The following is a 72,089-nucleotide window of genomic DNA, read 5'->3' as shown; positions in this document are numbered from 1 at the left end:
CGTCTGTCATCCTCCTATTGTTAACCACAATCCTGCAGCGCGGGATTAGCCGAGCGGTCTAGGGCGCTGCAGTCATGGACTGTGTGGCTAGTCCCGGCGGAGGTTCGAGTCCTCCCTCGGGCATGGGTGTGTGTGTTTGTCTTTAGGATAATTTAGGTTAAGTAGTGTGGAAGCTTAGGGACTGCTGACCTTAGCAGTTAAGTACCCTACGATTTCACACACATTTGAATATTTTTGAACTACAATCCTCTTCAATAAGAGTCCACCACAACCACCCCACAAAAACTTTGGTTTGCTTTGTGTCCTAGCAGATGATATTATTTCGCTTTCCTTGTAAATGGTATAAATTTCCGGTACGGTGCCTCTTGAGACACCAAAAATTCCGGCTACCTCGGTTATTGCAGCACCCACCATACCTAATGCACTCGCAACTACAGTATTTAGAACACTGCTCTGACCACGGCTAACACTTGCAATGTATTGAGGACATGGGACAGTTGCTGTTCGTGGTCAAATGCAAAAGCACAACCTGCAAACAGTCCTACCATCTGCATTTCTGTTGAAGAATGCATTTCTGGCGGTGTTGCCATATCTTTGTGCAACCCCTATATCTGTGTATCTGTGCTGCATTTAAAGTATCGGCACAACAGTGTAAATGTCAATGATATTCACTGTTTGTGTTTTGCTTGGAACCAGCTCGTTCCATTCATTCACTGTACTTGACGTTGATAACACTAATGTCCACTTTACACTTCACCCTGAAATTTACATTCAGCAGAGATCCTGTCTCGGGTGTGTTATCATGGCAACTGTTAGTTGTAAGTTATCAGTGACACACGATATATGGATAACTTTACTGATAAAGAGCTGGCCGAAATGCATCTTATGTATGCGTTCACACCATGCACTATGCTGAGCTAATCCCATAGCTACGGAAATCACATCACATTACTTTTGCTCTGAGAATTGTTGCTTTACCCTAAGTTTTGTATGATATTCTCAGCTGATTGCTTATTACATTTTTTACTGGTGCGAACGTATTTTCGTAGGCATAAAGACGACTGGGTTAACAAATTGAATAAATCATTGTAATCTGCCACTGGATACCCCGGGTCCCTTGTACCAAGGTACAAAATATCTTTAAAACGACCTCCAGAGTATTCTTCGGTGTGGTACGGGATCAACCTGTTTATGCACTAATGACTGTAACTGGAATGAGCCAAGTGATATCCTTTACCATCATTGTGGAAATCCCTAAAGAAGTCAGTTATGCAATACTTCCATCCAGCCATAAATTTGGCATTCAAGAAGGTCCGTTTGTCTGTATAACGTTGCACACGGAATAAGTTCGGCGTACGAATTATAAATTTTTAAACTTTAATTCTAACCACAGCCTGGCGGTGGAGCCAATGAACTAATCAAGTAAACTACTTGGCTGTTTTTTTGACATTATGTGGAAACATTCCTGTCAGACAGGTTTGCTACACGGTCACGGCCGAGGCTTGTAGAACCGCAAATGGCGCAACACAGTGTGCCCAACTGTGAAATAACATTTTGTAACACAGAGTACTTGCTTGCTGCAGAGAAACTCACACGTTGAAAATTTCCCGGCTTAGCAAACCGTTCTCGGTTGGAACGAGCTTTGAAAAGCTGGTAGAACAAGTATATGGCAAACCAACTCATCCCTTGTCATTAGCACTTCATCAGAATCGCAGCTATAAGGATATAGATAATTCAGGTTGGGATTTCAAGGCATTCAATCATGCAATCATGCCGACATTCTGTCTGTGTCTTGAACCAACGAAAATGATCTGCTTTTGAGTTTCAGAGAAACCACAGCTACGATTGCGTGATGAAGATTGGCTGGTAACCTGCCCGCTATTTAACTCATCGAGTTCCGATAAGAGGTGTGCTATACCTGTGCCGTGGCAGAAGTGACACTTGGAGAAATTTCACCGATGCAGGGAGCTGGAGATGAGACGTGGGTCTACGATTATGCTGTTTAAACGAAGGTTCAGTCTTTACAATGGGTCGGGAAAGGTTCTCCAAGACCAAAAAATAGCTCGTCAGGTAAGGTCAATTATCGAAGCCATGCTCACAGTTTTCTTTGACTCTGAAGCATTAGTTCATCATGAATTCGTCGCACAAGGAAAAATCGGTAATTGATGATACAATCGTGACGTGTTGCGCAAAATATGTCCTAACAAAATATCACAAAGCCAATATTTTCTAAGTGTTTGCTTGCACCTTGAAGTCCACTAGTACAAAAACGCAGGTGCACTATTTCATTAGTGCATATTTTCTCCACCTTCAATCCAAGATAGATACGAGTCGCCTACAAACGAGTGACTTTCAAAACTCAAATGTTCAAATGTGTGTGAAATCCTATGGGGCTAAGCATACATACTACTTAACCTAAATTATCCTAAGGACACACACACACTCCCATGCCCGAGGGAGGACTCGAATCACCGCCGGGACCAGCCACTCAGTCCATGACTGCAGCGCCCTAAACCGCTCGGCTAATCCCGCGCGAGTGACTTTCAAGCTACGCTTCGTTCACTAACAGTTTCAGCATAAAATCACCAACCACTGATCGCCAGAATCCGAAAGCAAAGACGAAGAAGTTCTTTGCCACATACCACGGACAATATCGAATAGTGACGATGACATCATCGGTTGACGTATGGACATAAATCCCTATGAGAACGTCTATCGTTCGCGTCAGTGAGATAAAATTTAAATGTTTGATGGATTCGACAGACTCGATACGCAAAGGGCAAGCAGGCAGAAAGAAGGAACCTCTAGCGGTTAGCGCAAGGCCCATGACATGTTTCATGCTTTAATGTACGTAATTAGTATGTTGCTTCACTCTTTGCAATGTTTTGGTGACGTTAGATTTATTTTTGTTATTTGAGTGTATGGGTATGTTTTACATTGTGTTGCGTTCAAATAGAGTTAAAGTTTTCGTATCTTTCTTCTGTTGCTGTAGGGTTATTGTCAGGTTTCTTTGGTGTTTTTTCTTGTTTTTTGCTTGTTAGTAGTTATTAACGTCGAAGGAGGGTGGGGACGATGGACAATTCCTTTCTTCAGGTGACGAGTTCGTGACGACGTACTGGGTGATTGGGTAACGGTCTGGAAGAGGTGTTGTTGATTTCAGATAATATGAGTTATGTCTTTAACAGATTTAGAGAAGCGCACTCAAGGGAGTATTGTTGTCTGTCCAGACAGACTGGTAGAGACTGATATGCGGGACATGTGAGGCGAATATGGTTTTGGGGGAAACGAGTGAGACCAGTTGCGAAAAGTAAAATTTGTTAACACACTCTACATCCGAAAGGTAGGTATTCATCGGTTGTACTCAGTCTTCTCGCCAGAAACAGTCTTCACATATTGCTAGAAAAAAGGAAAATCTGAGGGGCAGAGAAAATTGGAGTTTCAAGGAAGCAGTATTATCATTAACGATGCAGTTTGGGAGATCCACGGCAAGGATTTCCACTTCCCACCTAAACTCACTTGTATGACTGCCATGGCATTGGCATGAAACACATATTATTGGCCAGAAGGGTACTAAGGGTATAACCCATCCAAAATTAATGCCACCCTCAACCATGAACTTAAGCATTAATTATACAAGAAGGGTAAAATTATAAACTTCAAAGTTTTCAAGCAAATCTTAAGCACATGACTATATCAATAAAATTTCAGCTAAGAGTTGTGTTGCGTTTCTGCAAAATAAAAAAACTCCCTCCGAGCAGCCCTTTAAGGCCCAACGGTACGGACGGAACGCCGTGTCATCTTCATCCGACAGCCGTCACTGGATGTATATGGGCATGTGGTCAGCACACCGCTGTCCTACAGTTTTCAGTTTCTGTGACCAGAGCCGCTACTTCCCAGTCAAGTAGACCTTCAATTGGTCTCACAAGGGTTGAGTGCACACCGCTTGCCAACAGCGCTCGGCAGACCGGACGGTCACCCATTCAGGTGCTAGCGAAACCTGACAGCGCTTAACTTCGGTGATCTGATGGGAACCGATGTAACATCTGCAGCAAGGGCCTTGGATTCTAAGTATTTGCATATTTTATTTCTGTAGTAAACGCAGATGTGCACAGTTTATGTATCCACCAACGCATGTATTGTCAGTCGAATGGTTAGCCGGCATAGGCCGTGGGAACAATTGTTGGAAGTAAAACCACTGTATTTAGATAGTGTAAGCAATAGTTTAAGGACTGCGTTGAAATAAAATTCTAGAAAAGGCGCTTTAAGAGTAATGTCACGTATTGGATAAGGGAGAAACCCATATGGAATAGTTAATGGTTTAAACTGGGGGTTGCCATGAGTACGGCTCACAGTTCTGTTTCTTAAGAACAATTTTAAGGGAAGGGGGATGTTGGAAGACTCGGGACAAATCTTTCGAAAGAGGGGAGGCAAGCCGCGCTATAAAAGTTTCAGGGCGCAATTGTGAATTTGTAAATTTTAATTCCAGCTGCGGCCTGATTGTAGAGGCAAGTTCCTGTGATGTGCTAACCAAATACGGCACTGGGCAGTGTTGTTGACATTACGTCAAGACATTCCGGCCAGACTGGATTGATACACCGTTCATTGCCGAGGCGCGTCGAACTGCGAGTACCACAACACAGTGTGACCAATGGTGAAGTAACATTTTGTAGCTCAGAGCATTTGCATGCTACCGGAAAACGCGCGCTCTCGTTGGAGGGAGCCTGGAAAACTTGATACGGCAAGTAGGACTCGTCAGAAGCGTAGCTAAAAGCGTATGAATAATGGAACTTAGAGGCTTCACGCATTCAGCCGCGTCACCATTCTGTCTGCGCGTTGACCCGGAGAGAGTGATGGGCTTTCAGAGACGCCACGGCTACAGGTGCGCTATACCTATGGTGTGACAACTGCGGCCGCTATGGCCGAGCGGTTCTCGGCTCTTCAGTCTGGAACCGCGTGACTGCTACGGTCGTAGGTTCGAATCCTACCTCGGGCATGGATGTGTGTGATGTCCTTAGGTTAGTTAGCTTTAAGTAGTTCTAAGTTCTAGGGGACTGATGACCTCAGATGTTAAGTCCCATAGTGCTCAGAGCCATTTGAACCCTTTGTGGCAACTGCGAGGCTTCGGGATATCTCACCGACGCGGGGAGGTCGTGCCCAGCCAGGCTCCATCGTCTAAAGGACTGCTAGCGGTCCTATATGTGGCTGGGGGAAGCGCGCAACTGCGATCTCATAGCCAGCTACACATTATCGTTCACCGTCCTGGTCCACCGCTGTAGGTCGGGTGATCGTGACATTGCTGTTTGGCTGTCACTCCCAAGTGCACGTCATAAGGACAACGAGCTGACTAGCCGGAAAGGCCTGTGCTGTCCGCGCTCGTCTACGCCTGCCTACTAACACCGCTTTGCTGCAGCTGCCTTCTGTCACGCAGGAAACGGATGTCACCGGCGTGATCGAGGCAACACCGTAGCCCGCCATCGCGTGCTTTTGAAAGCACACATTGCGGCCCTGAGGATGGCTAGAGTGCTGTTCAAGGCTGCGTGAATAAACGTCCGTCAATACCATAACTGCTTAACTGCACACTCCGGAGAGAATCAGGTCTCTCCCTCACCATTTCTCTCGCCCATCCTGACGCCTAACGGTGCGGAATAGGTCGTATCGTTGCAATTACCCTACTGGCCATTAAAATTGCTACACCACGAAGATGAGGTGCTACAGACGCGAAATTTAACCGACAGTAAGAAGATGCTGTGATGTGCAAATGAGTAGCTTTCCAGAGCATTCACACAAGGTTGGCGCCGGTGGAGACACCTACAACGTGCTGACATGACGAAAGTTTCCAATCGATTTCTCATACACAAACAGCAGTTGACCGGCGTTGCCTATTGAAACATTGTTGTGATGCCTCGTGTAAGGAGGAGAAATGCATATCATCACGTTTCCGACTTTGATAAAGGTCGTATTGTAGCCTATCCCGATTCCGGTTTATCGTATCGCGACATTGCTGCTCGCGTAGGTCGAGATCCAATGACTGTTGGCAGAATATGGTATCGGTAGGTTCCGGAGGGTAATACGGAACGCCATGCTGGACCCCAACGGCTTCGTATCACTAGCAGTCAAGATGAAAGGCATATTATCCGCATGGCTGTAACGGATCGTGCAGCAACGTCTCGATCTCTGAGTCAACAGATGGGCACGATTGCATGCCAACAACCATCTGAACGAACAGTCCGGCGACGTTTGCAGCAGCATGGACTATCAGCTCGGAGACCATGGCTGCGGTTACCCTAGACGCTGCACCACAGACAGGAGCACCTGCGATGGTGTACTCAACGACGGACATGGATGCACGAATAGCATAACGTCACTTTTTCGGATGAATACAGGTTCTGTTTACAGTATCATGATGGTCGCATCCGTGTTTGGCGACATCGCGGTGAACGCACATTGGAAGCGTGTATTCGTCATCGCCATACTGGTGTATCACCCGGTGTGATGGTATGGGGTGCATTGCTTACACGTCTCGGTCACCTCTTGTTCGCACTGACTTCAATTTGAACAGTGAACGTTACATTTCAGATGAGCTACGACCCGTGACTCTACCATTAATTCCATCCCTGCGAAACCCTACATTTCAGAAGGATAATGCACGACCGCATGTTGCAGGTCCTGTACGGACCTTTCTGGATACAGAAAATGTTCGACTGCTGCCCTGGCCAGCAAATTCTCCAGATCTCTCACCAATTGAAAACGACTGGTCAATGGTGGCCGAGCAACTGGCTCGTCACAATACGCCAGTCACTACTCTTGATGAACTGTGGTATCGTGTTGAAGCTGCATGGGCATCCAAGTTCTGTTTGACTCAATGCCCATGCGTATCAAGGCCGTTATAACGGCCAGAGGTGGTTGTTCTGGGTACTGATTTCTCAAGATCTATGCACCCAAATTGCGTGAAAATGTAATCACATTTCAGTTCTAGTATAATATATCCCCCACCCCCCCATTAATCATGGACCTTGACGTTGGTGGGGAGGCTTGCGTGCATCAAAGTTACAGATAGCCGTACCATTGGTGCAACCACAACGGAGGGGTATCTGTTGATAGGTCAGTCAAACGTGTGGTTCCTGAAGAGGGGCAGCAGCCTTTTCAGTAGTTGCAGGGGCAATAGTCTGGATGATTGACTGATCTGGCCTTGTATCACTAACCAAAATGGCCTTGCTGTTCTGGTACTGCGAACGGCTGAAAGCAAGGGGAAACTACAGCCGTAATTTTTCCCGAGGGCATGCAGCTTTACTGTATGATTAAATGATGATGGCTTCCCCTTGGGTATAATATTCCAGAGGTAAAGTAGTCCCCCATTCGGATCTCCGGGCGGGGACTACTCAAGAGGACGTCGTTATCAGTAGAAAGAAAACTGGCGTTCTACGGATCGGGGCGTGGGATATCAGATGCCTTAATCGGGCAGGTAGGTTAAAAAATTTAAAAAGGGAAATGGATAGGTTAAAGTTAGATATAGTGGGAATTAGTGAAGTTCGGTGGCAGGAGGAACAAGACTTTTGGTCAGGCGAATACAGGGTTATAAATACAAAATCAAATAGGGGTAATGCAGGAGTAGGTTTAATAATGAATAAAAAATAGGAGTACGGGTAAGCTACTACAAACAGCATAGCGAACGCATTCTTGTGGCCAAGATAGACACGAATCCGACGCCTACTACAGTAGTACAAGTTTATATGCCAACTAGCTCTGCAGATGACAATGAAATTGATGAAATGTATGATGAGATAAAAGAAATTATTCAGGTTGTGAAGGGAGACGAAAATTTAATAGTCATGGGTGACTGCAATTCGAGAGCAGGAAAAGGGAGAGAAGGAAACATAGTAGGTGAATATGCATTGGGGCTAAGAAATGAAAGAGGAAGCCGCCTTGTAGAATTTTGTGAAGAACATCATACCTAACGCTTGGTTCGAGAATCATGAAAGAAGGTTGTACACATGGAAGAACCCTGGAGATACTAGAAGGTATCAGATGGATTATATAATGGTAAGACAGAGATTTAGGAACCAGGTTTTAAATTGTAAAACATTTCCAGGGGCAGATGTGGCCTCTGACCACAATCTATTGGTTATTAACTGTAGATTAAAACTGAAGAAACTGCAAAAAGGTGGGAATTTAAGGAGATGGGACCTGGATAAACTGAAAGAACCAGAGGTTGTACAGAGTTTCAGGGAGAGCATAAGGGAAAAATTGACAGGAATGGGGGAAGGAAGTACAGTAGAAGAAGAATGGGTAGCTTTGAGGGATGAAATAGTGAAGGCAGCAGAGGATGAAATAGGTAAAAAGATGAAGGCTAGTAGAAACCCTTGGGTAACAGAAGAAATATTGAATTTAATTGATGAAAGCAGAAAATAAAAAAATACAGTAAATGAAGCAGGCAAAAAGGAAACGTCTCAAAAATGAGATCGACAGTAAGTGCAAAATGGCTAAGCAGGGGTGGCTAGCGGACAAATGTAAGGATGTAGAGGCTTATCTCACTAGGGGTAAGATAGATACTGCCTACAGGAAAATTAAAGAGACCTTTGGAGAAACGAGAACCACTGGCATGAATATCAAGAGCTTTGATGGAAACCCAGTTCTAAGCAAAGAAGGTAAAGCAGAAAGGTGGAAGGAGTATATAGAAGGTCTAGACAAAGGCGATGTACTTGAGGACAATATTAGGGAAATGGAGAGGATGTAGATGAAGATGAAATGGGAGATATGATACTGCGTGAAGAGTTTGACAGAGCACTGAAAGACCTGAGTCGAAACAAGGCCCCCGGAGTAGACAACATTCCATTAGAACTCCTGACAACCTTGGGAGAGGCAGTCGTGACAAAACTCTACCATCTGGTGAGCAAGATGTATGAGACAGGCGAAATACCCTCAGACTTCAAGAAGAATATAATAATGCCAATCCCAAAGAAAGCAGGTGTTGACAGAAGTGAAAATTACCGAACTATCAGTTTAATAAGTCACAGCTGCAAAGTACTAACGTGAATTTTTTACACACGAATGGAAAAATTGGTAGAAGCCGACCTGGGGAAAGATCAGTTTCGATTCCGTAGAAATGTTGGAACACGTGAGGCAATACTGACCTTACGACTTATCTTAGAAGAAAGATTAAGAAAAGGCAAACCTACGTTTCTAGCATTTGTAGACTTAGAAAAAGCTTTTGACAATGCTGATTGAAATACTCTCTTTCAAATTCTGAAGGTGGCGGGGGTAAAGTACAGGGAGCGAGAGGCCACTTACAATTTGTACAGAAAGCAAATGGCAGTTATAAGAATTGAGGGGTATGAAAGGGAAGCAGTGGTTCGTAAGGGAGTGAGACAGGGTTGTAACCTCTCCCCGATGTTATTCAATCTGTATATTGAGCAAGCAGTAAAGGAAAGGAAAGAAAAACTTTAAGGTTCGCCGATGACATTGTAATTCTGTCAGGGACAGCAAAGGACCTGGTAGAGCAGTTGAACGGAAAGGACAGTGTCTTGAAAGGAGGGTATAGGATGAACATCAACAAAAGCAAAACGCGGATAATGGAATGTAGTCGAATTAAGTCGGGTGATGCTGAGAGCATTAGATTAGGAAATGAGACACTTAAAGTAGTAAAGGAGGTTTGCTATTTGGGGAGCAAAATAACTGATGATGGTCGAAGTAGAGAGGGTATATAATGCAGACTGGCAATGGCAAGGAACCCGTTTCTGAAGAAGAAAAATTTGTTAATATCGAGTATAGATTTAAATGTCAGGAAATCGTATTTGTATGGAGTGTAGCCATGTATGGAAGTGAAACGTGGACGATAAACAGTTTAGACAAGAAGAGAATAGAAGCTTTCAAAATGTGGTGCTACGGAAGAATGCTGAAGTTTAGATGGGTAGATCACATAACTAATGAGAGGGGATTGAATAGAACTGGAGAGAAGAGGAGCTTGTGGCATAACTTGACGAGAAGAAGGAATCAGTTGGTAGGACATGTTCTGAGACATCGAGGGATCACCAATTTAGTATTGGAGGGCAGCGTGGAGGGTAAAAATCGTAGAGGGAGACCAAGGAATGAATACACTAAGCAGATTCAGAAGGATGTTGGCTACAATACGTACTGGGAGATGAAGAAGCTTGCACAGGATAGAGTAGCATGGAGAGCTGCATCAAACCAGTCTCAGGACTGAAGACCACAACAGCAACATAATATATTTGTCCAATAAATACCCATTTATCATCTGCTTTTCTTCTTGGTGTAGCAATTTTAATGGCCAGTAGTTAGCGATTTTTACTGCAGCGTTTGTCACTGAGTAGATAGTGTTCTGTCTACCTTGGGTGGAAGTCTGGTAAACACACAAATTGTGAATAGATTTAGACAGCACAGAACAAGCTAAAACAGAGAGAATGGTAGGACGCGCTACTACGATTTCGCCTTACATGGCCTGTAGAAAATCAGATGAGTGGGCCTATGTGCAGTACCATACATGTAGAACTAAACACAGATTTGCTTTGGATTGGTGGGTACATATTAAACAAGACATCTAAGGCTTCGAGTTTCCATATTCAGTTGTCTCTACCATGCATCAATTCTATACCTCTACAATTGATCTGCATATGTTGAAGACTACAATTTGTGCCATGGTTCGAATTTCACGTTAAACATTATGACGTAATAGGTCGAGGTGACAGAAGCCATGGGATAGCGATATTGTTATATACATCGCGTACACAAGGTATAAAAGGGCAGGGCATAGGTGGTGCTATGTTCTGTACTCAGGTGATTCTTGTGAAAATGTTTCTGACGAGATTACGACCTTGCGACCGGAATTAGATGACTTTGAACTCGGAGTGGTAGATGGAGCTAGAAGCATGGGACATTTAATTTCGGAAATAGTTAGAGAATTCAGTATTGGGAAACCCACAGTGTTATGAGCGTGGCGGAAATACCAAATTTCAGGCATTACGTCTCACCACAGAAATCACAGTGCCCGATGGCCTTCACTTAAAACGACCGATAGCAGCGGCGTTTGAGTAAAGTTGTCAGTGCTAACAGAGAAGCAACACTGCGGAATACAACCGCAGAAATCAATGTAGGACGTACGACTAACGTATCCCTTTGGACAGTACGGCGAAACTTGGCGTTAATGGGTTGTGGCAGCAGACGACCGACGCGAGTCTCTTTGCTAACAGTACTTCTCCTGCAGCGCCTCTTCTGGGCTAGTGGCCATATCGGTGGAGCCACAGACGACTGGAAAACCATGACCTGGTCAGGTGAGTCTCAACTTTAGTTGGTAAGAGCTGATGATGGGGTCGAGTATGGCGCTGAAGGCACGATGCCATGGACCCATGTTGTCAACAAAGCACTGTGCAACCTAGTGGTGCCCCCATAATGGTGTGGGCTGTTTTTACAGAGAATGTACTGAGTTTTCAGGTCCAACTGAACCGATCATTGACTAGGAATGGATATGTTGCGCTACCTGGAGATCATTTGCAGCTAGTTTGGAGTTCATGTTTCCCAACAATGATGGAATTATTATGGACGACAATGCTCGATGTCACCCTGCCACAGCTGTTCCCAAATGGTTTGGAGATCATTCTGGATAATTCGAGCTAACGATCTGGTCGCCCAGATCACCCGAAAGGGTGAATCCCTTCGAACATTTATGAGACATAATCGAGACGTCAGTTCGTGCAAATAATCCAGCACTGGCAACACATTCCCAATTAAGGATGGCTATAGGCTCAATATTTCTTCATGAGACTTCCAACGGCTTTTTGAGTCTACCCCACGTCGAGGTACAGTGCTATACTGGACAAAAGAAAGTCCGACCTCATGACTGTTGTCATCTCAGTGAACAAGAGGCTGTTTTACATCCTGTCGTCAGAGATAGGCAAGGGCATAACACTTCCATGCCCAGTAAAGCACCTCTTAAAGGAACCTTTGAGTTGAAGGACGGTTTTCTTATTGTAAAGGTCGGCATAGAGAATCGACCAAAAATGAGTTCACGGAATCATGGGCCATTACCACTAGCATACTGACAGCATGTGATGGTGGGTCTGCCTTAAAGCCAACGGTATGCCACATACTTCTTCCATCGGATCTCATGCTCTATCAGAATTTATATCCTCGCATGTTCATACGGCAGCACAGCTAAGCCATGAATTAAAGAAATTTTTATTTTTGTTAGAGATAGGAAATTGCGAATATGCAAACTTGAAAAAACTTGATAAAAGGTTTTATTAGTTAGAAGCTTTCAAGAGGCTTGTCGCCAGAAGCCGTAAGAAGCAGTAAACTCATTTTGTTGTTCAATGTGCCCGATGAACGAACCATTCCCCCAGATCATGTTCTGACGTGATCTGGACCATTACTCACTCTTGGTGCCAGGGCTGAATGGCCACTATGATGAAGATGGTACGAGGACCGACAAAAGTCCGAGGTGGCGCGGACAGTTAATGCAGATACGACAGTAGCTATGTTCTCTGTATATTTGGCAGATGGGTATTAGACTGCGGGGCTCTGTACACCGATCGCCATGTGACTTCCGGTAAAAACATAGACCCCTAAAGTCACTGTTAATGTTATTATGCACACTAAGTTATCGATAACAGTATCGCTTGGAGCAGTCAGTTCCGCTCATTCAAAGTTGTGAAGAAACAATGGATCAATCGAGTAAAACAAAGTGACAAGAGAAAAGAAAAACAGCTTGTTAACGCTTAGTTGTCATAGATAGAGACAAAATTCATACGACAGATTAAACGCATTTGTTTTGATCACTAATACACTAGAAACTCAGTGACAGGTGATTATATCCTGGGGCCATTGACATTTCCGCTTTTGGAAGCTGTCACGACTTTTGCATTACAAGAGGACAACACGTGACAGTGTGACAAGTAAAAACTGAGTACCGCAGTGGAACTGTAACTTTCCGAACGTGATTTATGTAGTTTCTGCTAAATGTGTCCTAAAGTCTTCAGGACGCCTTTAAAAGATACTTCCTCCCTGATGAAAGCCGGACTGCCTCTGTACAGTGAGGAGCAGCCAAACTGTAGCTAACATTCGCCGGCTGCTGAGGACGAGCGGTTCTAGGCGCTTCAGTCCGGAACTGCGCTGCTGCTACGATCGCAGATTCGAATCCTGCCTCGGGCACGGATGTGTGTGATGTCCTTAGGTTAGTTAGGTTGATGTAGTTCTAAGTCTAGGGGACTGATGACCTCAGATCTTAAGCCCCTTACTGATGAGAGCCATTTTGTAGCTAAAATTCCAACCTTTGTGAGTACCAAATGCCATCATAATATTAAAAAGTAGTGCACGATGTGAATTTCTAAGCTGCGTAAATTGTTCCACAGAATCCACTTTATTGTGAGAGGTCTTTAGGGGGATCAGTCGGGAAGCGGGACGTACTTTGCTAAAGGCGTAACGCACAATTACAAAAGAAGAAGGAAGATTAGCGTAATCTCTGATGAAGGAAGGTAGGTACGGAAATTGTCAGTACCCTTTCAAAGTAATCATTCCGTCACTGCATTAAGTGATGTAGGCAAATGAATGACGAACGGGGAATGAACGGTCATCCTCCCGGATGATAGTCCAGCGCACAGTGGATATCCTCATACATCTGCTGGACACACAACCCGAACAGTGACGAAGTATTTGGCGGACGTGTTTGATACCACAAGCCAATATTAAGGTTCTCGTCAAGAAAGAACTTTTACCGAGTGCAGCAGATGTGACTTTAGTTCCAACCGTCAGCAATGGCTCTTCACCATGTGGAAGCTAGGTGTGGCATTGTCTGTGGCTCCTGACATGGCATTTGCGCACCGCGGACCTCGCAGATAATTCTAGCGCAATCTTCTTTCGCTCTGGTATCTACATTTAGAAGATGGCAAACGAAAACAAGCAGTCCCAATACTTTACCTGATATTAGATTTGGAACGTACGTTCTCGAGTCTAGACGGTGTCTATACAGTACTCTATATACAAACTTAAACACTCGTTACGCTGATATGTTATTCAACTTACACAACATAATCATACGAATCTGTTTCTCTGACGACTGGGCGTAATCGTAAAAAAGAAGTTTGAGTCAGTCTTGGAGCACATCCTGGAAGAGATGAATTGCCACTTGTCTTACCAAACAGGTCCGTAGCAAAACGAATATCTAGATATACATCACGTGGCGCTAATGGAGTGTAGTTGTTAGGTGAGCGGCACTTCCACGAAGCCGCTAATGTGGAAGCTACTGATTATCACTCGGTACGTCAACGTCAACGTGGGTGTAGATTCCCCCGGCGCCTCTTTCCAGCTGTTAGCTTACTCACCGCCTGGACGCACTGTGTGTGTGTGACGCACAGATCACCACACGGTCAGCTGTGGAGGCCGCCGCTGCCTCGTGACCCTGACGTCGGCAACAGCTCAGGGTCAATGCGGACGGGGCTTGACGTGGGTGTGTCGTCAGGCCGTGACTGATTCTGCGCTCATTTTGCCGCGGATTTCCTTCAATTGGGATGCAGTACGAACAGACAGAATCTCTGCAAGAATCCTTCTAGCACCAAAGGGAATACGAGAGTCACTCCAAAAGAAACACACACTATTTTTGTAAGAATACGGCTTTCATTCTGCATGTGTGGAAGTTTTACAGTGTGCAGATACATCCTTCCCGCTTCTTTTCAAACTTAGTTCAACCTGTTCCCGTGAGTGGCACCGTCACAGCATGTCTTCAAGATGGCTGCTACACTTGACGTTCGTCAGAAGCCACGTGCTGTCATTGAATTCCTGTGCTGTGAAAACGAGACAGTGGGAAACATCCACAAGAGGTTGAAAAAGGTGTATGGAGATGCCACTGTTGATCGCAGTACAGTTGGTCGGTGGGCAAGCGGGTTACGTGATGAAAGCGGGCACGGCAATATTGAGGATTGTCCTCGCAGCGGCAGGCCTCGTACTGCACACACTCCAGACAATGTGCAGAGAGTTAACGAATTGGGGACTGCTGACAGATGCATCACAGTGAACGAATTGTCACGCTACGTTGGGATAGGGGAAGGACGTGTTTGCAGAATACTGAAAGTGTTGGCGTTAAAAAAGGTTTGTGCCAGGTGGGTTACCAGGATGTTGACAGTGGCTCAGAAAGAAACAAGAAAAACCGTACGCAGCGAACTTTTGGAACAGTACGAGAATTATGGAGATTAATTTCTTGGAAGAATTGTGACAGGTGACGAAACATGGCTCCATTATTTTTCACCAGAGACGAAGAGGCAATCAGTGGAGTGGTTCAAAAATGGTTCAAATGGCTCTGAGCACTATGGGACTTAACATCTGAGGTCATCAGTACCCTTGAGCTTAGAACTATTTACACCTAACTAACCTAAGGACATCACACACATCCATGCCCGAGGCAAGATTGGAACCTGCGACCGTAGCGGTCACGTGGTTCCAGACTGAAGCGCCTAGAACCGCATGGCCACACTGGCCGGCTCAGTGGAGTGGCATCATGCAAATTCACACAAGTAAAAAACTCAAAACCACACCTTCTGCTGGGAAAGTTATGGCTGCGGTGTTTTTCGATTCCGAATAACTCTTGCTGGTGGACATCATGCCAAGTGCAACCACCATAAATTCTGATGCATATGTGACGACACTGAAGAAACTTCAAGCTCGACTGAGTCGTGTTCGACCTCGTCGGTAAAAGCAGGATGTTTTGCAGTTGCACGACAATACACGGCCACATGTCAGTCAAAAAAACATGTAAGCGATCACAAAACTCGGATAGACAACACTGAAACACCCAACTTACAGCCCTGATGTGACTCCATGTGACTATCATCTCTTTGGGAAACTAAAAGACTCTCTTCGTGGAACACAGTTTGAAGATGATGACTCCCTTGTGCACGCTGCCAAACAGTGGCTCCAACAGGTTGGTCCAGAATTTTACTGTGCGGGTATACGGGCGCTGGTTCCAAGATGGCGTAAGGCAGTTGAGAGGGATGGAAATTATGTGGAGAAATGAAAATATTGTTCCTAAAGGATGTATCTACACACTGTAAAACTTTCAAACCTGTAGAATAAAAGATGGATTTAAAATATCCACGACTGCCGAATACCACCACGAATTGTGTCAGACTGGAAAGAAATTGATGTTGTCGGCAGTAAAAAAGACTAACTTAAACATATAGTAGCTCAAACAAACCAGTTGGATACGATTAAAAAGGTGAGCGTGTCTCGACCTGCCTCAAAGATAGTACTTATACGACTGAAATTTAGTTTTATTGTTCATGCAGTTTCTCAAAAAAAAAAAAAAAAAAAAAATATATAGTCCTGGTCGCGGGGTGACCAGCCAGGCAGCTAAGTCCAGAACGACTGTTAACGTGGTAATAAACTTTACCGCCGGCCCGAATTCTAACTCCGACACTCCACAGAACCTCGCAATAACAACACTGGAGGGTGCAGCAGGTTATAGAGGAAGTATTCTCTTCCGCTGGAACTACAATCAGCAAACCCCGCCGGCCGAGCGGTTCTAGGCGCTACAGTCTGGAGCCGCGCGACCGCTACGGTCGCAGATTCGAATCGTACCTCGGGCATGGACGTGTGTGATGTCCATAGGTTAGTTAGGTTTAAGTAATTCTAAGTTCTAAGGGACTGATGACCCCAGAAGTTAAGTCCCACAGTGCTCAGAGCCATCAGCAAATCCCCGATGCTTTATAGAGTCGACCTCCCACGTACAAAACAGTTTTAAGCGTCTGTTTACTTTACAAATGAGTTACTGCGTTAAATGTTTGACTGTGAGCATGGAAGCGAGAAAATTAGGGAAAATTCGATATTGTGCTTAAAAGTTGTTTGAAGTCGGTAAATGCTCTCATCATGAAACTATGAATGAATACAGTGTAGGTAATTTGAGGTATGTTATTGTTTGTGACGTCCTACGTCATGAAATACATGCCATACAATGACGTAGTTTTGCAGCAAACTGTGTCGCGAATAGAGTCTGTAGTAAAGAGATAATACACTAAAACGTCATGCTGAAGATCGACTGCATGAACAGCGAAAACGTAGTATCCAATAAACTTTCCTTCTTTCATCTTTTTGCAGTGGGTGCCCACGAAAATAGGGTTTTAAATTGTGTGTAAAGCTTGTTACAAGTCGATATGTCCCCTCATACACATATAATTGGCGAAGGAAGTCCGGGTGGTTGCGAGTCGACTACTCCAAAGTTGCCAATCGTCAGTATTTGTACACTTTTCTAGGCAGAGCAAGAATTTAGCCTATTTGAGGAATATACATAAAAAATTTCTTCAAGAACATGCAATTTCTTGTGGTTAAATATAATGTTTCTGCACTTTGAAATAATATTTCCTGTAAGCTCCGTCCGAAGAGTCCTCGGTAGACCCAACGGTACCGCCGACCACCGTGTCGTCATCAGCCGATAGGCGGCACTGGATGGGCCTGTGGAGGGGTATGTTGTCAGCACACCGCTCTTCAGGCCGCTGTCAGTTTCCGTGACTGGAGCCGCTACTTCTCATTCAAGTAGCTCCTCAATTGGTCTCACAAGGGTTGAGTGCCTCCTGCTTGCCAATAGCGCTAAGCAGTCCAGACGGTCACGCAGCTAAGTAGTAGCTAAGCCCGAGAGCGCTTAACTTTGGTGATGTGTTAGCATTGCGGCATGGCCATTGGCTTGTTTCCTCTAACGGGTAACCTAACTAAGATTTACCTAGGGGTTACACGTTAAATAAAAATATTCAGAAACACAACCTTTCATCAAAAAATAGGATCAGCAGTGGCAAAAAAATAATTTGAAAATGTTCCTTTAATGCACCAAATGCTCCTCACGATAAAATTTACTTATTGCAAATTATTTTTTTCGTTAATGGTTAATCGTATGAAATTCTGTATTTGATACGCATATTGGGGAAGTATGCCTATCCTTCAATACTCAAAGCATAGCTTCTGACCTCATGCAGCAGCCTAACTGTCCAGTCACAAGGCCAGAATCGTGTCGCAGTGGTTTGAGGAGTGTGGTAGTGAACTCACTTTGACGTCTTGTCCATGAAATTCATCTGACCTGAACCAGATGGAACGTATCTGGGACGTTATCAGGCCCCTGCCCCGCTCCCACAAACAGAAGAGATTGTCTGCCCTCAGGCGCCGGACCAACAGGGAGGCATCTCTTATCTGCACGGGTCTCAAAGTCCCTGACACGCACATTTTTAACGTGCTCAACAAAGGTGCGTGCGTAGCACCGAGGGTGTTGCTGAACTGGGGTGTCTCAGAGGGACCCTTTGCTGTTTTATTCACGCACATTCCAATGTTGCACTCCCCCACAAAGACGGCACACAAGGATGCGAAACAGTAGGGCTGAGAAAGCAGAAACGCCATTTGCTGCTTCAGGTGATGTTCAGATTTCGTCAAATGGGTTTGAACGTTCCCTAGTAGTTCCATCCTGTATACCAAAGCAAAACTGCGGTAACATCTCACTTCAAAAGGCTCAGATCATATCAGTAGGTTTGCAGTACTACGATGTTCTTAGAGTCCGGGGAGTGTCACCAGTGTCGCACATTGTCGAGAACGTCGTCCTGTTGCTCGTCGAACTGCAAACAATGGTTTTCGACCGCGGAATGTGTGGGAATCAATGCTCCTTATGCCACTTCCTGTGGGCTTTTGGTGTCGATGCTGAGCGCCGTTGAGTCTGTAATGTTTTCCTGGACCACCCATAAGAAAAACCACGAAATTCCAACTTTGGGTGTCGCGTTTCTAACCTCATCACTGAAGCGTGAAAAGAAGTGGTTAAATGAGGGTTAGAGGCATGCGACAAAATTTCCCTCCTGTGAGACGTCCTTAATGGCATTGGGCATAAATGTGGCGAAATTTAATGCCAAGGTGCCATCATTAACCCATCATTCATCATAAATGACTTTTTGAGCTTTGGCCTTTTCTTCGCGTCTGTCGATACGTTGCTATTTGAAGCATCGCGTAGCCCTAGGGTGTTGTCACAGGGCGCAACGCTTTTGCACCATTATCAAATGGTTCAAATGGCTCTGAGCACTATGGGACTTAACATCTGTGGTCATCAGTCCCCTAGAACTTAGAACTACTTAAACCTAACTAACCTAAGAACATCACACACATCCATGCCCGAGGCAGGATTCGAACCTGCGACCGTAGCAGTCGCGCGGTTCCGGACTGAGCGCCTAGAACCACTAGACCACCGCGGCCGACGCACCATTATCGAGAAAGGGTTTAGGCACCTTCGTGTTTAATTCCAAGCTTATGCGTGGCAATAAGAGACAATTACGAAAAAGTGAGATTTTTTGTTGCCCAGTTAGAATGTAGTTGCTATTACTCATATCTACTTTGTGCTGTTGGCTGAAAGGCTCATTCATTTGGTACCCGAGTATTGGCAAAGGGTGATGGTAAATCTAGCTTTGCCAACGTAACTTGGTATCAGTCCTCCCCTACATATTCACCCTTCAATCAAAGAAATCCAACAATCTGGTGCAGCGCTATTGTAGCTATTTTGATAAAACAACTATACGTGTAAAGCTGTGCTGACGTTGTCCAGACCCATGTTGACTGTCTGCAACTGTAATGCACAGTGATGCTTGTGTTTCAGACCTAAGTAGCCGTACCAGTACCCGCGACTCTCGGCTGTTCATGACGTTAACACTGCCAACAACGCAAATCCTGCGGCCCACTGTCTGAACGTCAACCATGTAACGTCTGGTAGCAACACGGAAAATAGTGTTCCGTCTACATTGCCTCAAGTAACAAAAGTTTAATTATAATCACTCCGTACACGTTCTACGCAAACCTCTGTACAGTGCATGGGGAAGGGTACATCCATCAATATTACCGATTTACTAACCTGTTCCGTTCACGTACTGAGAGAAGGTGACATGACTTTTGCCGTTGAACATACTGTAATCTCTCTTATCTTCTAATGGTTTATGATGATGGCAGGGTAATGATAACAGTGTTCTTCGAGTACAGGATCCCTTAACTTACTCAGTCCAGCTTTACGAGAATACCGTCACCTTTCTTCCAACGGTTGCCAAAGTTCCCCTAGCATTATGGTTAAATTTTCGTATACAACATCAGCGCGTGACGAGTGTCACCCTGCGTCTCAGCATCCATTCTTTGTTTGTTGTAGTGCCCCGCTCACAATAACTCCAAACACTGAAACAATAGAGAAAACAGATCGTGCTACGTCCTTCTATACGATTCCTTTACAGAGGAATTCCATTTTCCGAGAGCCGTTGCAAAAATTCTACGTTCGCCTTCCGTGGTACTTATACATAATCGTGCGGTTTCATATCGCTTCTTAGCATTGTCCCTAAATACTTGTACGACATGACGTGCTCAAAATGCTATCTACTAATCAGCAGTTCTTTTGGCAGTGTGAATTGCATTACTCCGTATCACAATGCTTGTAAAGCCTTTGTTCTCCAATATGACTTCGAAATAAACTGCCTGAAAACCGCCACAGTTTAATTAACCTGAGATGCTAGGTTATCTCAAACACTGCGAAGCAATGGCAACCATCGGTTTTAAGTTTGAAGAGAAAGAGGTTTCGCTGTGATAATGGAGGTCAGTACTTGTCAAAGGAAATGAAAACGTCTTTTCAAGAAAAGAGGTTCCTGTATGATCAGATAATATACACCACAATAAAGAGGCTGAATGCATTAATACGAACATTTCAAGCAGAGGTGAAACAATGTATCTGAACAGTGAACTCGGTAAATCCTTGCTGTCATAAATAGGACAGACAGCAGTTTACTCGAGAAACACCACACCGCCTACAGCACTAAAAGTGGAAATTCAAATTATTCTCCCGTATAGTGAAACTCGGAAGTTGCAGAAACTGGTGACACTTCGAAGTTTCAGAAACTGAAATCGTTTCGTTGTGTGCTGTATCTGCGGCTTCCTGGTAAACTGAATTCGTGGAAGTTAGATTCCCGAATAAATCACTGCATTTGGGGGGGGGGGGGGACGGGGAGGGAGACATTGTGTAAAAGACTATCGGGTTTGGAGTTTGGAGTTCATAAGATAGACAGCTCATTGTCTGAAGAGCTGTCAAGATTAGAAAGTCGTTTTAGTTTAATAACGATGGATAGTTCATTTACAAAGAAGACAGAGACGGTAGTGTTAACTAACATTCATAAAAAAAAGTGTCAGTGACTACAGGGAGGAATTCATGTCAAGGGATAATGGAGGCGAAGCAATTAAATCTTGCTGAAGGTAGCAGAAGCGTGAGAGGAGAAATACTTCCTGCATGGGCGGAAAACTACGCAGTGTTGCCACTGCATCTATAAATGAACACCGAAAATATCCTGAGACTATCAGTGACATTTTAAGCATATCAGATAAAAAATATCGTTTTCAGGTAATAATAGATTCATTTGGTACATGACAACAAGATGTGGATAGTATGTGAGTAATCTGAAAACAAACAATTGACGGTACATTTTGAAAGTAATGGGATTCACATAACAGAAATTGCTATAAATTTACGCCAGTTGCTCGAGGTTGCTCTAAAAGAATTGACTACAATGAAACATATCCTTCTGTAAAGTTCACAACTCTGAGAACATTAGTTGCTGTTATGAACTGTAAAATGTTCATTGCAAACCTTTTAGCAGTAAAAGATGATGTCCTTCGTGCAAATTTAGATGAATACATTTATATAACCGTATCAATAGGATTTCATGTGGTATAGGTAGGCTGACCAAAGAATTTATGATTGAAGGCAACCATCGAAATACCGGAATTTACTGTTAGGCAAGTTCGATGAAGAAACAGGCTTTGTTCAAATTAGTCGTTAACCGTTGTCCGTTCACTTACAGAGAATTAAATAATAATGTATATATTTTGCTTTGTGTAAATGAAATGATCGTTTTGGGAAATGATAAAATCTAAAGATGAAGAGTTCAGGTTAGTATTAATTGCAGATATATTTATCAAGACGTCAGAAGAAAAATTTTACAGCTTCAAATTGCCGTAACTCAAAAAAAATAACATATTACCACAGATATGTAGATGACACTTTGGTACTAATAGATGGAAACGATGAAGGCGTCAAAGGTCATGAACAGCTCAAAAACTTGCATCTCAAAATAAAATTTACAATGGAAACAGGAACAAAGAAATCCATAAACTTTCTCGACCTTCAAATCAGCAGCAGTAACTAGCATCACGTGTTTTGAATCTACAGAAAACCAACTACCACAGACACTACAGTTAAAGGAATCTCTTGTCATCCAAAATAAAAAATTATATACCTGTTTCAACTCAACGATCAACAGACTAATCAATTTACCAAGTAAACACCAAGCAATACAAAATGAGCTCCCAATACTCCAATATATATCCAAACAAAATCCGAACAAAATAATTTCAACCTGAATATAGCTCATATACTTTATGAAAAACACATGAAACCTGAGAATCAAAGTTTAGACAAGGACATAAAATTAACAAAAGAAAATAAACCAAACAAGAAACAACATCTGTACTAACGATATACTTGGGACAAGTATCAACTAAAATAAACCAAATCTTAAACAATACAACCATAAAACTAGTATTTCGAACAAACAACAATCGAAAACCAAAAATTCAATCTTTAAAAACCTAAATTTCCGGAATTTTTTTTCTAAACCCAGGCATGTACAAAATTTTGTGCAACCACTAGAGTAAATTCTGTATCGGTCACACGGGACGAAATCTTAACATAAAGTTCAAGAAATATACAAGCAGATGCGAGAGCGATCAATCAAGGTTTTACTTACACCCCAGGTACCAAGCACACAAAGCACAGCGTATCTAAAATGAGTTACAAGTGATACACAGAATGCCAAAAGGACGTACTCTGAGGGTCTTGGAAGAATTCGTGATATATATGCACACAAAAAATCATCCAAACGATATTCTTAATGAACAAATACATCTCGAACATAAAAATTATTTACAAAATAATTTTAGAAAACGAGAAGGGATAAAAAAACACACAGTAAACGTAAAAGGTGTCATAAATACGAATCTTAACAACATTATAATATCCATAACACAACTAACATCACTGACGAACAAATATGACACTGTTAACATAAAGCATCTACGAGAAAAAACCCTATTTATTGCAGTCAAAAGTATTTCATAAAAAATTTCTATACAAGTAGAGCTTCAGTTACTTATAACAGTCTAGCAACATAGTAGAAAGTTTACTCACTGATGCATTGCGGTCGTCTGCTCCAACTACAATTAAGTATACTATGTAAACTAGCCTCATATACGACTCTTATAAACGTAAGTAGACTCTCCTGTTGTAGCGTGTACAGGATTACTTGATAATGACGCAATAGCAGAATAGCAGAAACAATCTTGCAATAACTACACTATTTACAGCTTACCTGGAATTATTATAATAAAAGATTTAGGAAATGTCCTCTGTTCTTCGAAGTGTAACCAGATAAAAAGGAGGACTGGTAAATGTTTAGTGAAATAATTACTTCGAAAATATTTTGGCGTGGCTTGATATGGAAGAATGAAAGCCAGTTAACACACCATTGTAATAAAATTATAATAAAGATTGAATGAGAAAGTGCCTTAATCTGTAGAATTTATAGGATATTTGTTTTTCATAACTCGAACATCACGCCCTGATTGAACCTATGGTGTTATCTGCTGCAGTACTTCCAGGCTGAGCTAAAGAAATCCCGCTAAAACGTCTTAAGAGACGATTTCATCACATTAGAGATACATTAGAGTAAGGAAACAACTATAAAAATGGAAAATAAAAAAATGTCATTAGTACCCGTCGCCGATGCTGATAGGAAATCAGCATCATACTATACTGTTATTTCTTTGCTAACACTGTAAGATGTGTAACTGAAATTGCAGGACTGTCTTTTAAAGAGACAGAATTTGTATCACATACAAAATGTACTGTCGAATTTTTTGTGTTTCGAGAATTTTAAACATTATCGTATGTATTTGTCATATCTAGAATTGAGGTGGAGTGAAGGAATAGATACTCCAAATTATGCTCTTCAAAGTATTCACCTCTGCTAGAGGAAGGTCTTTACTTTTATTTATGTACTGTGTCATATGTGTATCTTCGGTTGTTAAATGAGTTTCATTGATGTTACTTTCAATGGCTGTGAATAAATTCATTGGGACAAAGATTCCCAGCATTGTGTATCTGCTGCTTGCAATGACGCTCTGCTCCCGAGAAAATCCCTCTTTTGGAATGAAACGCTTTCTTCCCCGTTGTTACTCAAAGATTTACAATTATGATGTGTCTGGTTCTGAAACTAAACGCCTCAAATGGCTGGTTAAAATGGCTCTGAGCGCTATGCGACTTAACTTCTGAGGTCATCAGTCGCCTAGAACTTAGAACTAATTAAACCTAACTAACCTAAGGACATCAGACACATCCATGCCCGCATGCCCGAGGCAGGATTCGAACCTGCGACCGTAGCGGTCGCTCGGTTCCAGACTGTAGCGCCTAGAACCGCACAGCCACTCCGGCCGGCTAAACGCCTCAAATAAAGAGTGAACTAATATTGCAAATAGCGACGGCGATGCCCGTAAAAAAGTCAGTCTTCAGCTGCCACAGTGTGTGAACATACCAGTGGAAATGCATGAGGGCTAGTTATTTCTGTTTTTGTGGGATTTCCTTGTTTGTTCACTGAGAGTGGGATTCCCTTGGCAATCGGCGTGAATCAAGGCGCTGCGGGGCGAGCGTATTTCGTAGCACCGAGTCAAGGCCCCCGGCAGTCACCGACGCGGAACAAGGCCGACGGCTTTTGCAACAGCCACGATTTTCGTTCGGTAGCTGCGTTGTGTTTCGCGGCGAAATCCTTTCCTGTGGCTTACGTCTTTCCGTTACGTTGCGTGAAAACCTGGTTATGGTTCTGCTGGAGGGGGTAACAACACAGTGCTTGTTTCAAACAAAAAATGTGCCGCGAAGTTTATGTCTGCTAGCAATGAAACTAGCGTCTGTGGTCTCACTCGCTGCTACTTACTTTCATTTAACTGCTCTTTCGCAATACGAACTACAAATAACTTTATACAACTCGTAGAGATTGTGTTGCATACTTTTTTCCATGATATTATTCACACCATTAGCTTCAGGTTTTAAAAGACAAAAATGTGTTAGAGCTAAAGAAGCAAAGGGCCTTTGTCTCCAGTAATTATTGCATACAAAAGTGCACATGCCATTTTAAAAACAAAGACAAATATTTTCGTGTAGCCTATCGACTCATCATTAACTACTAATAGGATAATATTTCCCTTTCAAGGACTATCTTACGTATGTACTATATACATTTAAAACCCTTGTTAATGCCAAAAAGAGGACACTTCCTCGATGTTACGCAGTTATTATTTGTTTGATCACAAACAGGTTCTGGGATTTCTTCGGCCATCGTCAAGTGCCAAGTGAATGTAATCACAGACAATCCGACGCGCAACTCACGAATATATTAGTGATACAGATGCAGAGTGTGTACAAGAGAAAGTATGAGATTTTTTATATCATACGTGGAAGCATTACTTTGAAACAATGTACAATTGATTTGATTTTGCATATCCATTTTAGCGCAACGGGAGGGCTGTATTAAATGTCGGATAGTTTGAAGCCAATAAATCAAGAAAACGGCTTTCTCATGATCGACAACACTAAGCAGTATTTTTTTCTAAGTGGAAATAGTTCTAACGTGACAGCAAAAAGTGTAGTTACATCCGTAATCACCGTTAAAACAAATAAAGCTGTAAATATCCATAAAACTTCAATGTAGATATGTCCTCAACTCGAAAGATAGTTTTAACACAGTAGTAACATACTAGGCATGGTCTTGTTTGAAGTGGTATACCCTTTTCTTCCACAAACTTTTGAACTGGCTTATTGAGACAGTTACAGGAGATCCTTCAGTTAATCGGGGACACCGAACCATAGGGGAATTTTGAGATTTTCACACCTATCACTCATTCTTGTTACTCATTGCCTCAGAACAGGAAAGCGATAAGTAACAGAACCCAATACTAGAAACGAGTCATATTTGAACCCTTGACCTTTATATTTGCAGCCTGGTAGATATGTGAAATTTGGATGGAAAGAAATTTCCACCGTTTTATTTATTCTGTGATGTCAGTTACTATGAGCACATATGTTACAACGCTAGTACACGTATAATAATGAATTTTCGCATCATATTGACAACGACATGAAAAAGATGCTATCAACAACTTTCTAACTTAGTTAGTTACATATATGTAAAAACAGTTCTCTAAATAACGAATTTACGCATATACTTGTAAATCATAAAAACGCTTATTTTTTAAAATCTATCGTTTTCGACATTTATTTGGCCACTGAAAATTATTTGGGAACTTTTCAGTGGTATATCTGATCTGAATTTACATGCACAGTCTCCTGTTACCACGTTTTCATGCATTGCTTAAACAAAGCTTTCAAATTATGAGATACAGCAGCTTCGCGTCGCATATAGAAAATGTCAGTAACAGTAAATATTTATCCGTGTAAGAGAATGTCTAACTTGCTTTAGAATGCTGGAAGCCGCATCCATAACAGTACTATGCCGCTTAAGTTCAAATAGTTATAAGAAAATGCAGGACAACCTAGATAGTGCTTCCATTTGTTGAACTGTGTAGCAGCTTTCCTCGAATCTAGATTACTGTAAAATAATCCTTACTAGCAAGATAAAAAAATCGACAGTATCAGATAACGCCATTACTGGAAAATAGCCGGAACCTGTCACATCATTTGTATTCGTATATAGGATACTAAGAGGCGATATGAGTGGGAATAAACCCGTTGAATCAGAAACAGAGAAACGAATGATAACTGTATGTGAAACCGTTAGCTGAAATTGATGTTGTGGAAGTGGAGGACTGAATTGAGAGTGGGTACGTTTACATTGGTTGTAGGCTGGAGGTTTATTAAATGTGAACAGTTACGTTTAAATGGAGGAGGCTGATGGAGGATTGGATTACTTTTGCAATGGAATGGAGGACAGCATATACTCAATTTAACCGTCGTTCCTTTAAACATTAACTTTACACTCTCTTTAACTCTCCTTTAATCTCAACTTTTATGTACGCCCTAATCACTGTTTGCTTCTGATGCTTGTTTAAGGAAATGTGAAACGGGTGACTATCTTTCATATTTGGCATATTAATTAAGGGAATAGTTCTGGACGTCTAACTTCATCGATGAATCCCTTAGTTCTACATCTACATCTACATCTACATTGATACTCCCCAAGCCACCCAACGGTGTGTGGCGGAGGGCACTTTACGTGCCACGGTCATTACCTCCCTTTCCTGTTCCAGTCGCGTATGGTTCGCGGGAAGAACGACTGTCTGAAAGCCTCCGTGCGCGCTCTAATCTCTCTAATTTTACATTCGTGATCTCCTCAGGAGGTATAAGTAGGGGGAAGCAATATATTCGATACCTCATCCAGAAACGCACCCTCTCGAAACCTGGCGAGCAAGCTACACCGCGATGCAGAGCGCCTCTCTTGCAGAGTCTGCCACTTGAGTTTATTAAACATCTCCGTAACGCTATCACGGTTACCAAATAACCCGGTAACGAAAGGCGCCGCTCTTCTTTGGATCTTCTCTATCTCTTCCGTCAACCCGACCTGGTACGGATCCCACATTGATAAGCAATACTCAAGTATAGGTCGAACGAGTGTTTTGTAAGCCACCTCCTTTGTTGATGGACTACATTTTCTAAGCACTCTCCCAATGAATCTCAACCTGGTACCCGCCTTACCAACAATTAATTTTATATGATCATTCCACTTCAAATCATTCCGCACGCATACTCCCAGATATTTTACAGACGTAACTGCTACCAGTGTTTGTTCCGCTATCATATAATCATACAATAAAGGATCCTTCTTTCTATGTATTCGCTTTACATTACATTTGTCTATGTTAAGGGTCAGTTGCCACTCCCTGCACCAAGTGCCTATCCGCTGCAGATCTTCCTGCATTTCGCTACAATTTTCTAATGCTGCAACTTCTCTGTATACTACAGCATCATCCGCGTAAAGCCGCATGGAACTTCCGACACTATCTACTAAGTCATTTATATATATTGTGAAAAGCAATGGTCCCATAACACTCCCCTGTGGCACGCCAGAGGATACTTTAACGTCTGTAGACGTCTCTCCATTGATAACAACATGCTGTGTTCTGTTTGTTAAAAACTCTTCAATCCAGCCACACAGCTGGTCTGATATTCCGTAGGCTCTTACTTTGTTTATCAGGCGACAGTGCGGAACTGTATCGAACGCCTTCCGGAAGTCAAGAAAAATAGCATCTACCTGGGAGCCTGTATCTAATATTTTCTGGGTCTCATGAACAAATAAAGCGAGTTGGGTCTCACACGATCGCTGTTTCCGGAATCCATGTTGATTCCTACATAGTAGATTCTGGGTTTCCAGAAATGACATGATACGCGAGCAGAAAACATGTTCTAAAATTCTACAAGAGATCGACGTAAGAGATATAGGTCTATAGTTTTGCGCATCTGCTCGACGACCCTTCTTGAAGACTGGGACTATCTGTGCTCTTTTCCAATCATTTGGAACCCTCCGTTCCTCTAGAGACTTGCGGTACACGGCTGTTAGAAGGGGGGCAAGTTCTTTCGCGTACTCTGTGTAGAATCGAATTGGAATCCCGTCAGGTCCAGTGGACTTTCCTCTATTGAGTGATTCCAGTTGCTTTTCTATTCCTTTGACACTTATTTCGATGTCAGCCATTTTTTCGTTTGTGCGAGGATTTAGAGAAGGAACTGCAGTGCGGTCTTCCTCTGTGAAACAGCTTTGGAAAAAGGTGTTTAGTATTTCAGCTTTACGCGTGTCATCCTCTGTTTCAATGCCATCATCATCCCGTAGTGTCTGCATATGCTGTTTCGAGCCACTTACTGATTTAACGTAAGACCAGAACTTCCTAGGATTTTCTGTCAAGTCGGTACATAGAATTTTACTTTCGAATTCAATGAACGCTTCACTCATAGCCCTCCTTACGCTAACTTTGACATCGTTTAGCTTCTGTTTGTCTGAGAGGTTTTGGCTGCGTTTAAACTTGGAGTGGAGCTCTCTTTGCTTTCGCAGTAGTTTCCTAACTTTGTTGTTGTACCACGGTGGGTTTTTCCCGTCCCTCACAGTTTTACTCGGCACGTACCTGTCTAAAACGCATTTTACGATTGCCTTGAACTTTTTCCATAAACACTCAACATTGTCAGTGTCGGAACAGAAATTTTCGTTTTGATCTGTTAGGTAGTCTGAAATCTGCCTTCTATTACTCTTGCTAAACAGATAAACCTTCCTCCCTTTTTTTATATTCCTATTAACTTCCATATTCAGGGATGCTGCAACGGCCTTATGATCACTGATTCCCTGTTCTGTACATACAGAGTCGAAAAGTTCGGGTCTGTTTGTTATCAGTAGGTCCAAGATGTTATCTCCACGAGTCGGTTCTCTGTTTAATTGCTCGAGGTAATTTTCGGATAGTGCACTCAGTATAATGTCGCTCGATGCTCTGTCCCTACCACCCGTCCTAAACATCTGAGTGTCCCAGTCTATATCTGGTAAATTGAAATCTCCACCTAAGACTATAACATGCTGAGAAAATTTATGTGAAATGTATTCCAAATTTTCTCTCAGTTGCTCTGCCACTAATGCTGCTGAGTCGGGAGGTCGGTAAAAGGAGCCAATTATTAACCTAGTTCGGTTGTTTAGTGTAACCTCCACCCATAATAATTCACAGGAACTATCCACTTCTACTTCACTACAGGATAAACTACTACTAACAGCGACGAACACTCCACCACCGGTTGCATGCAATCTATCCTTTCTAAACACCGTCTGTACCTTTGTAAAAATTTCGGCAGAATTTATCTCTGGCTTAAGCCAGCTTTCTGTACCTATAACGATTTCAGCTTCGGTGCTTTCTATCAGCGCTTGAAGTTCCGGTACTTTACCAACGCAGCTTCGACAGTTGACAATTACAATTCCGATTGCTGCTTGGTCCCCGCATGTCCTGACTTTGCCCCCCACCCGTTGAGGCTGTTGCCCTTTCTGTACTTGCCCAAGGCCATCTAACCTAAAAAACCGCCCAGCCCACGCCACACAACCCCTGCTACCCGTGTAGCCGCTTGTTGCGTGTAGTGGACTCCTGACCTATCCAGCGGAACCCGAAACCCCACCACCCTATGGCGCAAGTCGAGGAATCTGCAGCCCACATGGTCGCAGAACCGTCTCAGCCTCTGATTCAGACCCTCCACTCGGCTCTGTACCAAAGGTCCGCAGTCAGTCCTGTCGACGATGCTGCAGATGGTGAGCTCTGCTTTCATCCCGCTAGCGAGACTGGCAGTCTTCACCAAATCAGATAGTCGCCGGAAGCCAGAGAGGATTTCCTCCGATCCATAGCGACACACATCATTGGTGCCGACATGAGCGACCACCTGCAGATGGGTGCACCCTGTACCCTTCATGGCATCCGGAAGGACCCTTTCCACATCTGGAATGACTCCCCCCGGTATGCACACGGAGTGCACATTGGTTTTCTTCCCCTCTCTTGCTGCCATTTCCCTAAGGGGCCCCATTACGCGCCTGACGTTGGAGCTCCCAACTACCAGTAAGCCCACCCTCTGCAACTGCCCGGATCTTGCAGACTGAGGGGCAACCTCTTCCCCAAATACATTAAATATGGGGAATGAGAATGAATTCTGGGAACCATGGGATATTTTGGCATACGATCAAAAAGATTTATTCGTTAATCAGATTATCTGCGGACCAAGTCCAGATAGGACAATGATTATCAAATATTAAAAATTGGTATGATCCTCTACATTACACGAACGTTAAACGAATTATCGTAATGCATCAGATCTAAACAATGTGATGGGGTGAATAGGGAGGTCAAAGAAAACAAGTATTCGCGAAGCGGATGTAACATAATTGCACTCGCTCATTCCATAACAAAGCGAATAAATATCGTACTACTACTGCTGGAAACTACCACTAAATCCAATGGTTATTCAGTAGCGAGTACATAGGCTGAGTTTAAGAGATACACGTGAACCAATCAACATGTGGACGCATGAGCCAGTAGCCGTACAAGGAAAACCTCAATAACTGCTTCGTCGAAATTAGTGAAGTATGTCAAGCATACAAACGATCCACGAACGCTGAAGGCGTGGGCCTTAATCGAGAATTTAATGAGAAGGTGATCCAAATCCGAGCAAGTACCACACATCAAGAAAATTCCTTAAACTGGTCAATTGACGAAATAGCAAATAATTTAGCCACAAATGTATTTCATACTACTGGTTGACTGAATAATGCTAGTTTTTTTTTTTTTTTTTTTTTTTTTACTCTGTTCAAACGTAGTTCAGAACCTGAATCCCACAATGAGAGGCTTTGATTTACCAGGGAAATTCAGTAAGATGTAAAAATGCGTTTCATACAACACTCACGCACACAGGGACATACATCTGCTAATATTACAGAAGAATGGGCTTAGTTTCGATCTTCAGTGACGTGACATTGTAGCTGTACAAATTCACTGTCTTTGAAGTTCCAAACTTACGAACTAGAGGTTCTGACGATTTCGTTTCGTGAATTTACTCTGTATTTTTAGCGCAAATGGGTGTTTCTCTAGATACTGACGAGTTTGCCTGCTTATCCATGTGTGCAACTTCACACACCACATGTTGAACACTGCGTTTCCCTTTATTCGAATATCTATTGCCATGAGACCCACATGTCTTAAAAACAATTCGTTTGGGCGTCATACTTTACTTTTTGAGAGATTTACCAATCTATTCGTCACTTTTCCTCAGAAAAACGTTAGCACATCGGCATACAACGTACGTTTATATTATGAAACGATACGATACTGTTTTTGACAGTGCTGCCATTACAAACTCGTAATTTAAGCTTTAGAACACAGCAATCCCCAGCCTGCTATATAAAAAAAATTACCGATTTTTTTAGATCTTGAAGTAATGCACATAAAAATTTAACATTTTCCGTTGGTGTAGATTATATTTAAAAAATAAAATAAAATACTTCCCATGTGAGACTATAAGTGATTCGGAAAACTGCAAATTTTATAATGAGATAAAAATTCGAAGAAGTATAAATAAATTTTTGCCATTCTAACTCCCCTTAAATATTTCAAATTCCACCATCCGTGGGCTCCTCACAGGCTCGTCCTTACTCACTACGTCCCAGCCGAACAGCAAACTTTACAGCTCCCAGCCTAACCACTTCCGCTAGTCCTGTGGTGGCGGGGCGACCAAAGATGCGAACGTCATGCCTACCAACCTAACTCCTTCATGTGCTGTTCTACCAGCTCTGATGACTAGTCGACGCCTCTCTGCTTTTCTGCTTTCCCCACGGCTATTGGAAAAACTGGAGAAGCAGACGAAAACTGCAGTAACAGAAAGCTAGTGGCTACTCTCACGAAAACGCCTATTCATTCGTTTCAGACACACACAATAGGTTATATAAAGGGACAAGTACAGAGTATATGACAGTGGGACAGGTGCCCATATATTTGTAACATAATAAAGAAATGAAAAGTCATATCCATGTAAACGACACGCTTAATGAAGTTAGAGACCCATACTGTTAATTCTACCATTGGGTTTCGTATCCCTCCTGAGTGGGCCATACTTAAGATACCGGCAGAATTCATACACACGCTATTCATATTGTAATAGGTCGATGTAGTGAACATTACTAGTGCAAGAATTCCACTGTTAAACGTAGAGGAGAGAGTGGCTAGGTGTAAAGAGTACACCGAAGTCCTCTATGACGGGGAGGAACTGTCTGATGACACGGCAGGAGGAAGGGGTCCTATATTACAGTCAGTTTAACAGAGGTGCGGAAGACTTACGATCAAATAAGACAGAGGGTACACGTAACATCTCCTTGGCATTTCAAAAATCAGTGGGGGAAGTGACAACTAAACGACGGTTAAAATTGGTATGTTGCAGAATCAGACTAGGCAACTACTATCTGACTGTAATGAAAATATCATCCGCACAGTCGTCATAGCAAGAACATGAATATGGGAGAACTATCACACAGTTATGTTAAAAGCTCAAGCTTGCCAGTTGCTACAAGAATGATGTTCATAAGAATGGAAACAAAAACTGTGGATTTGTTACATGACGATCAGATAGACTTTAGGACAGTTCATGGCACCAAGAGAGGCAGTACTGACCTTATGCTTGGTAAGGAAAGAAAAACTTAAGAAAACTCAAGATACGATCACAGAAAAAGCGTACTGGAGCTTAAAATGCTGAAAGATGTTCGAAATTCCAAGCAAAATAGATGTAAGCTGTGTTATACAAGATGTATAGCAACCAATAAGAAACAATAGACTGGAAGACAAAGCAGCCCCACCAGGTTGGCAGAGAGCGCTAATGCTCTGGTTACTGGACTTGGGTAGGCGAACTGGCCCCGGATCGAATCCGTCTGGCGGATTATCGACGAGAGCCGGTGTGCTGGCCAACCTGGATTTGGTTTTTGGGCGGTTTTCCACATCCCATTAGGTGAATATCTGGCTCGTCCCCAGGTTCCGCTCCAGTTACAGGACTCGCAGACATTTGACACAAATTCGCGCTGTCTCATGATTTACACTAGATGCAGAGAGCTGGGATACACTAATTCCATCCTGGGAGGTATGGGGTGGCGAGAGGAATGGCATCTGGCCACCCCTTAAAATTAACAATGCCACATCTGTACTTAAACCTGGCGACCCTGGCACAATGCGGGACAAAAGCAGTAGCCAAAGACGAAGAAGAAAAAGAAGACTGGAAGACAAGGAATGAAGCGCTAGGACTAAAAAGGGTGCAAGGCAGGTATGCAGTCTTTCTCCCCTACTGTTCAGTCTCTATATCGAAGAAGCATTGTCGAAAATAAAAGGAAAGTTTGGGAGTGAGATTTAAATTCAGGGTAAAAGAATATCAGTGACAAGATTTGTTGGTGAGAATGCTAACCTCTGTGAAAATGAGGACTAATTACAGGGCTCAGTGAAAGGAGTGAAGTCTACGAATATAGAATATAGACTGAGAGTAAATCGAAGAAAGATGAAAGAAGCAGAAATGAGGTTAACGATAAAGTTAACATCAAAATTAGGGACGAGGAAGTAGCTGAAGCCAGAGAATCTGCTACTTTGGAAGCAAAGTAACTGGTGAAAGAAGCAGCAGCGATGATATTAGAAGACGTGCTGGAAAGAAACGCATAGTAATTACATATCTGAAAACTCTTAAAGCTTTTTAAATGAAACAAATGCTATTAACATTCTACATTCTTTATTTTCATGTCCACATAGCTATTTCTCAACACAGTCACACTTGAGATGAACACATTTTTCCCAGCGAGAGATCACTTTGTTGATACCATCACTGTAGAATGTTTGGCTTCGTTGACGGAGCCACAGCGATACCTCTGGTTGCACCGCTTCACCACTATGAAATTGAAGTCCTGGAGGACTTCTTTATGTTTTGGAAACAGATGACAATCGGATTGGGCCAAGTTGCGGCTGTATAGATTATGAACGATGACACTGGACAAAACACGCTGGACTGTTGCAGATGCCGTAGTGCCCGTGTGTGGTCTGGCATTGTCATGCCAAAGGAGAGGCTGCCCCATGTGTGGACTAACTCTTCGAATTCTAAACTAGATGATAGTTCGCTGTTTCTCATGCACCATCATAGTTACGTTACATACCATGTTACACTTTACAATTCTGAGACCTCTAGTGGCAGACGGCTGCAAATATGTAGACGTGAAGAATGAATAACTACAATGGTAATAACGTTTGTTTTGTTTAAAAAGGTTTAAGAGTTTTCACATGAACAATTCAGAAACATTATTTTGCAGTACAACGTCGTATGAAGTGGACTAGCACACGCAAAGAGGAGCTGGTCGGAAGAAGCCACCAGAGTCAAATATCGGCCTCAACTGCAGGAAGAAATGTCTGGCAATATACATCTGCAGCACAGTACTGTACGGAAATGAATCCTGGTCTGCGTGGGAACCGGTAAAGAAAGAAGAGAATCTAAGCTTTTGAGATGTTGTACTGTAGAAACATACCGAAAATTAGGCGGACTGTAAGATGAGAAATAAGGAGATGCTGCGCAAAATTTGTGAGGAAAATAAAATTGAAAATACTAGGAAAGTGACACGACGATACGTCATATGGTACGAGTCGGGGAACTACTTGCAAGGTGATAGAGGGAGCTGTAGAGGGTAAAAATTGTTGAGGAAGACAGAACTGTATACAGCCAACCAACAACAGAGGACGTAGGCTGGAATTGCTACTCTGCTTGAAGAGGCTGGCACAAGCGATGAAGTCGAAGAGTGCCGAATCAAACCAAGCAGGAAACTGACGACAAAATAGGTCATTTATAAAGTACAACAGAAATGAGCGGGGAGCTCAATCAAGCATCGTTCGAAAAAGTACGACCCTGATACTGCGAAGGGTTGTATGGTAATTTTAGGGAACAAGTATACTAATCAACTCGCACGCATACTTACCAATTCCCTAATACAGCTTTGGTAGGGATAATAAGCTAATAGTGTTTATGGCTTATATTGAGCCACGAGAAAATGAAACTTACCTCGTTCCATCCGCGAATGGGATGAGGCTGAGTATCCCGTACTCTATGGTATGAGGCTGAGTGATTTGATGACGTGTTTGCATACAGATGTAGATTAAAATGGGTTACGTGCTTTTGCAAGATTAAGGCCTAAGTATAGCTTTAGACCGATTGTTGTAATTTAGAGTTTAACAACTCATCAACATCGGAGACGTATGAGATTGAGTAATAACTCATTTAGATATGTTTTAGACGTGGAACGAGCTACTCAGATTTTGTGGAAACTATGTCAATAGTCTACAGTAGTGATTCAGAGTAAACATTGGAAACCTAAATCGGGTAGAGGAACACCATTCCTCCATAATACTTGTTTAGTGACCTCACTATTGCTCTGGATCTAATGATTATCCTTGCCAAAGTCAAGAAATGGCTTCGAATGTCACTTCCTTTGCACTGATGTGCCATAAATCTGTGACTGTCAGACTTCAAGCTCAGTGTTATGAGCTCAGAATTGGCTTCCTCGAGATATGGAGGGTTGTTTAAATGATTCATGTATTTAGTGTATTATATTCTAAGACGTGTGGTGAAAGTAGAGATGGACCTTTCATGTACGCCGTCAGTACATTGTCTATATAGAGACTAAACGAGTTAGTGGGGCGAAAATGAAGCCTTCTCGTCAATATATTCCGACTTCAAGTATTTCATACGCTAATGCTTCGCTTAAAATCTCTCCGAAATTCGTTTTCGGCATGCGTCGATTGGCGTTGGATATAGTGTGGAAGATACTGATTTGTCTATGACTACAGCTTATCCTTGCCTGTTACCATGGCTTACCATATGGAAGGGACCCGTGTTGTCGGAAGTACGGTATTTCTGTAAAACCTCAATTCAGCTGCTACTAATAACCATCAGACTCTGTAGTGTAGTTACATCTTATAGAAAGCAGCACAAGGTTTCCCGTGAGCTCTGAAACTATATTATTCTCCTGGTTACTTGAAGATATAAGTAGATTGCACAGCTTTTCGATTCTAAATTACGTCCAAGAATAGCGGCTTCATGCTTGGAATCGCCTTGGGTTGAAAATACACATGATACCGAAATATTTGTTCGTACAATTCATGTATTTTAAACATTGCACCTTTTGATGATAACATCTAGACAACTTTAACACATTGTTTGTGTAGAGCGTATAGAAAATGGACCTTGATCATGCTGACATTCTCTAAAACTAATCAATGGACACTCCGTTAGAAATGAATCATTTACTTGTTTGTTATTTCCAGGAATGGCTCACTGGAACAGATTTAAAATGACTCCCTGAGAACTCTATGATGCCAGTACATTTAGATTACTATGGAATAGTGATATATTTTCTGTGATTCCTGAATTGCATGGCTCGTCCCAATACATATAAATATATTTTTTTACTGAGAAAGAAAACGTGATACACTAGAGCTCGTATATCAAATTTATAACAGGAAGTCGAAAAGTTTCCGTTTGAGGGTGTTGCTGCAGGGTACACCCAACATAGCGCTACTCCGATACGGGTACACAAGCACCAATATGTAGGCAATTGATTAGCGTGGTATTCGTATATTTACGATGTGCGTGCGGTGAAGTATGCCTCCAAACAGGAGCAGTGTGCTATTATTCCTTGGCTGCCGAAGAACAAACACTATTATACATCCCGCAAGACCGCTACGGTCGCAGGTTCGAATCCTGCCTCGGGCATGGATGTTTGTGATGTCCTTAGTTTAGTTAGGTTTAACTAGTTCTAAGTTCTAGGGGACTAATGACCTCAGCAGTTGAGTCCCATAGTGCTCAGAGTCATTTTTATTATACATCCATTGAAGAATATGCATTGGGCAGCATGTCTATCGAAAACCACCGTTGTGGAATGATGCTCTAAATTTCGTTCTGATCATGATGCGACACAAGAGCCACACCTATCGAAAATGTTACAGCAACTGAAGTGGATGACACTCGAGGACCTGCTCTATAGCCAAGATCTCTCTCCGTACGAATGAAAAGCCTTCGGCCCCTTAAAAAGGCGTTGGAAAGATGACGATTTCTACTTGACGATGATGTGTAGCTGCCAGTTAACGACTTCTTCACGCAGCAGGCTACGTTGTTTTACCAAACAGCCATCTTCAGCCTGGTGCGTCGGTGGGAAGATTGCCTCAATTTTCAGGGAGTTTTTACTAGATTGTCATACTGATCGTGGACTACACGGCCTTCGTTTCTTGATTTCACACTATTCTGTTTATTTCGTTCTGTCATTGCCAAGGTGATACAGGCCGTAGACAAAGCTAGGTTGCGTTAAGACTAGGGACGAGATGCTAATGTGAAAAACAAACGCTGACATTCGACGAAGACGAGACAGCAAAGAAGAACAGGCATACGCGAGGCGAAGGCACCGAATGACCTGGCCCCAAGTGCGAAAGCATGAAACGGCGAGCAAAAAGAGGCCGCATTAAGCTGTCCGTTGTGACAGCTTTCGAAGAACGGCCCCCTTCCCACGTCGCGGGATTGATGGCGGAGGGCGAGGTGCTCGCTGAAGACAGGGTCACCTGGGTGGGCAACAGCCGCTTCGCCAAACTGCGTGACGTCACCCGTGGCGCGCCGGGTATAAAGAGCCGCTCGGAGGCTGAGAACGACGACTCTCTCCACTGCGACCCGCCGCAACACCTCCCACCCACAACGATGAAGAGCTGCGCTTTCGCCCTGTCGCTGGTGTGCCTGGTGGCTGCTGTTGCCGCCTACACCACCAAGTACGACAACATCGACCTGGACGACATCCTGCACAACGACCGCCTGCTCAAAAAGTACCACGAGTGTTTGTTGTCGGACGCCGACACGTCCTGCACGGCTGACGGCAAAGAGCTCAAGGGTGAGTACGCCTGGCGGCGGCCTTTGGACCTTTGCTCGACCACACAAATTCTCTGACTACGGAAAATATTTTAGTAGCATTTTTGGTAAACTGTTCCTCCTATGCTTTGGATAATATTGAAGACACATTGAAATTTCGAAGATTGCAGAATATGATACAGCATGTGAGAGGTTATCTACAAATTATATAGAAACCATACAGCAGTTATAGTAGTCGAGAGACATGAAAGGGAAGCAGTAGTCGAAAGGGAGTGTGGCAGGGCTTTAGCCTATCCTGTGTCATACTGCCTGGAAAATGAATAAGCTGTGTGGGAAATCATGGAGATAATTCAAAAGGAAACTAAGGTTCAGGGAGCAGAAATCGAAACTTCGGGCTTCGTCGATGTTGTTGCGATTCTGCCAGGGCTTGGGAGAGCATTTGAACGTGGGTAATGTCTTGAAAAGAGATTATAAAATGAACATGAACAAAGTATCACAAGAGTAAAGGATTATCATTGAATTCAATCAGGCGATGCAAAAAGAATGAGATAAGTAAATGATTTTTGTTGGTTGGACAGCAAAATAAGTGGAGACACCTTGAGTAGAGAGATTAAAAATCGCTGGCTTGAAATAGCAAGTAAGCATTTTTGAAGACAGAAATTAGTTAACATAAAATTCACATTTAAACGATAGGAGGTCTTTTCTGAAGTTCTTTGAAGAGCAATGAAACGTTGATGATAAGACAGTTCACACAAGAGCAGAATAGAACCTTTGGAAATGTGATGCAACAGGAGACCGCTGAAGATTAGAAAGATACATAAATCCGACAAGTTGTAAAAAGGTACTGAATCGAACTGGGGAAAAGAAATTTGTAACACAGATTGACTGAAAGAAGAGATCGGCTGATAGGGTACATCATGATGCATCAAGGAATCGTTACTTTGGTAGTGAAGAGACATAAGAGGTCGGTAATAGTCGAGGGGGAAAGCTTATGACTACAATAAGCAGGTAAAATTGACGAAGGTTATGGTGATATAGAGATCAATAGCGTTATTTTAGAGTAGCATGGAGAGATTCAACAAATCAGTCATCAGGTAGATGACCACTACAACTCCAGTCCAATTGAACAGTCGATTTTATTCATGAGGCACTGAGGCTTTAACTGGAAGACGTGGCATAAGAAAATGTGTTTTGAAGCCATGAGCATTGCTATCTATGCAGCGTCACTAGCACCTCGACGAAGGTATATATTTTACATTCGCACGCCAATGTCTCACGTAAATAACGGCACGCTTTATTTATCTGATTCTATTTCCCATCCGAGGCACTGAATTGTCTATAACTCTAGACTCTTATTCGAAAAAGGTGAGATTGAGAACACTTTTCAGTCAGATTGGGTAGTCGGTGAGTTCGTTAATCACTTCAAGGGAATGCCAGGATATATACTTCTGAAATATTTGCAATTGCACAGTATCTTTGTTTGGGTGAACTTGTACTATGAGTGCTACTTTTTGAAAGAACTTTAAACACAAGCATTCTTCTGAATATTTAATTTCATTTATTTTCTTAGGACATTTCTAGAAATTTCATTTTTTTCTCTTTCTCTACTGCATACATCCAAACTATCAAATGTAAATAGTTGCTAGTATCTTTTCTCCTTGCTTCACAACTGCACTCACTAATTATTGACTAGCAAATGTGGAAGTCCATCGTACTGATTTTAAGACAAAAGCAGCATGCAAGCAACAAATGTGACAGAAGTACCAAGAGCCCAGAAGGAATGAACTCTGCTGATGAGTGTACCAGCTTTGGAAATATCTTGGCAGATTAAAACTTTGCGTGGAGCCGGGCGTCGAACCGAGGACGTCACCTCTCGTGGACATCGTTTCTACCTCCTGAGCTATGCAAGACGAATTCACGACATACGCTCATAGCTATTCTGTTAGTACCTATCGTCTACCTTCCAAACTTTGCAAGTAGTTTCCTACACACTTCGCTGCGCTGCACTAGCTTTTGATAGCTCTTCTGGAAAGAGACACCTAGGCTGTGGCAACGCCATTTCGCCTCACTATCTTTTCTTGTACGAGCACTAGTGCACCATTCTCTGGAAGAGAGTTTCTGTGAAGTTAGGGAGGTAGGTGTACCAGTGGTCGGATATGAATGATTTACACCTTATGTGTGTGTTTGTGTGGGCACGGCTTGTGAGCCTGGTGTTTGAAAACTGTTCAAGCATCTGCATCGGAGCCAGCGGGCTACCTTGAAAAAGAATAAAATAGTCTATCATGTGTCCACGGTAGAACTTTTCCTATGTGGTGACGTGAGGTACATAACCTGTGAAGACCCCAGTAGATAATGAAGATAAACTGTTCGTTAGGACGTCACGCAGCAACCTCACACATCACGAATACCTCACAGAATAGAGCCAAACTATATGACTTGTTTTAGTGCTTGCACAAAGCCTGCCGATGGTCTCTTAGATGGGTTACCCTGAGTCAGAGTTGTTTTAAGACGTAATTCATGTAAAAAAAACTACTATTTGATATAGGACTTCCTGCCGTCTGTATAGGTTGATTAACATTTCCTATTACAGGCTTCTAGTGTTTGTAGATGGGACTCAGTAAACAAAGTTTTGAAATGGAACGAAAGTCCGGAAATGTCCAATTTGGATTTATACTCGTAAAATAAGATTGAAGATTGGAATACTTTCACACCTCCTGGTTCACGGTACGGTACGGTACGGCAATCACCGTTGTAACTTGGCATCACGTACCATTTCAGTCCAACTACAAAGGCTGATAGAAACTGGTACGCACGGAACCAGAAGGGTTGACTGTGGTGCTTCATCGACGCACTGCGCTCTCGACTTTGAAGAGGAATTCACTCGCAGAACAGAACCCGACAGTACTCGAAACATTGCCCACGCCGTGATCTCCCAAGGAGCAAACAAGCAGAGCTCATTGTCTCCGCTGGGTGCGCACCGCGATCCGATCATCAGATACATTAGATCCAAACTAAATTTCTGGACATGGTTTACTTATCAAACTTTAAGTACCCTCTGCACTCCCAGCAGCCTGTAACTACAATTGTGAAACACCGTAAATAAAAATGACCGTACACGTATGCGAATCCTTTCTTCGCCGTCGCTTCACGGCGCCAAATATGAAAGGAACGCATATCGTTAGATGTTGCTGAAGCAATTCGGGTCTACAGCTCTTCCCGGTGTAAGTTACTCTATGCTGTACATTTTTAACAGTATTAATAATTTCCACTAAACGTTGCGCATACTAGTTCCGTTTACCGTCGTACATCCCCACTACTGAATGAGTCTGTTTTCCATAGTGGGAAGAAGATGGGAAAAAGATCTACTTTTCATATCTGCTGTCCTGCTACAATCGAAATAATAGGAGCCACACAATTCAATCCATGTGTAAATTACCAGTAGGTAGCTGTTGCACTGTGGGGTTTTTCAGCGCTCGCTTATTTATTCGGACGCAGCCGTATGTAAAAAAAAAAAAAAAAAAAAAAAAAAAAATTGTTGAGGTGCAAAAGCTTTACTCAGTCGAATGACGGTAGTGGAAACCCGCTACCAAGGACTCCTAAATGGGACTCTCCCAAACCTACTGCCAGCTTGATCGTATAATTTCTTCAAAACAATTATGTGTTACAACAGCTCACCCTCCTTTGGCTCTCTCTGGACGTCTACCCTCTTAATCTGAATGCTTAACTTAACGCTATGTCTATGACTTCCTTTATTGTCAATAACCGAGATCGGTCACGCAATGGTTAAGGTGCTAGAGCTGCATTCGATAGAAGAAACGTTCAATTCCCTGCGCAGTAATGAATACATAGTTCTGATGCTCTTTCCCAAGTATATTAATGCAAACGCAATGTTTCATTTGATAAGGACATGGCTGTTTCCATCCTCACCCTCCACTAGTCGGAGCTTTTCTTTCGTTTCGAACTACTTCGTTAACCCATATTCGTAAAGTGCACTGACTAATCTGGTCTAACTCCAATCATTGTCTGTTCACAGCCGCCATTCCTGATGCGCTGACCAACGAGTGCGCCAAGTGTAACGAGAAGCAGAAGGCTGGCGCCGAGAAGGTGATCAGGTTCCTCATCAAGGAGAAGCCCGACCTGTGGACGCCGCTGGAGAACAAGTACGACCCCACCGGCACCTACAGGCAGAAGTATGGCGAGGAACTGAAGAAGGTCTCCGCTTGAACTCCAGGGCACTTTTCGGGCTGTACTGTGATAGCTCCAAAACATTTAAATTATGTAAACTGTTGTTATGCGGATAAACCCGCCTAATGTTTTTAAATAAAACACGTTAGTCAAAAGAGGCTTTGTTCTTCATTTAACCAGTTTTAATATTTTTTGTGGGATCTAAAATTTAAAAACGTCTCTCACACCGGCCTGATTCAGCTTCACTGATCAGGATAGTAAAAAAATAAAATGGAAATGTCGTGTGGCTAGGGCCTCCCGTCGTGTAGACCGTTCGCCTGGTGCAGGTCTTTCGATTTGACGCCACTTCGGCGACCTGCGCGTAGATGGAGGATAGTAAAAGACATGCGTATATTAAGGGAATTTTCATTCCCAAAGCAGGCTTATCACATTCACAAAGTTCAATACTGTTCTGTCCTGATTAAATTGAGCTTAACTTAAATTCCATAAGGCAGTGAAGCAATTTCGAAGACTCGGTGCGACGAAAATTGTCAGTCGATCCCCTGGAAACATTTGTAATAATTATTAACTTTCGCTGATCACATGGGGAAGACCGGAGATCTGCTGGTAAGACCGTGTTAGCCTATTTATTGAAAGTAATAAGCAGGATATCTTCAGCATACAAAACGGCAGGTTCGTCCAGTGTAAATCAGACGTTCCCCACTGATCCCGTGCAAAACAGCGTAGTAAGCAGACACTGTCAATAATAATCAGTTAAATAATACGCGAACACACTTACTTTAGTTTAGTTCATGTATTAAATTCCTTCTCATGCAGAATCTCATCAAGATGGCTACTAGCTCAACAATACATACATATACATCTTCGTTCTTTCCTGCAAATCGGCAAGATCTAAATCATTCTTTTCATAAGAGAAAACATAGATAGCAGAAAAGCTATTCCATGCAGTAAATGCACGCTCCAAGGAATAACAGGGCTTGAAACTACTTTGCATTGATAATCATCGTATATTAAAGTTTAGGAATCGGTAAGATAAGAAGAGATATTTCGAGATATGTACTGAGTTACATAATTTATAAAAAATTTCTGAAAATATCGCGGAGAGACCGCTGCAAGAGACATTACATCGCCCCTCGCAGCGAGCAAAGTTGATATGTATCCACTTCGCGAGCTAACTATTGGCTTAGCTAACTCGTTAGAATTTGTGGAACATACGTTCCTATAAATTTTAAGAAGTTAGTAAGATATTTTGATTACAAGAATTGAAAGAGATTTGGTATAGGTAACACCGATCTTCGTTACCTAGATACCTAGTTGTTGCTTTCAAGTGTACTGGGGCATACCCGCATCCCACGTACACAACCAGGGAAGATGGACTTACATAGTTGTTAATCAGGTCTACCTTTTCAGGAACTGGCCTTCACAGGGAAACCCCGGAAAACCTGGAGGCTTAAGCCCCAACTAGGTATCACAGATGATAGGAAAGACAGAATAATTTAGAAATTTGAGAGATATTCTAGAATTCATAGGAAAGATAAAATCTGCCTCATAGCCAAAAAAAAAAAAATCTTTACACATGCAAATTTTTACAATCTTCTGAAAAAGTTTCTTCATCGATGTCTTGCTGAATTGTGGTGAAACTGATCGAACAGGAACATGGGACACGGCGCGGAGGACAGGCGTCGAATTGGCGTACCGGACAGGATACGTGACGGATTTGAGAGACCATAAGGAACCTCAGGAACAGGTACTCAGGACTGTGGCATGAAACAATCGAAATTCGTCTAAGGAATGGTCAACTATTAAAGATTCCTGGAAGAGAATGGTTAGTCGAAATTTTCCAGATTCATTTTGAACTCAAATATGGACCTGATCCATCCAATCTTCCATCTGAGGAATGGGAAAATCCATTCGTCTTATACTTTCCACACCTAGGTGTCTTAATCGATGCTGCAGTTACACAATATCACAACCACAGATCGGAAAACAATTTTTGAAAATATGGATAATTTCATCCATCTTCTTGAGTAAGCCGAAAGGTTCTAATCCTGGTTTTACTTTTTTTTCGTTTTTTTTGTGTTTCATTGGATTTTCCAGGTGGAAGTAGATCTGAATCTTTCCTAATTTGGTTTCAAGTAAGAATGTGGATAGCATGTCAGAATATTAAAAACTTTATTATTTGAGACAATTTCAAAAAAAATTATATCTTATTCATACATGATTACAATGAAATTTTGCTGAAAGAGAACGTTTAATTAACTCTTGCTGCATGACCTCTCCAGCTGAAATTAATCTTTGTTAGTAGTGATGGACGATCAAATTTTTCTCTTTTATACTCCGATTGCCGCATTTTCTCATGAACATACATGAACGCAATATAGCAATAAACAAATCCAACTGGAAAATGACACATTATTATAAATTCAATGAAGAACTTTCTTAATAACTCTAATTTTATAAACATACACTAAGCTAGTTAATTAAATTCTCTTGAATAGAATTTAGCTCGCGCCAAAAAAAACCAGTGAGTCTTTATGTCTGTGGACAGTTGCAATCGATTCTAATTTCCTAACGCGGTTCATTTGTTCTCCCGTGAACTGTCAGTTTACAAACACTAACTTCACACGCAAGCGCCGTATTCGATCATATAGTTTCAGTAAACTTACTATCACTGGAGATTAACACTCCCTGAATGTATATTATTTCACACGCACAAGCTTCTTTGGTGATCATCGCGTAGACAGATAACCCGTAACTCTTCACAGCAGCAATAGCTACAGTTCCATTTACTTTTCTAAATATCCCTGTACCATCACAGAAGCAATCGCATACTGTTCATTAAACTATCACAGATGCTTGGCATGCTGTCATTTAACCTATCACAGTAGCTGAGGCATGCTGTCCTTCGCACTTCAATTTTTTTTAACACCCAAATACTTCATACAGACTTTTCATTTAATTTGACACACTTTCCTTAAAAGTACCTCTTTAGGTCTGCATGGGGAAATAATCCTTTTATTCTTCCAGAATCCGGATATGCTAATAAATGTTTTAAATTAAAACAGTGTACCCCACTTTACGCGCAGCGGCTGAAGAGCAATGCATTGTAGCAATGTAGCAGCTAGAGCAATGACTCTGAGTTAAAAATGAGAAGAGTTAGATCGATTCATGCGTAGTGTATATGATGATTTATCGTTGAAGTAACTTAAAAGTCGTAGTTGTCGACAGTACAGATTCTTCAGATCTCATATCTAAATACAAACAAAGAATTCAAACATTAATGTTTAAGAAGCTATAGAAAATTGCAGCCAACTTCGGGAATTATAAATTTCTCCTCCGTAAACAGAACTTGAGTATCCAGGATCATAATGAAGCTGCTTTAGGAAATTTTTGGTAAAGTGATCAGTAATGTAAGTGAAGCATTGTCCAAACAGAAATAACTTTATCACTTAATCATTTACTACGACAATGAGTGTAAATAACTACAGAAAAATTAAAAACGATCTCAAGAAAAGGAATACTATACATTTACAGACCGCTTGAAACATGTAAAACAAATTTATAACGAAAATAAATATATTGTCGTCTCAACAAATAGTTTACAGCATATTCATTATATATAGGGTGGTCCATCGATCGTGACCAGGCCAAATATCTCACGAAACAATCGTCAAACGAAAAAACTTCAAAGAACGAAACTCGTCTAGCTTGAAGGGGGAAACCAGGTGGCGCTATGGTTGGCCCGCTAGATGGCGCTGCCATAGGTCACACGGATATCAATTGCTTTTTTTAAAACAGGAACCCCAATTTTTATTACACATTCGTGTAGTACGTAAAGAAATATGAATGTTTTAGGTGGACCAATTTCTTCGCTTTGTGATAGATGGCTCTGTAACAGTCACAAACATATGGCTCACAATTTTAGACGAACAGTTGGTAACAGATAGGTTTTTCAAATTAAATACAGAACGTAGGTACGTTTGAACATCCTATTTCGGTTGTTCCAATGTGACACATGTTCCTTTGTGAACACATCATTTCTGAGAACACATGCTGTTACAGCGTGATTACCTGTAAATACCACATTAATGCAATAAAAGCTCAAAATGATGTCCGTCATCCTCAATGCATTTGGCAATACGTGTAACGACATTCCTCTCAACAGCGAGTGGTTATCCTTCCGTAATGTTCGCACATGCATTGACAATGCGCTGACGCATGTTGTCAGGCGTTGTCAGTGGATCACGATAGCAAATATCCTTCAACTTTCCCCACAGAGAGAAATCCGGGGACGTCAGATCCGGTGAACGTGCGGGCCAAGGTATGGTGCTTCGACGACCAATCCACCTGTCATGAAATATGATATGCAATACCGCTTCAACTGCACGCGAGCTATGTGCGGGGACATCCATCAAGTTGGAAGTAAATCGCCATTCTGTCAAGCAGTGACACATCTTATAGTAACATCGGTAGAACATTACGTAGGAAATCAGCATACATTGCTACATTTAGATTGCCATCGATAAAATGGGGCCAATTATCCTTCCTCCCACAATGCCGAGCAATACGTTAACCCGCCTAGGTCGATGATATTCCACTTGTCACAGGCATCGTGGATTTTCCGTTGCCCAATAGTGCATATTATGCCGATTTACTTTAACGCTGTTGGTGAATGACACTTCATCGCTAAATAGAACGCGTGCAGAAAATATGTCATCGTCCCGTAATTTCTCTTGTGCCCACTGGCAGAGCTGTACACGACGTTCAAAGTCGTCGCCATGCAATTCCTGGTGCATAGAAATATGGTACGGGTGTAATCGATGTTGATGTAGCATTCTCAACACCGACGTTTTTGAGATTCCCGATTCTCACGCAATTTGTCTGCCAATGATGAGCGAATTAGCCGCGACAGCAATTAAAACACCTACTTGGGCATCATCTTTTGTTGCAAGTCGTGGATGACGTTTCACATGTAGCTGAACACTTCTTGTTTCCTTAAATAACGTCACTATGCGGACACTTGGATGATGTCGTCCAGGATATCGAGCAGCATACATAGCACACGCCCGTTGGGCATTTTGATCACAATATCCATACATCAATACGATATCGACCTTTCCCGCAGTTTGTAAACGGTCCATTTTAACAAGGGTAATGTATCACGAAGCAAATACCGTCCGCACTGGGGGAATGTTACGTGATACCACGTACTTATACGTCTGTGACTATTACAGCGCCATCTATCACAAAACGAAAAAAGTGGTACAACTAAAACATTCATATTTCTTTACGTAGTACACGAATATGTAATAAAATGGGGGTTCCTATGTAAAAAAAAACCGCAGTTGATATCCGTTTGACCTATGGCAGCGGCATCTAGCCGGTCAACCATAGTGCCATCTGGTTTCCCCCTTCAAGCCAGACGAGTTTCGTTCTTTGTAGTTTTTTCGTTTGATGCTTATTTCGTGAGATGTTTGGCCCAGTCACGATCAATGGAAATGAATACATCTTGAAAAAGCAGGAATATAGCTCTGGCAGCCGACATTGGCTAAGACGAGTCCGTACTACGCATTTACTTTTTGTTTAACTTATGAAAACGACGCGGTCCACAGGAATAATCGATATTTGGATATAGACAGTACCACTCACTTGAACCAAAAACATTGATATAGGCTTATTCCGATTGGTTTCGGAGGCAGAGCACACATAAAGTAATTTTTATACGTATTCCCCGAATAAAAATCAAACCGCTGTCTCTAGTGGGAACATATCACAGTAAGAAAGTAATTTTCATTAAATTTCCTCCGGAGCAGGTATACTCAGAATACTATGGTAGATTTAACATACCAGCTGACACATATTGTTATTCATCTGGTGGAATGGAGACTGCGACGAAGCTAAGTTTCTCAGTCCTCTCGCAGAGTCAGTCAGATTATATAGATTCCTGATAGCAGCAGAAAATGGATACATCAATTGAGAGACATGTTATTTGAATGAATATCTAACACAACGGTCATTTCATAAAGCAAGATAATCCCACTCACAATTGTTATTAGTGCACTCCAACATAAGTAGTACACAACCCATATTTTTCAAGCATACGGGCGTTCCAGGGCCGTACTCAGAGATACGATTGTATGGCTCATTTCAAGCAAAAACAATATGGGCAAATGTCCTACTGGTTTCCGAGATAGAATAGCAGCTGCCTTCTATAGATAATGTTTCCCTGATGTGTTTAGTGGGGCTCTGCAGCTCTCATTCCTATAACAGAATTCTAGCAAGTTGTAGCCTCTGGCTGGCCGAAGTGGCCGTGCGGTTCTAGGCGCTGCAGTTTGAAACCGCGAGACCGCTACGGTCGCAGGTCCGAATCCTGCCTCGGGCATGGATGTGTGTGATGTCCTTAGGTTCGTTAGGTTTAAGTAGTTCTAAGTTATAGGGGACTAATGACGTCAGAAGTTGAGTCCCATAGTGCTCAGAGTCATTTGAACCATTTTGTAGCCTCTCTTGACACAGAATCGCTGAATTATCTGCTTCAGATTTTCCACCCACCTCAAACCCAGACGTCATTTTTAGTAACATTGATACAAATTGTAAGCATCATAGAAACCCTGCAACCAGTTACCTTCGACTTCTCTACTAGTCGTTCGAAAGAACTCAGCCAACCGGTATAGTTTATTTCGGAATGGGCAATAATTTGCAGCTAGATGCACTCGGTACCGTAAGCTGGGGTGGAATCCGTCTTCATTAGGTTGAATAGGTTTCGTAGGTATTAACACTAAGTTCATGTTGCTCCTCTTCACATCCTTTGCTGACATTTTTGAGAGTCACCGTTAGCTATACGTTCCAGCTATCAAGAATTTATAGAACCCTCCCCTTCAGCAAATGGTTTGATCCAGCTCAGGTTGTGAACGGCATTCTAACACCACAAGCGCAAGGAAATGGCTCAGGTTCACTGTCAGTTAGAACAGAATATCATACTTGTCGTAATGCGGATAGGTTTTGAACCACTGAATCTCCTCTTACACTCTCTGACGATTTCAGTGACGAGCCACTCAGAAAGAATTGTGTGGAAACACTGCAGAGCAGTGTCTTGTGGAGACACTTGCGTGTGTGGGTGTAAGTGACGCTTGAGATATTTTGGATTTCCGAGGTAAATATTCCGGCCTAGTTGGCCCAGAAAATCACCGTTCTAACAGCTTTGAGCTTTTCAAAGTAAGTTTTTATTGCACCCGAATTCAGTCAGTCCATTCGTAGCATGAAACAGCGCTATGGTCAATGAATGTATTTCCCAAACTGATACTAAATAAGCAGGCTTGCATATGAATACGGGTAGTTAATTTAAGACAAGCTACGACATTATGGATTATACACTCATGCACAGAAAAATGCACTGAACAGCCAAGGAAACTGGTACACCTGCCTAATATCACGTACGGCCCCCATGAGCACGCAGAAGTGCCACAACACGATGTGGCGTGGACTGGACTCATGTCTGAAGTTGTGTTGGAGGGAACTGACACCATGAATCCTGCAGGGCTCTCCATAAATCCGGAATAGAACGAGGGGCTGGAGACCTCTTCTGAACAACAAGTTGCAAGATATTCCACATATGCTCAGTAATGTTCAACTATGGGAGCTTGGTTGACATCGGAAGTATTTAAACTCAGAAGAGTGTTCCTGGAGTCACTCTGTGGCAATTCTGGGCGTGTGGGGCGTCGCACTGTCCTGCTGGAATTGCCCGAGTCAGTCGGGCTGTACAATGGACATGAATGGATGCAGGTGATAAGACATGTTACTTAACTACGTGTCACCTGCCAAAACTGTATTTAGACGTATCAGGGGTCCCATATCACTCCGACTGCACACGTCCCACACCATTACACAGCCTCCACCAGTCTGAGCAGTCCCCTGCTGACATGCTGGGTCCATGGATTCATAAGGTTGTCTCCATACCCGAACATGTCCATCAATTTGAAACGAGACTCGTCTGACCAAGCAACATGTTTCCAGCCATCAACATCGGTGTTGATGGGCACAGGTAAGGCGTAAAGCTATGTGTCCTGCAGTCATCAAGGGTACACGAGTGGGCATTCGGCTCCAGAAGCCCATATCGATGATGTTAAGTTGAATGGTTCGCAAGCTTACACTTTTGATGGTCCAGCATTGAAATTTGCAGAAATATGCGGAAGGGCTGCACTTACGTCACGTTGAAGGATTCTCTTCAGTCGTCGTTGGTCCCTTTCTTGCATTGCCTTCTTCCCGTCGCAGCGATGTCGGAGATTTAATATTTTACCTGATTCCTGATATTCACAGTGAAATGGTCGTATTGGAAAATCCCCACTTCATCGCTACCTCGGAGATGCTGTGTCTACTTTTGCGGCGACTATAACACCACGTTCAAACTCGCTTAAATCTTGATAGACGGCCATTGTAGCAGCAGTAACCGATCTAACAGCTGCTACGGACGCTTGTTGCCTTCTATAGGTGTTTACATATCTCTGTATTTGAATACGCATGTCTATACTAGTTTCTTTGGCGCTTCAGTGTATAACACCTTGACTAACTCGAAACATTCGCAAGACATATACATTTGTATGTTTTTCAGAAATGATTAGCATTTGAACTATGTCGGCCCGCTGGCTCAAGGTCAACATCTGTATCACGGTGCAACACCACCTACAGCTTAAATGTGCCTGCGGCTCTCGTTGTCGCTGTAAACCGAAGGACGTACAGGATACCTCGTAGACGTGTGAACTTACCGTCTAATCAGTGAGTTAGAAATAGGGCGCATTATTGGCATCAGAGAATGTGATGCATCCATCCGGGAAATTGCTGCTCGTGTGGGACGAAGTGATTCGGAAGAGTGTAGAATGGTTCACGGAAGGCCGTAGAACACGGCGCACGACGAGACAGGTCATGTCGCACCACCCAGACCACCCCGCTCTTCCCCCCTTCCCCTCCCCCCTCCCCCCCTCCCCAGAAGACAAAACACTTCATCCGAATCTCACTGCAGGACAGATCTGCTGCCTCCTCGGCTCTGGTACAAGGGTGGAGCACATCCTTTACTATCAGGGATGACAATACGTTACGTGCGTGTCATCCACTTCTCCACCTTCCTTTGACGAATGTACAGAAAATGCTAAATGGCAGTGCGTATGAAACCACGCCACTAAGGACAGGAATGGCATCATGGTGTTTTCGGACGAATCTAGGTTCTGTTTGTTAGACAATGATGGCCGCATTACGGTTCGCCGCAGACAGAGAGAGCGGCATCACAATGACTGCATTCGCGCGATACATGAAGCACCAGCTCAAGACCATATGGTGTGGGGTGCTACTGGGTAAAACTACAAATCACAGTTGTTGCATATCCAGGGCACTGTGGTCAGTGTGACCTAAGTTAATGACATCCTGTGATCAGTAGCCATACCCCTTCTTCACAACACCCCAAATGCCATTTTTGAACAAGACAATGCATGACGACATGGTGCTGCATGAAGACGTGCCATTTAAGTGTCACAGGATGTCAGCCTTTTTCCCTGGCCCGCCAGATCACCAGACTTGTCGTCAATCGAAATTGTGAGATGTACTTTGGAACAAGGTGAATTCAGCATGGATGGCTGCACCACAGGACACCATCCGCCATCGGATGCCATTACACATGGAATAAGTTATCAGGGCCTATGGGAGACCCTGTGCCTACTAGGCGACAAGATACACTACTGGTCATTACAATTGCTACACCAAGAAGAAATGCAGATGATAAACGGGTATTCATTGGACAAATATATTATACCAGAACTGACATGTGATTATATTTTCACGCAATTTGGATGCGTAGATCCTGAGAAATCAATACCCAGAACAACCACCTCTGGCCGTAATAACGGCCTTGATACGCCTGGGCATTGAGTCAAACAGAGCTTGCCCATGCAGCTTCAACACGATGCCACAGTTCATCAAGAGTAGTGACTAGCGTATTGTGACGACCCAGTTGCTCGGCCACCATTGACCAGACGTTTTCAATTGGTGAGAGATCTGGAGAATGTGCTGGCCAGGGCAGCAGTCGAACATTTTCTGTATCCAGAAAGGTCCGTACAAGACCTGCAACATGCGGTCGTGCATTATCATGCTGAAATGTAGGGTTTCGAAGGGACCGAATGAAGGGTAGAGCAACGGGTCGTAACACATCTGAAATGTAACGTCCACTGTTCAAAGTGCCGTCAGTGCGAACAAGAGGTGACCGAGACGTGTAAGCAATGGCACCCCATACCACCACGCCGGGTGATACGCCAGTATGGCGATGACGAATAGACGCTTCCAATGTGCGTTCACCGCGATGTCGCCAAACATGGATCCGACCATCATGATGCTGTAAACAGAACCTGGATTCATCCGAAAAAATGACGTTTTGCCATTCGTGCACCCAGGTTCGTCGTTGAGTACACCATCGCAGGCGCTCCTGTCTGTGATGCAGCGTCAAGGGTAACCGCAGCCATGGTCTCCGAGATGACAGTCCTTGCTGCTGCAAACGTCGTCGAAGTGTTCGTGCAGATGGTTGTTGTCTTGCAAACGCCCCCATCTGTTGACTCAGGGATCGAGACGTAGCTGCACGATCCGTTACAGCCATGCGGATAAGATGCCTGTCATCTCGACTGCTAGTGATACGAGGCCGTTGGGATCCAGCACGGCGTTCCGTATTACTCTCCTGAACCCATCGATTCCATATTCTGCTAATAGTCATTGGATCTAGACCAACGCGAGCAGCAATGTCGCGATACGATAAACCGCAATCGCGATAGGCTACAATCCAACCTTTATGAAAGTCGGAAACGTGATGGTACGCATTTCTCCTCCTTACACGAGACATCAAAACAACGTTTCACCAGGCAACGCCGGTCAGCTGCTGTTTGTGTATGAGAAATCGGTTGGAAACTTTCCTCATGTCAGCACGTTGTAGGTGTCGCCACCGGCGCCAACCTTGTGTGAATGCTCCGAAAGTCTAATCATTTTCATATCACAGCATCTTCTTTACCTCGGTTAAATTTCGCGACTGTAGCACGTCACCTTCGTGGTGTAGCAATTTTAATGGCCAGTAGTGTACATGCTGAAATAATGTGACTGAAATGCTAATCATTTCTGAAGAACATTATTATTATCTTGTATTAGTACATATGCTCGTCCCCCAACCTCTCTGTCCACTTCATCCCCCCTCCCCTTACTCATTTTCCATCTTCTTCTTCCAATCCGATCCCTGCCCCCTTCTCTCTCCGTCCATTTGCTGCTCCCCCCCTCTGTCCATCGCCTCTTCCAACTCTATCTCCTCCTCACTCTTTATCTAATCCTCACTCTGAGTCCTGGTCCTCCCTCCCTCTCTCTCTCTGTCCACAGCCTCTATTCCTCTGTTATCTACTCCTCCCTCCTTACCTTAAGCACCTTCTGATCGCCAATATCTCTCTTCACCACGTTTCCCCTCCCTCTTTCCATCTCCTCCTATCACCTCTCTCTGTCCATCTCCTCCCTTCTCTCAGTCCGTGTTCTGCTCCCCCCATTCACCGTCCATCTCCTCATCCCCCTTTCTCTGTACACTGCCTCCCCTCCCACTTTCTCTGCCCAGGTCCCCCTTCCTCCTCTTAGTAAGTCCATATCTTCCTCCCCTCCTCCCTCTCCATTTGTCTATCTCATTCCTAATTGGAGTTTGCCCTTACATATCGCCACAGTATTTCTTTCCAGGTAGTAAGTAAGATTTGTAGCAAGTGTGGTTGAAAGCGATCCAGGAATCCATACATGCATGTCACATATACACTGAGGTGACAAGAGGCACGGGATAGCGATAGCAGCATTACAGATGGCGGCGATAGTATCAAGTACACAAGGTCCAAAATGACGGAGTATGGCAGAGATGTCATTTGTACCCTGGTGGTTTGTGTGAAAAGGTTTCCGATGTGACTGTGGTCGCACGACTTGAATTAAAGACTTTTAATTCAGAATGGTAGTTCACTTAACAACCGAGACCAACGGCGTTTGCACAGACTTGCCAGTGCTAACAGACAAACAAAGATGCTTAAAATAACAGCGGAACTCTATGTAGGACGTACTACGAGCTTATTGGTTTGGACAGTGGAGGAGGAAGGGGGGATGGGATGCAATTTGGCGTTAATGGCTATGGCAGCAGATGGTCGACACGAGTGCCCTTGCTAAAATGAAAGCCTGCTAACAACAGCTGGCCTGGTGAGATGAGTCCCGATTTCAGATGATGACAGGGTTTGGGTGTGGCGTAGATCCCACGAAGCCAAGTTGTGCAAGCTGGCTGAGGCGCCATAATTATGCGGGTTGTGTTTATATGGAATGGGCTGTGTCCTCTGGTCCAAATGAACAAGTCATTGACCTGGGGAAAATCTGCAGCCATTCACGGACTTCATGCTCCCAAGCGTCATGTCACCGGGCCACAACTGTTCTCACAATTGGTTTGAAGAACATTTTGGACAATTCGAACTCATGGCCAACCCCGATCGCCTGACTTTAATCCCATAGAACATTTCTGGGACGTAATGAAAGACCATTTTGTGCACAAAATCCTGCACCAGCAACACTTTCGCGATTATACACGGCTATACAGGCAGGATGGCTCAACATGTCTGAAGGTGACGTCCAACGACTTGTAGAATCCATGGCACTCTAGTTATTGCACTACGCCGGGCAAAAGGAGGTCCGACACTATAATTGGAGGAATCTCATGACTTGGCACCTCAGTGTGTTTCTCATACACTTAACACATTCTACACATATTTTTACTCTTAGTTGACCTGTATCTCTTTCGAATATCACCTGCAGTTTCGTTTTCATCCATCTCATTGTTAATGAACATTCAGTGACATATGTGAATAGTGTCTATAAAATGTGTTGTAAAGAGAATAGTAAACAGAATTAAATTAAAAGGTGCTCCCTGATGCGGTAGTGCTACAGCAGGAGCACTTAAAATATAGTAAGCAATGAACTTTTTTCCCTTCATCGTTTTCTGAAGGTAGCAGGCTTGAAATTAGGAGCAAAGTTCATCTTAAGTCAGTAAGTTCTTTCGTTCTCAAATACTGGATGAATATAGTTTGGCTATTTGCGGGTCATGCACTGCGCTACTTTTTCACCCCCGTACCAGTGAGAGGTAACTCGTTCGTACCCCCGTAGTGGTTCTTTCCACACAGCGATATCAGTACCAAATTTGGCCGTGATCGATACAGTGGTTTAGTACTAGATATAGAACAAACATAAATAGTGTTAGTGGAAGAACCTTACATACATTACCTGACAAAAGAACGAAGCGTCCAGTAGACCTGGTCGGATGTCAATGTAACGTTTCAAACGTACACTCCATCGGCAGATATGTAATTGATTAGAGTCGAAATTCTCTAACGGTAGAATGGCCACCACAATGCGTTGATGTTATTCATACTTAGTGTTGTTACCAGCGGTTTTATATTTCTTTTCAGTCGTTACTCTACTACCTGTTCTGAAGCGGCCAGCCACTATTTCTCGTGCGCTAACCTCTTCATGTCAAAGTATTACTTGGAGCTTACGTCCTCAGACATCTTCTGCATTGTTCCAATCTCTGTCTTCACCTAGTTTTTATCCGCCACAGCTCTCGGAAGTTATTCGCTGGTGCTGTAATAAATGTCTTACCATCCTGTTCTTTCTTCATGTCGGTGTTTTCCGTGTGTTCATTTCTTCACCGGTTCTGCGGAGAACATCCTCACTCCTCGTCTTATCAGTTCGTTTGAGTTCCGACATTCTTCTGTACCACCACATCCCAAACACTTCGATTCTCTTCCGCTCCGGTTACCCCGCTGTTCATAATATACTACCATATAACGCTGTGCTGCAAATGTCCTTTCTCAACAATTGCTCCTTCAAATTAAGGCCTACATTTGATACTAGACTTAGTTTGACAAGGAATGTCATCTTTGCCTGTGCTAGTCGGCCTTTAGTATGTCCAGCTATCTTCGTCCGTCATGGGTTATTGTGCTTCAAAAGCAGCGCTTTTATATGTTAGTCTATTTCAGGACCACCAATTTTGATATAAATTTCTTGCTACTCTTATTTTGGCTACTTCTCATTACTTTCTTCTTTCTTCCCGTTTCTCTCAATCTGTATTCTGTACTCACTACGCTGGTCGTTTCACTGAACCCTGTAACTCTTCTTCACTTTCAGCGAGAATAGCTAATCTTATCGCTGATATCGTTTCACCCTGAATTCTAACATCTTCCCCCCCCCCCACCCTTTTAACCTTTCTTTTAATTTCGTCGCTGCTTCCTCGTTGTATGAACTGAACAATACGGAGAAAGGACTGCACCATTTTTAAACTCAGATCTTCTTCCTTCGCTTCCAGTTTTATTTTTCCCTCTTGGTTCTTGTACATATCGTGTATCACCCGTCTTTCCCTGTATGTTACGTCTATTTTTCTCAGAAGTTTTTTGTAGAGATACTCCGAACTGTTGACTTTAGTAACGTTTGGGAAGCTAAATGCTCACTGGCTTATACGCCATGGCGGCAGAGGGGCGGTACGAGACGTTTCCCTGGTAAGCATCAAATGCAACAAATGGCTCTGAGCACTATGCGACTTAGAACTACTTAAACGTAACTAACCTAAGGACATCACACGCATACATGCCCGAGGCAGGATTCGAACCTGCGACCGTAGCGGTCGCACGGCTCCAGACTGAAGGGCCTAGAACCGCTCGGCCACATCGGCCGGCTGCAACAACATGCGGGGTTGAACGGAGAGTTTTATAGAAAATGGGTAAATGTGAAGTTTCATAATAGCCAACTGCAGAGTCTGGCGTTTTTCCTTCGTTATTTCACTCTTCAGATTAATTTCTTTATTTTCTGAGGCAGGCGGACTGCTTTACGAGATAAACAAGTATCTCTAGGTCCAGCTGCCTTGGCAACGGACAGGAGGAACTTGTGCTTGGTAAACAGCAAGGGCACAGCAAAGTAGACTGTTTTCCGTTTACCATTCAGTGTGACATACTAAGTTATGTTCATAGCTGCAACATTTGACATTTACTAGTTATGATCGCGGTGAGCGGAAAGGACTCTTCGTTTGCTGATCCACGTTAGGGGAGTTTTGGCTCTAAGTGATTATTCGGGATCTTCACTTAGGATCATATGGTTTACTCTTCCTCAGAAGTTTGTCTTCACTTTATACTGAGCTTTGCACAAGTTTAAAGAAATGTTTTGCTATTGCTCTTGACGCGTGCCATCGTCCCTTTAACTTAAACTGGGATAGAATTTTTCTGAAAATTATTACAGCGTAGAGCAGGTTTAGCACAGACCCGATATGCAGAACGCACGCCGATCAGCGTAGGTCGTCGTCGCTGCCATGACACCGCAGTACAGTCACTTGTCTCGTGAACGATAAGTAGTAAACCTGTTGGTTTCTATTTCCTTCTTTTCCGTATACAAACACACCTCAATTAATTCAATTAAATTCATTATTGATGTTTTAATGGAGCTTGTGGTTAATGTTTAATGTGATCAGCAATTGTTGTAGTCAGGTTCCCATCTTTATCTGTTGAGAATAAATTGTATGCTTTGAACGTAAGATCTCATTTCAAGTATTACTACCATTCTTTCCTGGAATTCGTACGTCAAGAGTTCCGTTTGAAGTACCAATTTCAAGTGACGCAAGTCAGATGTGTTGTCAAGAAGTACCAAATTTAAATTAATGGAAGTCAGAGGCACTATTCAGGAGCACCACGTTAAACTCATATACGTCAAACGTGGTATTACAAACAGTTAGGAGCAGGAATAATTTGTGCTAAATGCTGGACCTTAAATTGAATGTCACAGTGTGAAATTCGTTCCTTTAGATGCGGTTTTCAGATCCTTGCGCGGGTTTATCAGCCATTCGACTTGAGGGAAGTAGTGTGGCAGTTCATGTATGCACACACGAGTCAGTTGATGAAATAATGACTCCAACCGGTATTTTGTAACCTCTGTAAGCTCTCTGTGGAATCTAACACACACTGCAGTGCTTCTTTGAGACATAATATTTGAATAGAATTTCTGTTCCTGGCTAGTGATCAAACAGAAATCTTTACATCTTTTCTGTCCTCTATTGAGACAGTTTCAGCTCGAGGAGTTTCCGGGCAGCACAGTACGTCCACTGTGTAGGCGAGGTGTTGGTTTGCTACGTACGTCATTTGCACAGTGCCCAACACCTCCAGCGAGCCGATCACCCGTGCAGTGTAAGTGCTGTCCGTACCACAATAAGTGATACGCGCACTCCCGTTCAGCCGATAGCAAAATACTCACAATAAATGTATTGAGTTCCATTCACTTGTCCACTGAGTATTTTCTGAAAGTGACAGTCAGGGTAAAGGTCTTCTGTCCCACAACGCCAAGCAGTATCAGCCAACTTTGTGTCAGTCTAATAACTGGGGGCGCTGTCTAAGGAATATGTACTTCATATTTATAAATTTTTTTGCACTCCTTGTGCTTTTTAACGTTAAATAATTTATGTTACTCACGTTGTGGTCCATTCTAGTAGAATCCCGTTAGGAATCTTTGGTGTGATGCGTTAAACTGAAGTGAAGTAAAGCCGTAACACGACACTTCGTTTTATGGAAATCCCAAGGTGTAGATTGTGAATCGCAGGATCGTCTGAATCATTTCTACAACTCCAGTGCAGTGACAACAGTAGCCAACCACACACACACACACACACACACACACACACACACACACACACACACACACAAACTATACGTTACAAACCCCCACGGGGGTTTACATAAATAGTGTTGACCGTGGTCCAGGATAGTTCACAAATTCAGACCTTTTGTAAGTAGTTGGGAACTTATCCTTTCAGCGTTAATTGTTAATGTCTGAGTGTGTAAGAAGAGTGGCCACTACCTCAGTGATGAAATTAAATTCCAATTGTCTGGAATTACTCCTAGCTTGATTAAAGTTGCAATTCGTGTACTGTAAATTCACGTGGTAGAGTTAATTATATATGTTCTACGGTTTGTTCATCTTACCTTCTAGTTTCAGAATGATTTTTTCCTACGTTGTTTGTGTTGGCTATTAGTTTATTGTTATATTACCACTGAATTCCCTGTACCTCAAGGAGAAAGAAAATTTGGGTGCTGTCAAGTGTCGGTAACAAATAGGTACTGTCAACCACAGTTAAAGTCCAGATAGTGTGCAGTACTTTATAAGATTTGTGATTATTTTCATTATCAGGGTGTATGTGAGGAAGTTGTGTCGATGCTGACACGACGTAAAGCGCGTAAAGCTAGTCAACAGAATAAGTTGGAAAACAGCAACAAAACATTAGCGCAAAAAAAAGTAACGATCAAAAAAATATTTTGAATCATGTGGTCAGCATTATTCTGGCTGGACAGCCAATTCCAGAGAACGAGTTGCAATATGCAGACTATACTGGTTACTATAAAGCAGTGCAAGGCCGCTAAGGTGCCGAAGAATAAACAAGTAGACACATCGATGCAGCAGTGAGCATCTGGAACTACCAGGCAGAAGAGTTCTGTAGTCCGAAAGTAACTAGGAGAAATTATAGTGGGCCACCCTTGTGTACATCAGAAGGTGGTAGTCCGATAGAAAGACACTGGCACGAAACATTTAATCGGGAACAGGCAAGATCACCAAAGGAGAGCCTCTCGCCAATCATTTAATATGGAAGCAGAGAAACCTCCCGTTAGGAGGATGAGAGGTGATATATTGTGCATTCTCGATTAATTAGGAGGGTTGAAGAAAGACGAACTAGCAAATGCTAAACATTTACAAGCACAAATTGAAAAAACACAGAAACAGGTGAAGGATTTGTGAGAAGAATCCGGAAATAAAATTTTGCAGACGTAAAAACAAATGATGGTACTCCATATCGAGTTAAAACGGGAAATCTTAGAAGCGAGGAAACAGGCGAAGGATGCGAAAATCATCGCAAGGACTGCTAAGCGAATTACACATGAGGCACGTGAGGAATCTCGAAGAACCATCGAAGCTGGGAAATGGTGCTAAATAAAATTCAGAACCGAATAAAGGAACTGGAAGGAGAGAAAGATTTCAGACCACCTGATGGCTGGATCTCAAAACTGGAAATACAAGGACATAGAGAAAGGCTTAGGACAGAGCCTCCTGCAACTGTTTTGGGGAAATGAGTCCTCTGTGGAGTAGGAAAATGGACACGCGTGGACTTAGTGTCAAGAATACAGAAGCAAATAGAATGACCACGAGACGGTGTAGGGGGGTGCAAGACGGAGTTCATAACACACTAGTGGTATGTGACAGTAGCAATGTTCGACATAAAGAAACCCAACAATCGCCAGAACCTAATTCAGCGAGTGCAAGTCCGATTTCGCTGTGCCGACAGGATACTCTACTGTAACCAGAAACTAGGTCGAACCGGGAATCGCAGTCTTACAACACTTGAATTGCACTACGAAATGTGGCATGCACATCATGGCCATGAACGGAGCACATCACCAGGTAGATGTTGCACGACAGGATAATCACGTGTCCGTGCGAGATGATAGAACAAAGTAGAGTGACTGAATGGGACATACGAGACACCAAAATGGCATTTGACCACGAGCGTTACCTCTCAGTCAGAAAGTTCTAGCACTGCAAGGAAGGTGGAAATAATCTACGTCCCCACGCATTTATAGAGCAGTTTGAGGAAGCCATACCTCCATACTGGCCAGTGCAAAAAGAGATAGCTTTCGTACTATCGCATCTAGAAGGTGTGATTGCAGAGACCATGTGAAAAATATCAGAATCATGCACAACGTATAAATAGATTAAACAGGCTTCCTTGACTCGCTACTTTTCACGCACCATCCAAGACAGAATAAAACAGGTGCTTATGATGCATATATGAATGAAATCTTCTGGATTTAAAAGCCGGCCGGTGTGGCCGTGCGGTTAAAGGCGCTTCAGTCTGGAACCGCGTGACCGCTACGGTCGCAGGTTCGAATCCTGCCTCGGGCATGGATGTGTATGATGTCCTTAGGTTAGTTAGGTTTAATTAGTCCTAAGTTCTAGGCGACTGATGACCTCAGAAGTTAAGTCGCATAGTGCTCAGAGCCATTTGAACCATTTTTTTTTCTGGATTTAAAAGCCCAGTATGGATTTGTGACCAGATGACGAAGAAGGAGCAGTACTCCCACATATCCTGAAGTGACAATGAGGTCATCTATACATGCTTCACAAAGCTACCACTACAGTATCAACAAGTACTGATAGGCAGATGTGGGGTTGACGCCAAAGGATTGAGAGGAAATTTGCGTGAGGTAGAATTAGTACTGAATGAGGAAGAGTCACATAACGAAACACGACAGCGTGAGGCAAATTTTCAACAGCTACGAAGTTACAATAAGCGGGGCAATTCTAAGAAGCCAGACAACTGGCAAGTTAAAGAGAATAAGCCACACTCCACAACTCTGAAACCATACCGACATATGGCAGCAAATGTAATGGCAGTCAACGAGACAATGGGTCACGTTTCCAGAGTAAAGAGCCTGTGCAGAATGAGACACAGCCGGTTGTACAGAACATGGAAGTCCATCCAACGAATCCAGAAAGAAGGAGCGTAGGTTTTAGTAAAATGAGAAGTAGGCAAGACTGTAGACAGATCCGCAACAGAAACAGGAAACAGTCATCTGAAAATGTTGACTATGATGACATTTCAGAAACATTAAATCATACAAACATGAGATCGTACAAGTTAAATCATACAAATTTCAGTGGGTGAGATCAAAGTGGTGGAAATTTTGGATAGCAGTAGTAAGCTGTCAGCTGTCTCCGAAGAAATTTATGACACATGCTCAAAAACATGAACGCTCCCACATTAAAAAATCAGAAAACCAAAATACGTGTTGCAACATTAGGAAAATGTACTAAGATCAGGAGGCAAACCAGACTGGAATTTATGTGCCAAGGGCCTAGATTAGAAGAAAACTTCTCCTGGTACCTAATCTAACCACTGGGAAAACTATAGGAATGCCTTCTTAAACGAAAGGAAAGCAATAATGAACATGGGATGGAGACAAGTAATGCTAGAGGAGAAGGGTGATGTCAACATTCGATTTGAGGAGCAAGCTACAAAGGGACAGATTCCCTTCATCTGTCTCAAATTGGAGAAAGACCCACTCGACCAATATCCAAGGTGTAATGGGGGAAAAGATACGAGAGGTGGGGATAAGATGGCTCTTTTAAAAATTCATCATGGAATAGTCGTGAAATTAGCTAGGCTTATTGGGTTCACAGAGACAAGGTGGAAACGGAAGTGGTACTGCAGCACAGTGCCTAGTTATCCTTGCCAAAACCTGCCTCTATAACTGCTTCCAGTACTGGTTTAATATAAAATCTCACTAAGCTTTCCGAGTGCCGCCAATTCCACTAGCTCACTGAAGGAACGTTTTTCTGGAACAGCACATGATGATACATGACTGTGTAATCGAGCAAGGCATATCCACACAAAGTAGTCCACCTTGAGCAGTAGACAAAAAGCACAGCAGTATCGGATTAGTCCTTCACTCCTTACAAAAATTGTGGAGGAAAGAGATAGACCAGGAATGCTTGAGGAACCTCTACAAACATTTCATGGAGTATTAGTCTTTCTTCGATCGACGTTAGATGAAGTTTCTGACAAATAGAATTGGCGCCAGAATGAACTAAGTACACTGCCTTTATTGAATTTAGCAGGTGACTTCAGTTAAACCGTCCGCCGCTCGTGGTCTCGCGGTAGCGTTCTCGCTTCCCGAGCCCGGGGTCCCGGGTTCGATTCCCGGCGGGGTCAGGGATTTTCACCTGCCTCGAGATGACTGGGTGTTTGTGTTGTCCTCATCATTTCATCATCATCCAGGAAAGTGGCGAAATTGGACTGAGCAAAGATTGGATAATTGTATGGGCGCTGATAACCACGCAGTTGAGCGCCCCACAAACCAAACATCATCATCATCACATTCAGTTAAACAGTTTAAAAGTTGACCTGAAGGTCTTAATATTTTCTCAGCGGCATTTATTCGAAGCTTAGGCCCAATACTGGGCAACAATCTGAAAGAGAGAACGACATGTTACATGGACAAAGCGGAAACAGTCAGGAAATTCCACTTCGGTCGAAAGGTTCTGTTGAAGGCCTACCTGTTGCCGAATAAGCAGAAAAGGATCCGCCATAAGCTCTTCTCTGCATACGATGGACCTGAGCAAGTGTGTCGGTTTGCCTGTGTGAATGCAGTAAATCACTCGGGGTCCATCACGTGACCCACCTAAAGGTATTTGTATGGTGATTCAAGACGTCAGTGGCTAAGCACGTAGAAAATGTAAATAGAGCAGGAAATTGTAAATAGTGTTGGTCAGGTTAGTAGATGGGTTCATTTGCATTGTTCTATGTATTGACAAACTTGGAAATTGTAAAAATAGTGTACGGCAGGTTAGTACCATAAGGCGGGATAATATCGGACGGAATTTTCATATTCTTTAAGGTAACTTCGTAAAGAACATTAAATTCTCGCGATAAAAACTGTGAGACGCTTTGGATGACATAGGAGAATAATATGTTCAAAGTACTCTACTCAAAAATATTTTTAATTAGTCGATATGTAACAAATAAAACTGTCCGATGTTACCCCTTTAATGGGGTACATTAAGACATTCGTTGAATTTCCACGCAAAGGTCCATGTTACCCTCTAATGGGGAAAGCTTTGTGTCATGCAGTCATCAAGGGTACATGAGTGTGCCTTTGTCTCCGAAAGCCTGTATCCATGATGTTGAGTTGATGGCCCAGCATTGAAAGCTGCAGCAATTTGCGGAAGGTTTGCACTTCTGTCACGTTAAACGATTCTCTTTAGTCTTCGTTGGTCCAGTTCTTGCAAGGTCTTTTTCCGGCCACAGCGATGTGGGAGATTTTGTATTTTACCGGACTCTTGATATTCTGATATTCATAATACACTCGTGAAACACTTGTATGGGGAAATTCACTCTTCATCGGAGATCCTGTGTCCCATCGCTAGTGCGCCGACTATAACACTACGTTTAAACTCATATAACTCTTGATAGCCTGGCGTTGTAGCAGCAGTAACCGATCTGACAACCGCACCAAACAATTGCTGCCTTATATAGGCATTGCCGACTGCAGTGCCGTATTCCTCCTCTTTACATATCTGTGTATTTCAATATGTATGCCTATACCAGTTTCTTTGGCGCTTCAATGTATAAAACCATTAATATTGAGGTACGTTAATGTTACAGCCTTGTTGCTCTGGGCACAAACAGATGGTCTGGAAATGTACTTTTTTTCTTAGAGCTAGAACATTATTTAGCTCAAACTTTCACCTTTTGCAAAATTGATAAAAATATTTAAAAATATATCTAACTTATCTTATATCCAACTCATATCGAAGCCAACTGCTTCCTGTAGAAAAACAGTACTTCCAGCACTAGAGGCTAACACACATAGGCCAAGCCAACTCCGAACCAACTTCCTCCTCGTCGAAGCAGACGTAATTCACTTGTTTCCGCTGAGATGTGCTTCATTTGATGAGCAGAGACTATCTGTCACACTGACCACCGAGTAGAATATTATGGCAGTAACGCAATATTACTCTTTAAAGTATTTTGAAAGTTAAGTATTTTATACTCTTAGAGTAGTTCTTAGGTCTAGGGATAGGTCCACTGCAGAATGTATTTGCTACACGTTTTAGTAAATGATAATTTTAAAAATCGAAGCCACTTTCCATAGTTTGTACGTACAGGGTGTAACAAAAAGTTATGCAACAAATCGCAGGACGCATTCCTCACACTTAGACGAAGAAATTATATTATATGAGCGTTGGTCTTGAAACTCATTTTCTCAGAATTACTAATCACAGGAAACATACACGAACAGAACATGACAACATATCACATCCAACTCATTTTCACAGGAGATATTTCTATGCCATCAATGTTCGCTAAAGTTATTGAAAAGGCTGTGTATGTAAGGATAATTTTATATCATACAATTTGCTATGAAATGTGTAGTTCGGCTTTAGAAGTTGTTTAACAACTCAAATTTCTATATTCTCTTTCCTAGGTTTCGAACTCTAGGCATATTTTTTTGATGCTGTTCACAAAATATTGCTCCAGAAGTTGGACCATTACGGAATACAGGGAGTAGCTCACGATTGGTTCACCTCTTACTTCAGTAACAGACAGCAAAAGGTCATAATTCGCATTGTTGAAAATGGTAGTGTAATGGGGTCTGAGTGGGATAAGGTCAAACGCGGGGTGCCCCAGGGATCAGTGTTGGGGCCACACCTGTCCCTTATTTATATAAATGATATGCCCTCTAGTATTACACGAAAATCTAAAATATTTCTGTTTGCTGAAGACACTAGTTTGGTAGAAAAGAATGTTGTGTGCAACATTGGCTTGGTTTCAAATAGTGCAGTTCATGACATAAGTTCATGGCTTGTAGAAAAGAAACTAACGCTAAATCACAGTAAGATTCAGCTTTTACAGTCTATAACACAGAATTAAACAAAACACGACGTTTTAATTTCACAGCAATTGGTGAAAGTAAACAGTTCAGAGTTCTAGGTGCTCAGATAGATAGTAAACTGTCGTGAAAATTCCCCGACCAGGATCTTGTTCAAAGACTTAATGCTGCCATTTTTACTATTCGAACGGTATCTGAAGTAAGTGATCGTTCGCCGCGAAAATTAGTCTAGTTGGCTTATTTTCATTTGCTTATGTAGTATGCTAATATATTTTGGGGTAACTCTTCCCATTCTAAAAGGATATTTTTGGCTCAGAAACGGGAGGCTCGGGCAATAAGTGGTGTAAGTTCGCGAACTTCTTGTCGACCGCTATTCACTAATCTGGGTATTTTGACATTGGCCTGTAAATATATATATTCTTTGCTGTCGTTTCTTGTTAACATCAGCTTATTCCCAAGAATAAGCAGCTTTCACTCAGTTAATAGTCGGCAGAAATCAAACCTGCACTGGGATCGGACTTCCTCAGCTCTTGTGCAGAAAGGCGGGCAGTATTCTGCTGCATCCATTTTCAATAAGGTACCACAAGAACTCAAAAATCTTAGAAGTAATCCACGCGCTTTCAAATCGAAATTGAAGAGTTTCCTCATGGGTAACTACTTCTATTTTGTCGGGGAGTTCCTTGAAAAATTTAGCTGATTCTTGTTGTATTGTTGATTGCTTATACTTAAAATAAAGATTTTATTTTTATCTTTTATAACTTTTACATTGTAATTTCATGTACTGACACGTTGCATGACCTTGGAGGTTTGCTCCTCAATTTGGTTCTACGGAATCTGACGTGAAAATAAAAAAAAAATATTCAATATGCCCCCTGTGGACATTGATACATGCATCAACTCAACGTCGTATGGAATCTCGGGTGCGCTGGTATACCCCTCGAGTATTGCGTATCGTTTCCTAGCCTTCCATAATAGGGTACTCCAAACATGTTGTACTGGGGTTCCATACACAAGAGCTTTCAAATGCCCCCACAAGTAAAACTTCAGTGTGATTAGGTCCGGAGAGCGTGGAGGCCGGACAATTGGTTCATCTCTACCGACCCATCCGTCGCCGCTTCTGTTATTTAGGAATCGACTGGCATTAACATTAAAATGAAGAGGTACTTCATTGTGCATGAAGTACTTGTTTTGTTGTACAGGTAAGGGCACATCTGCTGTCAAATAAGGTAGAACATATTCTATGATAACTTTGTCCGTTGAGCCTGGGTGGAAAAAAGTGGGACCCTACCAAAAGTCACCAACAATGCCGGCCTGAACGTTGACAGCAAGTCTTTGTTGATGACTTTGATGACTTGCTTCAACCGTTGCTTGAGGATTGACGTCTGCCAATACCAGTCGACTGTGAAAATTTACAACTGATCCCGTTGAAACTCGTTGGAGAAAATGAGATGTAACATGGAAACAAAGCGTTTCCAGACCCATGTTCATATAACGTAATTTCTTCGTCAACGTGTGAGGATTGTGTCCTGCAATTTATGCCGTACATTTTTGTTACACCAAATATAAAAATATAAAGATATTTTTCAGGCTCTTGCCACTTGTCATATCTGTAACACAAGTCTGTGTTTTTTTTTGTTTGATTTTTAAACGGTTGCATTCACTTTCCTCCGGAAAATTAAGGTACAGGGTGAGCACAAAGTCTTGCCCTGATTGTAACAATTTATTACAGAGTAACCGTTGGACATAATAATTTACATTTGATGCCGTTACACAGATTAGTGTTACTAGTGTTTTTAAAGACCACTTACGTTAGTAAACCTCAACGTGTGCTCCTTTGGTAGCTCGGAGAATGTCGAGGCGTTATTCCAGTTCACGCCAGGTGTTTCGTAACATGTGTTCTGTCACAGTATCCACAGCAGGTTGTATCCTAGCCTTCAGTTCGTCGGCGTCAGCGACTGGTGTGACGAGGACTCTGCCCTTGATATAGCCCCAGAAAAAAAAGTCAAGCGGCGTAATGTCTGGAGAGAGGGGGTGCCAGGGTGTTGGACCGTTCCTTCCAATCCACCGATCCGGAAATGTTTCATCCAGGAAATCAAGCACTATCAAAGCCCAGTGGGGGGTGCTCCATCTTGCTGGAAAAGTGTGCATGGTTGATATTATTCTAACTGTGGGGCAATAAACTGTTGCAAAACATCTAAGTAAATGTTAGCGGTAATGGACTTTTCCGCGAATAAAAACGGTCCAAAAACCTTGTTATGAATGAAGCCGCACTAAACATTAACTTTCTCGCTGTCTCGCTGTAACTGTACAGTAGCATGTGCAGACTCTGAACCCCATACACGGACATTATGCCTATTTACCATTCCACTGACATGAAAGGTGGATTCATCGGTAAAGCATATGAAATTTAAGTAATCGTTAGCGCCATTAATCCCGTTGAGAATCTCAGTTGCAAATTGAGCACGTGTCAGCAAATCATGCGGTTGCAAGGCTTGCACGATTTGCACTTTGTAAGCATTCAACCTAAGCCATTCATGAAGAAGCTTCACCAAACTTGCTTGCGGTATTTGAAGTTTACGTGACGCTTGACGAGTTGATTTAGACGGACTCCGCTCTAACGGTCGCCGAACACGATCAACAGTTGCATTACTCACACGATGCCTGCCACTTAGAGGATGATCTTCAACGCTGCCTTTTTTTGTTAAACTTCGCATACCATCGCTTTATTGATTTAACGTCAGGAGGGCTGCGTCCATAAGAAGCCCGAAATTTACGCTGAACACTGATGGGCGATTTCGCTTCGTGAAACCAAAGCAGACATTGTGCTTTGTCCTGCTTCGACGCCATTTCGCCAGCAACTAACGTGACCTAACAGACCGCGTCGGTGATGTGGAGCACTAACTCCATCTATTGGTCACAACAACTAGTAACACTAACCTATGTAACTGCATCAAATGTAACTTATTATGTCAAACGGTTATACTGTTATCAATTTGTATAATCAGGGCAAGGCTTTGTGCTCACCCTGTATTTTTTTCAACTATGGAAACATGTTCTAAGGTACAAGACGTTCTTGTACCTAATCACAAATATTGTATTGAAATTAAAAATTGTTGCAGTTGAGGAAATCTTAGAAATATTGTATTTAATCTTCTCTCGGTTAATTTACAAATGTCTCATGTTCGACAGTAAAATATTTTCTATTTCAAGGTACAAGACATGCACGACTGACGAAGTACGATTTTGCCGTCCACACGGTATATATCTAGTTTTTAAAATATTAAATTTTTGTCAAATAATTTCCTGAATGAAGAATTAGGATGCATTTTGAAAACAGCTTTTAATATACAGCCGTGCCATGTGTGGAAGTCTAAATATTAACAAATACTGCACAAAACCCAACCTCGTATCTGGCAACAACAAAAACTGTAAGAAATGGCAGAAACCTCTTACTACTTCTCTTGAGTTCAGTCCTTTTTGTGATTCTGAAATCAGCCACTGGACTGAAGTATCGATGAAAAACAAAATTGTGTCCCTAAGGATTCTGACTTATAGCTTCAACACCTCCCTCCCCACCCCCCCTCCAACTTATAGACTGTCTCATATAGTTATGTATTATATCTTGTAACGGATTCCATACTACTAGTCCCTCATTCGGATCTCCGAGAGACGACTGATAAGGAAAAATAGTTAACAATCAACAGAAAGGTAACGTTCTGCGAGTCGGAGCGGTGAACGTGAAAAATGAGAATGTCGTAGGAAAGCTAAGAAATGTGAAAAGGGAAATACAAAGGCTAAGTCTACTTACATTGGGTGTCTGTGCAAAGGGATGGAAAGTTAGGGCGATATCAACAGCAGCAGAAAATGTTAACGTGAGGAATATTCGTCGTGAATACGAATGTCGGTCAGAACGAGTTACTATGAACAATCCAGTGACAGGATTATTTCCATCAAAATCGACTGCAGAACAACATCAGCAACACAGTTCAGTTATGTACTACATCATAAGCGTAAGATGAAGGGACAGAGAAAGTATGAGGATATTGAAACTGTAATATAAACACAACACAGTTCAGTTATGTACTACACCATAAGCGTAAGATGAAGAGACAGAGAAAGTATGAGGATACTGAAACTGTAATATAAACAGCAAAAGCAGGAACAGCAGAAAGTGTTATAACGAGAGAGTGATTAGTTATAAATAGGGTAGTAAGAGCAGTTCATGCAAACTACATCCTCCATTATCTGCTGCATGTATTTCATTTCAATATACGAGTACCTCTACTACTACAATTTTTACCCTCAACAGTCCCTTCCATCACGATGCTGTTATTCTCTGATGCCATTACACACGTCCTATCATCCTACCCCTCTCCTTTTCTGTGTTATCCATATATACCATTCTACGCTAATTCTGCGGAGAACTACCTCATTCTTTCCCTTTTTGGTCCATCTAATTTTCAACACCGTTCTGCAGCCGCACATATCAAATGCTTCGAGTCTTTTCCGTTCAGGTTTACCCACTATGCATGATTCACTACCATACAATAAAATTTTTTCCTCAGACTGAGGATTATGTTTGATTCTCGTAGACCTTCCTTGGCCAGATATGCCCCTCGTGTCAGTGCTAGTCTGCTTTTTACGTCCACCTTGCTCCGTCTGTTGTAGGTTAGTTTGCTACCTAGGAAGCAGAATTCCCTAATTTCATCTGCTTCATGATCACCAATTCTGATGTTAAGTTTCTCGCCGTTGTCGTTTCTGACACTTCTAATTACTTTTGTCTTACTTCGATTTACTATCAGTCCACATTCTGTATTCAATAGACTGTTCATTTCATTCAACAGGCCGTGTAACTTTTCTTCACTTATACTGAGGATGGTTTAACCCAGTGCAATTAGAACTAGATGAGTTAAACTGAATAAATGTGTACGTAATTAAAATTTCCTAGACACAAAATATTATTGTCTCGGGGTAACTGACTTGACCTCGTATTTTTGGGACCATGAAGATCTGGGCAAATGCCAAGTGCACTAACTGATTCTTACAGGACTGTTTTAATGAAATAATATAAAGTTTCTAAGCAGTCTCTGAAATTTGTAGTTATCTGGGTAAGATGGATGCAATGATGGCCCAAGCAGAGTATTCGAGCTCATACAATAAAACGCACCTACATCTAAACCTGTCATGTTCAAGACATAAATGTAAAATAATAATAAAAGAAGAGTCATTACTGGAAAGCAAGAAATACTTATTCGCGCTTGTATGTGTTACAATGATACAAGTATCTTAAGAGATCAATACCATGAGGAGGAAAAGTTACGAAGGTAGTAACAGAAGAAGAAAGACAGACAAATGACGGAGATCACGTCACAAAGATGTAGCTTATATACCTTCCTGCAGATTTTGAAACACCATGGATTATGTTTGGTAAAAATAATTTTACTAGAAGAAGAAAAACAAGAAAAAAACTGATCTTTCACCGCTTTGATTGCGACAAGAAATGATATTTACTTGAAGAAATTAAACCTAAAAGCCTTTCGCTAATTTCAAATTCCTATAAATGATAAATATATAGTAAACCGAAAGTTGAGGTGAATATCTGTGGAGAGGAATGAAGTTTTTCTCTATTTTCATTATGAAGCAAGTACGTTACTGAGATATACCTAGATTAAAAGTAGAGACTGTCCATTATGTTGAATCGTTATGTTCAATAGACTTTAAATCCACAAAGTCACGGGAGTTACGTAACTGTCGCAAAGAATAGTTACACACTGCACTTAGTTCTTCGACTTTTTAACGCATAGCACTGTATCACTAACGGTTTAATTCTGTTTACAGTCTTTCCTTTAAAAATTTCGGATAATATTTGATTAGTCATGTTACACATTAAA

The 72,089-nt window shown here is 42.5% G+C and overlaps 1 protein-coding gene across 1 annotated transcript; it reads left to right on the top strand.

Moving 5' to 3' along the window:
• The first annotated feature begins 38,295 nt into the window (after window positions 1-38,295).
• On the top strand, window positions 38,296-42,861 carry LOC124615309 (allergen Tha p 1-like). The gene is made up of 2 exons (XM_047143097.1): window positions 38,296-38,543; window positions 42,555-42,861. The coding sequence occupies exons 1-2, from the start codon at window positions 38,357-38,359 to the stop codon at window positions 42,743-42,745; spliced, it is 378 nt and encodes a 125-aa protein (XP_046999053.1). The 5' UTR covers window positions 38,296-38,356; the 3' UTR covers window positions 42,746-42,861.
• The last annotated feature ends 29,228 nt before the right edge of the window (window positions 42,862-72,089 follow it).

Source organism: Schistocerca americana, chromosome 5, assembly GCF_021461395.2.
Source record: "Schistocerca americana isolate TAMUIC-IGC-003095 chromosome 5, iqSchAmer2.1, whole genome shotgun sequence".
Taxonomy (NCBI): Eukaryota; Metazoa; Arthropoda; class Insecta; order Orthoptera; family Acrididae; genus Schistocerca; species Schistocerca americana.
This window is presented reverse-complemented; position numbering and strand designations above follow the sequence as displayed.

Coding starts and splice junctions, on each gene's coding strand:
- LOC124615309 (XM_047143097.1), top strand. CDS start 38,357: ATGAAGAGCTGCGCTTTCGCCCTGTCGCTGGTGTGCCTGGTGGCTGCT. Junction 38,544..42,554: donor TGACGGCAAAGAGCTCAAGG/GTGAGTACGCCT, acceptor GTCTGTTCACAG/CCGCCATTCCTGATGCGCTG.